Source organism: Panicum virgatum, chromosome 8K (genome assembly GCF_016808335.1).
Source record: "Panicum virgatum strain AP13 chromosome 8K, P.virgatum_v5, whole genome shotgun sequence".
Taxonomy (NCBI): Eukaryota; Viridiplantae; Streptophyta; class Magnoliopsida; order Poales; family Poaceae; genus Panicum; species Panicum virgatum.
In genome coordinates this window covers 17500860-17571460 of record NC_053143.1, presented here as the reverse complement: position 1 = coordinate 17571460, position 70601 = coordinate 17500860, and the positions used below count along the sequence as shown (strand labels likewise).

Here is a 70601-nt window from a genome sequence, read left to right as displayed (position 1 = left end):
CCATTAGATTCATCAAACTCCACATCACATGTTTCTTCAACTAGCCCGGAGGTTTGATTGAATACTCTATATGCTTTGGAGTTTGATGCATAACCAAGAAAGAAACCTTCATCACATCTACTCTCAAACTTACCGAGCCTTTTCTTCTTGTAAATAAAGCATTTGCAACCAAAGACTCGAAAGTAGGATATATTTGATTTCTTCCCGGTGATGAGCTCATATGAAGTTTTCTTGAGGAGTCGGTGAGGATACACTCGGTTGGATGCATGACACGCCGTATTGATTGCTTCCGCCCAAAACTTCTCGGACGTGCCATAATCATCCAACATTGCTCTTGCTAGAGTGATGAGTGTCTTGTTCTTTCTTTCCACCACTCCATTTTGTTGAGGCGTGTAGGTGGCGGAGAACTCATGCTTGATGCCCTCTTCATCGCACCATTCTTCAATCTTCATGTTCTTTAACTCGGTGCCGTTGTCACTCCGGATCTTCACAATTGGGGAGTTGTACTCCCTTTGAGCTCTTCTTGCAAATGTCTTGAAGATTTCCGGAGTTTCACCCTTATCGCCTAGAAACACGACCCAAGTGTAACGTGAAAAATCATCAACGATTACTAGGCAATAGAGGTTACCACCAATGCTCTTGTATGTAGTTGGACTAAAGAGATCCATGTGTAGTAGCTCGAGCGGCTTGGAGGTAGACAACATCGTCTTGATGGGATGATGTGTTGCAACTTGCTTCCCGGCTTGACACGCTTTACATAGTTTGTTCTTGTCAAAAGTGATATCCTTCAAGCCGGTGATCATCCCTCTCTTGTGGGCTTTCTTGAGGTTGCTCATGCCAATGTGAGCAATTCTTCTATGCCAAAGCCACCCAAGAGACGACTTGGTGAAGAGGCATGTCATGGAGCTTGTTTGCTTTGAAGAGAAATCCACCAAGTAAATGCTGCCATGCCTAAACCCCGTGAATACCAATGACTTGTCTCCTTCAAGAGTTACTACAACACCATTCTTGTCAAAGGTACACGTTAGTCCAAGATCACATAATTGAGCAATAAAAATAAGGTTAAAACTAAGAGCTTCTACAAAGAAGACATTAGAAATAGATAAATCTTTAGAGATTGTTATTCTACCCAAACCTAAAACTTTTCCCCTTGAATTATCACCATAGGTGACATGTTCATGATCTCCGGGGTCTTCAAGAGAGGTGAACATGCTATCATTGCCGGTCATGTGTTGAGAGCAACCGCTATCAAGTACCCAATGTTTTCCACCGGCTTTGTAGTTCACCTACACACATGAGAATCATTGTTGAGTTTTTGGAACCCAAGCAAGCTTTGAGCCTTGCACATGTGTGACAAGACTTTTTGCAACCCAAAGTTGCTTGGGGAGCTTCTTCTTTGACTCCTTAGTGAGTTTGCCAATGAATTTGGCCTTCACCTTGCCCTTCACTTTACTCAAGAGAAAATGGTTATTTTGAAACATTGATGAGTAATTCTTGGGTAAATTAGAAAGAGGACGTGATGGTAAAGTGCACTCCCTAGTGTGGTGACCGGTGACTTGGCAATGTTGGCAATATGAACCAACTTCCTTGATGAAGCTAGTCTTGATCTCCGGAGAAGGAGTAGTAGCTATGTTTGGCTCCGGAAATGAACCAAGACCTCTCTTGCCATAGTCACGGGCATTGTTGAAGATAATCTCCTTGTGGATGTATTCTCCTCTTGAGAGCTTCTCCACACTACTCTTGAGGCTTGCCACTTGATCCATCAATTCCTTTTCCCTAGAAGGAGCAAGCTCGGGCATAATATTAGTGGCATTTGCATTAATGAGTAGGTCATCACATGAAGTAGAAGCATTAGCCTTTTCAATAGTTTCATTGACAAAATTCTCAAGACTTGGGTCAATTGCTTCATAGGCAAATTCAAATTCTTGATATTTGTGAGCCAACTCCCTATGCTCTTTTTCTTCCCAAGTTTCTTGTTTTTGTTCTTCCTTTCTTCTTCTTCATCATCGCTTGTATCATGGCGATGCTTGCTCTTGTTATCCTTGTCTCTTTTGTCCGGCTTGGGGCAATTTGGACGGATGTGACCTTTTTCTCCATAATTGTAGCAAATTTTGTTCTTGACATCCATTGGCCGGAACATTCCTTTTTTAGAGTCAAAGTTAAAACCCTTCTTATTGATCTTGTTATTCAAGCGTGTGAACTTTCTCATCGTGAGAGCAAGTTCTCCATCATCTTCAACATCGGATGAGCTTTCATGATGATCATCTTCTTCATTGCTTGAGCTTGATTCTTGCTTGATCATCTTGAGCTTGCGGGATTTGTTTGCCTTAGTCTTTAGAGCAATTGATTTGCTTGAAGTTGGCTCTTCGGACATACCAAGGATACCCATTTCATGAGTGCGAATTTCGCCCACAATTTCTCCCATTTCCATTGTGTCAAGATTCTCCTTTTGAAGCATAGCATTGATGATGTTGTACTTGGGCTTCGGGAGGAGCATGAGAATCTTGCGATTGATGGAGCCACTGTCAATTTTGGATATTTTAAGTGTATTAATGTCCTTGACAATGACATTCAAGCGAGAATACATATCATTGCAATTTTCATGAGCTAGCATTTTAAAAGAATCATACTTAGCTCTAAACAAGTGATATTTTTGCTCACGAACTTTAGTGGAGCCTTCATAAATTTCAATGAGCTCCTTCCAAATATCACTTGCTAAGTCCATGCCATTAACTCTAGCAAAAACTTCCTCACTAATGGCTTCGAAAATTGCATTTCTAGCCTTGGCATTCCATTTTAATTGTTCCGAGGTGGGAGTTCCGGTGAACCCGGTCTTTGTTGCCAACCACACTTCGGGGGCAATCGCATCAAGATATGCGGCCATGCGAACTTTCCAATAAGTAAAGTTTTTGCCCTCGAAGTGAGGAGGCAAACCACCCATCTTGGCCATAGCTCTAGGCGGTGAAGCCTAATGATTCAAATGAGCAACGAGGCTCTAATACCAATTGAAAGGATCGATGGACCAAGAGGGGGGGGGGGGGGTGAATTGGGCCTTTTTCAATTTCTAAAACACAATAAAGCAACCTTAACCTATGCAATGCTAGTAAGGCACCAATTCACCAACCGGATAACTAAGCTACCTACACAAGCTATGAGAGATATAACGAGAAGTAAAGCCTAGCAAGGTAGAGATAAGTTATGATCTCTAAGTCAAGCACATGAATAAATTGCATGAAAGAAAATGCTTGAATAAAGAGAGTGGACAAGAGACGACCGGATTTTTTTCCCGTGGTGTCGATGTGTTGGCACACACCCCTAATCCACGTTGTGACACTCACTAAGAGTCTTGTCACCTCCCAAGTCACCGAGACGAGGGCGCTCACTAAGAGTCTCTGTTCACCATCCCGGCGTGGTGGAGATCAAGCCACGTACAATCTTCTTCTCTAGGCTCCCACAATCCTTGGCAAGCTCCGCGAGAAACACCTCGATCACCAAGATCGCCTAGGTGATGCCAATCACCAAGAGTAACAAGCTAGGGCCTTCACTTGAGCAAGAACCGATCACCAAGAACGGATGCACACAAGCTTCTCTCTACTCAAGTCCTTAGCCTTGCTTCTTGAATGATTGAATGATCAATTTAACGGAAGATGAAGCTCAAGGTGGCTCTTGACTATAGTATGAGTGTATGGATGTTTCCTGTTATCAAGAGTGTGCAAAATGACCCATTGGAGGGGTATATATAGGCACCTCACACGAATAGAGCCGTTGGAGAAAAGCTGCCAGAAAACTGTGTAACGCCGGTTAATCCGACGTACCTCCAATAGTCAGCGTCGGTTTAACCGATGAATGTAAACTGCCCATTCTAAAAACTAGCCGTTACTACTTGGGCATATTAACCGACGTATCATCGGTTTAACCGGTGAGTGTAGTTGTCCACTGATCAACTGAAAAACCAAGTCTCTGGACAACTGCACCGACGTAAACTCAAAACCATCGTCGGTTTAACCGGTGAGTACAACTTCAGAAATCCTTGGAAAAACCATCTCACTGGTCAATTGCACCGACGTCTCAATTCAAACAGCGTCGGTTTAACCCGTGTATAGAACTTAAAACACCCTGGAAAAACCAACTCTGGACTAATGCACCGACGTTAAATTCAAACACGTCGGTTTAACCGATGTATTGACTTGTCCAGACTCTGCTGACTTCGTTTAACCGACGTATAGAAAAATGAAAGCATCGGTTTAACCGGTGTTAAAGACTTTTTCTGATTTTGCCTTTTCTGATTTGAGTCTTGAATGAAATCCAAATATTCTTGAGATATAGGTTAAAAACCACTTATTTGAACTTCTAGGAACCTGAGTGACCATAGTGTGCATCCATTTTTGATTGACCATGTCCATGCTCAAGTTACTTGGCCTTAACCCCTCTTAATAGTGCGATCACTACAAAACTATAAAACCTATACTAACCTAAGTGTCCTTCTCAACCTTGTGACACTTAGTACTAGAAAGATCCTTAGTATTGTAATAATCTTGAGTTGAATACCGAGTTCGCTTTTTTGAATAATGAAATTGAGGGGTCTCTTTTGACATATGACCAAATGAGCGATAATGATTCATTAAGCTGCACAAACTCGTTATTCACAATAATGGTTGTCATTAATCACCGAAACATATCTTGAGGGCCTAGATGCTTACAGTTAGATTTGACACGAATGTATGAGCCAAGTTCATTCATAATTACCTGTGGTCCTGACGACTGACACGCTCCAACGCGGTGGGCACCGGAAACTCCTGGTGCTGCCCAAACTGTCTCCTGACTCTCCAGGGGCAATATGCCCCAACCGCGATGTCATAAACCAGCACGGCTGTAGTAAGCCACAGGCTCGCATTCGCGGAGCAGTGCGAAGACAGGCCTGCTGGTGCACGGGTAGCCACAGCCTCTGGGCTGTAAGGCTCTCAGACTACGTCCTCGGGCGTCAGCATGTCGAGCTCCGAAACAAACTCAGGATATGCACGTCTAACCTGCGCATGCGCCCAGGACCTCTGCATTCCGAATAAGTAAAATTAAAAGTGCGCTAATGCATCATGTAACAATGAATAAAAAAATTAGATCCAGATCCAGATAGTTCCCATAGTGGGCCTCTCGTCCTCCTCGTCGCCGTACATTGCCCCGTGGTAAGGCTCGTGGCTGACCATGGGCCGACCAACGGCTAGCCTCTCGTACGACCAAAGCTGTAGCAGTAGTGGGCACCCTGCCAAGATAGCGTTCCCATGTGTCTTCATGCAGCCGTCGCAGAGTCCACGGTAAGTGACTGCAAGTACCGCCTCACCCCAGCTGTAGGGCGGTATGTCCTCGTCCCCATCCAAAATCTCCCGTGCATACGGAAGGAGAATCCTATCGACCGAGTTGCCATGAGTGTTGTTGAACATGATGTATCCAAACAACCAAAGTAGGTACGCCTCCAGCGATCTGGTCACACTGTACTTGTCGGCATCCGCAGCCAACAGGGCAGGCTGCATAAACAATTAAGATTAATTAATTCAACTAACAATGGAACATGTGAATTGTAACAATTAAATTTAAATATGGAATGAATACGTACTGTAAACTGTAGGAACCATGTCTTCGAAGGGCCTGCTGCTCGCGGGGGCGGGTTGATCGGACCTGCTTCTTCCACGCGGTCAATCAGGGCAAAACGGGCCTCCAGGTCATCCTTCCACGAGGCCGTCACCACACGCGGACCTACAGCCTCCCCGACGATAGGGAGGCCGAGGAGGTAGGCCACGTCCTGCAGCGTAGGAGTCATCTCCCCACACGGGAGGTGGAACGTGTGTGTCTCCGGCCTCCATCTGTCAACGAGCGCCGTCAGGAGGGATCGGTCGAGCTGAATAGGCCCAACCTTGACAAGACAGCTCAGAGTCAGTAGACCGGCCTCACGTAACCTGCAATAAACAAAATTGTCGAAACAAAGGAATACTGATGGATACATAAGTGATAAACAATAATATTTCATTACATACCTGTCACACCAATCGTGGTGTATAGAGATCGCCTCCCCAGGTGGACGAGGACGTAGCACCTCTAGGGCTCGGTGCTCAACTGCTGCAAAGTAAGACCGGTGGCTCGAGTCGATAACTGGGTCTAGCAAGGAGTCCATCTCCATACCTGCATTAAAAAATATATGAGAACACATAGGTACATATATGTTTCATACAAACTGGACACATAGGTACAATAATATTTCACTACATACCTGCAATATTTCATTGCTACATATTACAAATAATGAAATACAATTGTGGATCATGACACCGAATGCCTTCCACGAGCAATTCTCGCCGATGCTCGTCTGAACGTAGGAGGTGCTCCATCTCTGGGATTTCCGGAAGGACCGACGTCAGCAGCAACGTGAAGTGCATTCTGAGGACACTTCTTGTAGTTGTGACCCAATGCTCCACATTGGCTGCAACGCTTTTGTGTCTTGCTTGCTTCGGACTCGTCCATACCATTCCGAATACGACGTGTCTGACGGCGGCCTTTGCCTTTCTTAGTGGCTGGATCAGGAATAAACATCTTATTCTCATTATCCTGAATGAAAGGCCCCACTATTCCAATCCCGTATACCTCATGTCCCCAGGTGGATACAACTGCTTCCTTGATGAAGTAAGGTGAAACAAATACTCCTGGCTGCAACCCAGACTCTGCACATGCCGTAATGAGATGCGAGCATGGCAAATGCAATAACTTAGGCTTCATGCAGGAGCAGATGGCTTTGCCATCTACTGTAATCAAACTCTCCTGTACCACCCTATCTCTACGGATACCACGACCAGTTCTATCCTTGCATAGAACCTCAAATCTATGCTCCATTGTACCTATCGATATGACGCGGTGCAGTTTGGCCTTTTCAATCTTCTCTTGCATATATTGTGTCACTCTTGTGCAAAACTGAATTTGGGGGTTGCTGATGTTTATGCTTGCAGCCGTGTAACGCTCTCTTAAATACTTCATGCACCCATACATGATGAACTCAACAATTCCCACAAGAGGAAATGCACGACAAAAACGCATAACCATACCGTATTCTGTTGGTATCATAAAGAAATGACCATTTCTCCTTAGGTGCACCTCGAATCCAATGTGAAAATGACTTCTCAATTGAATCCCTAGCCTCTGCAGCCTGACTCGTGCCTGCTCCTGATGCCCTTACCTTCACTAGCTCTGCAGTCAACTGATCAAGTATCTACCATAATGCATTAAATTTTCTCTGTTGATTTTGGGTGCACAACCTCTTAAACAGGTTCTTAAGATCATTGTTCTTGAAGTGGTCATAGAAGTTTGCACACATATGCCTAATGCACCACCTGTTTTGGACATCGGGCCACAATGGAGGCGTTGTCGCAGTTCCACGTTGCAATTTCAGTAATGATTGCAGCAGACCTGCATGCCTATCACTAATAAGGCACACATCTGGACGTGCAGCAACAACATGAACCTTCACTCGTTCAAGGAATCAATACCAACTGTCTAAGTTCTCATTCTCAACAAATGCAAATGCGAGCGGAACTATTTAGTTGTTGCAATCTACCCCGATTGCGGTGAGTATCTGACCTTTATACCTTCCAGTCAGAAATGTGCCATCAATGCAGATCACCGGAAAACAACACTAAAATGCTCTAACACAAGCACCTATGCAAAAGAAGGCTCGTTGCATAATTCTTTGCCCCCTAGTCACGGCTGGTACGAGGTATGTGTCATAAAAGCTTCCAGGATTTCTAGCAGCAACCTGGGATAACATACGAGGTAGGTTATCATATGATGCCTCGTATGTGCCGAACCGCATCTCGAACACCCTTTGTTTAGCCCGCCATGCCTTCAAATAACTAATGGTGTACTGGTAAGTCTGCTCAATGTGTCGAACAATCATTTTTGGCTCATAATTTAGGTTGTCCATAATAAACCCATACATTTTCTTTGCAACAAAGTCGCATGATATATTGCGATGCGAGGGAAGAACTTCTGACAGCAAACAAGTGTGCTCTGTCATAATGGAACATTTCCAGTTCGACTTCCATTTTACCTTGAATGCATGTACTCGCCATGGACATCCATCATTCACACACTTCACCTCATATTCTTTACTGCCAGACTTTACGACTCTGAATTCTCGTTTCAATGATATTGCCCATAGTCTCACAGCATTTTTTACGGCTTCAATGTTTGGGTATGTTACACCTTGCACTACCTCATTCCCTCTGTACTCCCACTCCTGATTTCGTATGTCTTCTGCGATATGACTGCCAAAACCATGCTCCTTCCACTCTTTTGGCAATGAGTACTGCTCGTCATCAGATGAGCCCTCATATTCTTCCATCTCTATTGCGGTTTGGTCTTCTGCCTCCATCTCGTCCACAATGCTATGTATCCTCTCTCCCTCATCAGCAAGGCCCTGTGGTCCCATGTTTTGGTTCTCTGTATCTTCTGACTCATCTTACTCAACATAATTGGTCTCTCTTCGAATACTCGGAGTTCCTTGATCTGCACAATGTTGAATTTCATTTTGTGTCTTCTCCCGGATTTGAACAAGAATGGCCAGAGGCCATCCACGCTCTAGAGCAGCTTGTATGTACTTCTGCTAGTCATCAATGCTGTGTATCATCATCAATTCCAATAAATCACTTTCTACCTCCCAATTAACAAGAGATTGGACGGTGATCACATGTGTGAACGGATCAACACGGAACCCACGCTGCAGCCACTTACATATGGAACCAAAACTCTTTTTCAGAGGTTTATCTATGGCGCTAGATGTGCACTTAAAGGCAGAAAGATCTACTCCATTTGGCCCATACAAAACATTGTAGTCACCATAAAATACTTGAAAACTGCATCTTGCTCGACATATCTGTATATCACATAATACTTTTCGAGTTATACTCTTTACTTCACTACCTTATTCAATAATCCGTAAAAACTAAGTATGAAATTCAACTACAACGTATAAATATTCATAACTACGTGATGACACTCAAATTCTATACTGCATATGCCAAATTCTATTCTAAATCATAATTAATTTATAAACACGTCTCTAATAATACTGCAATTGTAATAATAAATGTGTAGTACTAATTTTCTAAACTAATTTACTACTACGTAACTACAAACTAAAGTATCATTAAACTCCTACTTAAATGATTCTACTATAGCACCAATTAAATTAAATTACTCGCCCCTACTTAAATTACTCCTACTTAAATGCGTACTACTTAAATGGAAAAATATATAAACTAAATGTACTAACCTGCAGATCACAAGTGCTGAATCCGGCAGGGCTTCGCCGCTTCCCTTCTCCTCACCCCTCTCTTTTTTTTCTGGATTTTTGGTGGAATGTTTGGGCTCAAATGAGGAGTGAATGGGGAGTTGGATGCTTATATAAGGGGTACCCCGGTCGCCCGAGGGGGGGGGGGCGACAGGCCCCCCTGCCGCGCCCGTGGGCGGGGCCCAGTGGTCGCCCGAGGGGGGCGACATGCCCCTTTTTTTCCAGGGACCTCGTTGCAAATTTAAAGAAAAAAAATTACACTTAGGTCCTGTCGCCCTATGGAGGGGCGACCGGGGGTATTTTTGAAATATTTCAAAACGGACATATATTTTTGAAATTTTGATTTTTTAAAAACATAAAAAAGAAAAAAGGGCTTTGTCTATTGTGTGACTTCTATCATTCCTGGGCTCTATCAGGTTGGCTTCCCAAAATCCAACCCATTCAATCTGCGTTAGCTGCTCACCCCCTTTAACTCCGGAATTAATCACAGTCACGTGGGCGAGTGCCATCAAGCGGTTTTTTTATTTTTTTATTTTCGTTTTTTACAAAAACATATATTTTTATTTTCGAAATTTACAGAAATATACCCCGGCCGCCCCGCTGCCGGGGCGACCAGGTCACGGCCGCCCGGCAGGGGAGCGGCCGGCCTATATTTCTGTAAATTTCGAAAACAAAAATATATTTTTGTAAAAAACAAAAATAAAAAATATAGAAATAAAAAACCGCGTGCGATCAAGACGTGTTAAATGGGCCGATTATGTACTGTTGTGGCCTTTTGCTTCGGCTTGCGGTGACAATAGCCTACAATCGCAGTCATTCATTTGGAACAATTTTTGTTCCAAAAGGCGGAACATTCTTTTATTATGTTGGAACAATTATTCCAGAAGACGGAACTCGCGATCCACACTGTGGACTGACAAAAGTTGCCCCGTGCCCAGCGGCAGCAGAGCACGCCTCAACCACTCGCACTTAATGCGGGTGGGTGAGGGAGCTTCCAGCGGAAGGCTTGTGCCCGCGCCTGCACATGCGGGACACGTGGGCGAGCTTCCAGCGGAAGGCTTGCGCCCGCGCCCGTGTCTGCGTGACACGTGGCTGCTCCGGACCCCTCCCGAGCGGAGTGCTGAGCCAAGGGCTCGGGGGGGGGGGATAGGCACGTGGAGGTCCTGGACCCGACTGTGGGGGTCCGAATCCACGGCAGAAGACCCTGAGCATTTCCATCTCTGGGACACGTGGCGTCACCGGACCTGTCCCTACGTGGTGGAGTAGGTCCGAGGCCGTTGGCCCGGTGAGACGGAGTCGGACCGCTGGGGTCCGGCTGCTCAGGCCCTCAGAGCGTAGTTATGGATAACTACGCGTGTATCAGCTTTGACACAGTAGGAGTGGGTACCCGGTCTGGGTACACCGACAAATTATTTTAGAAGGCAGAATATTTTTTCATTATGTTGGAACAAATTCTTCCGGCTTCAAAAAAAAATGTTCCATGTTTGACCAAGTTTATAGAAAAGAATAATAATATTTGAAATGTCGATTAGATTTATTATGAAGTATATTTGCATAATTTATTTATTTGATGTGTTAGATGTTAATATTATTCTCTATAAATTTGGTCAAACTTAGACTACTTTGATTTAGAACAAACCAAAATATCTTACGTTTCAGGACGGATGGAGTATAACTTTTTTCTTGTTTGGTTTCTTATTAGATCACGTGACCATCCATTAACAACACTAGACAAGAAAGAACTTGTTCTCTCCAACTATAGTTACATGATAACGAAATATTGTGTCGCTGTTACTATCAACCCTCGAACGATAAAACCATCGCACTACCATGTCCTGTAGAAATTCAAGATTATATGGTTTAGAAAAGTGTAATATGGCCTGGCTGAGGATTTGAAAAACTGACCCTTACACGCATGCTAAATATAAAAAATGTAATTGACATTATATTGTTCGGATTGGAGCTTGGGGATTTTGCCACAACATCGTTCATCCATTAGGAGAAGTGGAATGGCACGGTGATATTACATCCCATTGTTATAGGTTAATCAGCATCGTTGTTGAACAGTATACACAGTGGCATTGTCATGTACCAACCACTTGAATTATGTCCTTTCCTTTCATGAAAACAGGTATACTAGTCATTATTAGTTCATCAGACTACTACAGCCACTTGTATCGACCAATAAAGCTCCAAGTTACATAGTAATTAACTAGGGTTATTCTACTGGCTGCAGACTTTCTACTGTCACAATATACTTGACATTTTGGATAAGATCCGATTAACGACGACTACCGAAATGTTTAATCATTTGACGAATGTTTAACGTTTTTTAAGGGAGATGCACTATCACAATCAAGCCGTTACATTTTGTCTCGCTACTTGCCGGTTGACACAGCAGCCTTATGGCCAATTCCAGTCGCACGATCACAACACAGAAGCAGTACCACATTTTTTTTAAAGTAAATTGCACTTCAGGTCTCCAAACTTGTTTTTAAGTTTCACTTAAGCCCCTAAACTTTTAGATCATTCATTTAGATCCCTAAACCATATTAAGTGGTTCATCCAAGATCCTAAACGTACCACGGGAGCTTCTATTGCCGACGTGGCATGCCTCGTGCTGCCACATGCTGACAAAAATTTATAAAAATCACCACTCATAGTCTTATCTTCTCCAATTTGCTACTCTCCCCCCCCTTCCTCTCCAATCGCTTTCTCACTCTCCCTTTCCTCTTCTCCGCCTGCATTCCGTTGAGCGCCCTAACTCGCCGGCCATGGCGAAACTCGCGTTGGTGGTGCTGCTGCTGTTAGTGGCCACGATGGAGGGTCTTTCTAGGGATCCGCCCACGGTGAGCACTGCTCCCATATCACCCGCTGCCGTGATTGCTAGGCCGGCTGCCCCTTTCCTCCCTTCGGCCTCCATCCTCAAGTGCCCTTCGCTGCTGGATCCGCCAATCAGAGCGGACAAGGCACGACACCCTGCAAGGTTGCGCGGCGGCAGCCTACGCAGTGCCAGCGGCCTGCACGGCAGTGGTAGCCCGCACAACCATCGCGCAGTGGCCGCGGCCTACACAGGCAGTGGTCCCAAAGCACGGAGCTAGCTATGGGATGATGGAGGAGAGGAAGGCGGTGAGCGGGTTGGCCGCCTCGGCGCCGACCTGCATGGGGGACGCCGACATGCTCGGCCAGGCCGGTCGCCGGCGCTTGGTGCTGTTGTTGCGAGGAGCTGGGGCCCGTGGACTTGTGGGGCGTTGGGTCGTCAATGATAGAGGTCGAGAAGTCAGTCTGGATGGGGAACGGCCCCACGCGGGCTAGCGGGCGACGGGAGACGAGGAGGTGGCATAGGAGGGAGCGAGTGGAAGAGAGGAGGTGAGCGGGAGGGACGTGGCGGAGGATCGAGGACGCTGGATGTCCCTTGCGGCGGCGAGCAGAGGAACGAGTGGAGGAGGAGAGAGATAGGAGTCGACTAGAGGAAAGAGGATATTGAGTTAAAGATAATAGAAATTAGAGGGGTTCCTTTATAAATTTGTGCCATCACGTCGACGTCAAAAGCTTGCTTTGTACGTTTAAGACCTCGGATGAAGCGCTTAACACAGTTTAGGGATCCAAATGGACGATTTGAGAGTTTAGGGATCTAGGTAAAACTTCATAGCAAGTTTGGGGACTTGGAGAGCAATTTACCTTTTTTTTTTGCTTGAGCGTAAATTGAGCATTGCTGCTATACATTACGTATAATGGAATAATGCATTGACTCAAATTATTTTTTTTTTCTTTGAAGAAACATAATGAACACTCATATCATATTGATATTTATATTTTCCTATAAATCATGGCTGCCTAATATGGTGGAGGTCCACATGTAAGGCGGTGTTTGGATGGTATAATATGTTGTGAACAGTACACATGCTTGATTATATCTATACTATAAATATCTATATTATAAAGGATGAAAGAATTGAGCACCTTTCTCACCTACATTAACCTAGCCATACCTCTCACAAATCTCCTTTTGAAGGCCCACATGGAAGGACTAGGTGTTTGACAGGATTTGGTGGGAGGGAAAAACACCATCAAGAAAATTGTTTCTGCCGTAATGAGCTGTTTTTTTTTCACCGCAACTCCTCGTACCCGCCCGCCTGTGCCCACCCGTCCGCGCTTTCTTTTTCTTCGTCCAGGATCGGGGCAACTAGCGCTTGATTAGCGCTTTCCTTTTTTTTTCTTCCACAATCACCGCACGCCGGACACAGGATGCATCACGAGCAGCCATGGCGAGGAGAGGAGGGGAGCGTGGAGGCCGAGGAGGAGGAAAGCCTCGCCCCCGGCCATGAAAGGCAGACGCCGCGGAAGGCGGGCGCTCGCTACCCAAGGGATAGGGGCACGCCGCGTCGGTCGCGGGCGTCGGCGCCGGCGGCGGATTCTACGGCTTCCCTCCAACGTCGCAACACTCCAGGTCATGGCGCGAGATCCCCTTCCTCCCCACCGCCTGGCCCCTACCCCGACTTCCAGCGCCTCCTCCCCGCCGCGGACGCTCAGCACCTTCCTTGGAGTGTTTGTAAGTTGATTCTTAAGCATCATCTACTTTTATGTTCACTAATTCCATGAGATTACTAATAGATCAAATTAACATTTAATATTCTATTGGCAGGCTGGATTGCTCAGTGCTTACATAATAAAGAAATTCTACATCAGGAGGTCCATTCACCTAATAAAACCTTTTGCTGATAAAAAGAAGATCAATGATATAACACTTTAGATTAAATTGGTTGTTTGATGGTCGATTTCAGGCACTCCACTGACCGTGAGGTTGCCCTTATGATGCTCATGGCTTATATCTCATATATGCTGGCTGAGGTGCACCTCTGACTAAACAATAATTGTATTTTTAGTATTGCAGTACTATTCCCTTTACGTTAACTTGCTCTTCTTTGGTCTTGGCAGTTGCTAGACTTGAGCGGCAGTCTCACTGTGTTCTTCTGTGGTATTGTGATGTCACATTACACCTAGCATAATGTGACAGATAGCTGAAGAGTTAAACCAAGTAATTATACCGACTCCATTAATTTTCCCTCTACAAAGGTTCATAGAAGTTTAAATGAAAAAAATACCAATCGATTTTTTCCTGACTTTTCTTATCTACTCAGGCATGCCTTTGCAACTTTGTCCTTCATTGCGGAGATTTTTCTTTTCCTGTATGTTGGTATGGTTGCGCTTGATATCGAAAAGTGGGAGTTTGCCAGTTACAGGTCAGTTAAATGCACATCTTACTTATAAATACCTTTTCTGTTTATGAGTACTCAGATTTGTTGTTTCCGATTTGCAGCCCTGGGAAATCCATTTGCATAAGCTCAATTTTGCTAGGATTAGTTCTGGTTGGAAGAGCTGCTAGACTTTGTGTGCTTATTCTTAGGAAAAATAACTTGGAGACAACACTTTCTGTTGAAATTACTTTTTCAATAGGATAATCTTAACTGAATTTTTTAACAAATCGTAATATGGTGGGCCGGGCTGATGAGAGGTGCCGTGTCCATTGCACTTTCTTACAATAAGGTTTGTTTTCTTTGCCTTGGCCAACTTCACACCAGTTCCTCTTGAAGTATCTCATAAGTTTTTTTCTTCTCCAAGTTTAACTCTTCCTCTTGGAACTGCAAGGACACACTCAGCTTCACGGCAATGCGTTAACGATCACCAGCACAATCACTATCGTCCTATTTAACACCATGGTGAGTCATCTTGTTCCAATATTTATATAATGCCCTGTGTCAGCTTATCATGTAGGGTGACCTGACATGCATGCATTCTCACTGTAAATGGATGCTCGCCATTCTCTTTGTCTGTGTGCTTATTCTTAGGAAATATTGCTCATTTTCATGGATAAATGCTACTTCTCCTGTAATGTCGAATTGAAAATAACTTCATGTGTATGTCAGCTTGTTGCTTGCCCGAGGAGCTTGTGACTTGCAGCTACTACTACTTGATTCAATAACCTCGAATATCTGAATCAGTTGTTCAGCTTCTAAGTTCTAATTATCGGATGTTTTACTGATCTCATTGTATTTGTGATAGGGCCTTGACGAGGGGGAAGATGTTTGAGGTGTTGGATGAGAAAGGGCTAATGGTGGTGGCTATCATTCCTGAAACTAAAGTAGAGCTTGTCATTATGAGTGCTATATTTGTAGCAAAGAAAACTTTAGCTAGGAGACTTCATCCGTGTGAGGACAGTAGTCAAATATATAGTGTAAACCTGCTGAAATATAATGATTTTCTTTTACTTGGATTATGTGTACCATGCAAACTCCACTTGCGAAATTCTCATTCTACATTGCTATATTGGTTCGTTTATTAGTTTATATTAGATTAGGTTCGATTGCTATGAAATTAATAAATATTTATTAATTTTAGTAGTCATATGATACAATCCAATTACTTTTAAATAATTTTTCTTTAAACACGTGTCCGTGGCATGTGCATCCCCACTATAAGGCACAGGGGCAAACAATACCTCATGTTGTCATCTACCTTCCTGAGCCTGTTTTCTTCCTTGGGCAATTGTATGTGGCATTGTCAAGAGGTGTGTCCCGTGAGACATGGGTTTTGGCAAAGAGAAACATTGCTATAGATCCTACTGGCAAGCTAACCAAGAAACATTGCTATAGATCCTACTGGCAAGCTAACCAAGAACATTGTATTTTTTTTAAATCAGTTAGGAGCACTAGCGCATCATTTAAGAAGAAGGTGAGGCACTCGGTGCTGGTCGGCGCCGAACACGGGTGGGCTGCCTCAGCCCCAGCTGGGCAATCCAACCGAGCCCCAGCTCGGTCCTCAAGAACATTGTATATAGGGATGTTTTGGACTCATGATGACCATCCAGAATGGTTCAAAAAATGATGACCATCCAGATGGCCCTTCGTGGTCAAGTTTATGGCAATTAGGGATTTGATATTTCTGTATACATCCCCCTCGATTTGCAACGCTTGAAGTTGCATAAAGAACATTGTATGTAGGAATAGAATTCTCTCTTTCCTAGACTTTATTTGGTCTAGCTATTGAATTAATACAATTGCTTCTGCTTCTGTCCTTTAGGTGCTGACCAATATGTGATATACATTCTTGATATTCTTGATCTGTCGACTTGGCAAAACTCTTACACCATGAAGTATATTATATATCTCCATAGAGTTAATATAGAATTAGATTCAAACACGTGCCTGGGCATGTGCATAACCACTAGTATTGTGAAAAGGGTGATCAATGAGGTAGTTTCTGGAATTGTACAGCGGTACAAGTAATTCTACTAATTAGTTCATAGAGGTCAGTTTTAATTTATGCACCAAGTCGATCTCAATGTCTGGGGGGCATTACTATATACTTCTTTCAATTAGTCATAAAAAACCCAGCCTTTTTCAATTTAACGGCAAAAGCTTGTATATATGGCTGGGATAAATCTAGAAATATGCAGCAGGTATTATTGCTTTTCGATTAAGAATACCTCTCCTAAAATATATGGTCCACATCTATTTTCCATTTTTCCTAGTTGCATTATCACTTATAAACGCGAAAATCGGTGAATAAACTGACAAGTTAATATTGGAGAACAATCCACACAACTCTTCATAAACATCTTTCTGTAGAGAACAGAAAAAATGGAGCTTCCAGTAAAAGAAGTCAACATGTGCGATTGATACCGTGCAAACGGCAACAACTAGAATACAAATAGCTTGCGCACTTGGTGTGAAGTTCCCAAGGAGAGGGCATGCGAGTCCAAGAAACAAAGAGCTGGCTGTGTTGTGGGCTGAAAACGGCATCGCAATCGCGTGTTGGAATAAAGACCTGCCGCCAAACTTGAGTGCTCCAAACCAACCGTCCTGAAAAGGGCATTCCACAACCACAATGGTTGCAATATGGGTTATCCATCGTCTCATCATCATGCACTATATACTGCATGCATCGCTGCTTGTAGGTGGACCTGTTCCACCATGGAATGTTGTGGACTTTGTTTCTCTATGTAGGCCGGATATGAAATAATATGGCCAATAATAGCTAATTTCCCATTGTTGGATAGATGGAGCTTGTAAATTTGTTTAAATTGTCTGATTCAACTACGAAATTCCATTTAATTTAGTTATTTCAAGCTAGCAACAAAGTCATGTTCACATTTGGAACCTTATTTTGACCGAAGTCGAACTCGAATTAATGGTTATACATTCCACTATTAATTGTATTAACTAGCTGGACATTTTCTATGATAAAATGAGCTAATGCTCCTTAGTGGCATCTACACCTTAAATAATGTTCTTGTACAAGGGTAAAGTATGCAAGTTATGCGCAAATCAAAATAGCTAAATTCATGACAAAATACCCCGTCCACTCAATTGCATGGTATATTTGTGTGTGATCCGATAATTATTTGTGATATTAATACATTCTGTTTACTGTTTCTTCTTCTTCTTTTTAACCCAATAACGGATTTAAGAACTCATTTTTTACATATTTTATATAAATAATAATGTCTACATTTGCTTATTCCTTGCTGCGTAAAAAACATGCTTGAATATTGAAGAATCATTGTGATTTCTGTTGTGGCCCACCGTGGAATCTGTCTATGTTAGTTACAATGGAAAGCAAAACACCAAGGCTTATTAGATAGGGCTTGCTGCTCAATCTGAGCTGACACTTTGATGACTTGAAGAAATCAGAAGTGGGACCTAACCTAATCCACTGCTCTTTTCATGTGTAAAGAGTGAGCTGAGCAACCAGCAAATGATAAGATGACGCATCCTATGCAAAATCTCTGTAGATTTGTTAGAGGACTATGGCATCAATCAGTAGCAGAGAGCACAGATTAAATTTGAGATGTTGTCGGTAACAAATTTGAGCATTAATTATCCAGCAGAGCATAACAAAATAAGGTAGATGGATAAATATGTAGTGCATTCGCGAAAAAACGAGGTATGGCACGGGAATGTTTGATGTTTAGCGGGACTTTAGCCAAATTGATACACTAGCCCTTAATTATATTCAGTCGAACATTTCTGATTTCATTTGGAAGTTCCAATGTGCCAATTTTGATCATCAATGATAATATTTCCCTTTGAGAAAGAAGCATGACTGCAATGACTACAATTCTGCCATTTAACAAAACTGCATGCAGGAAAGTATAGGAAAACAAATAAATATGAGGGCTTTCTTTTCAGTTTTCATCATCATTACACTGAAACACTACAGTTATTGCCTCCTTGATTAGTTTTTTAGACAAAAGCCTCCTTGATTAGTTGGGGCCATGAGCAAGCACATAGAAAGAGTGCGTTTGATTATAGCCTCAGCCACCCTACATATTAATGGTGTTTGAGGTGCAACCGTGCAACTAATGAAACAATTATTGGGAGGAGAACAAATTACTATAAAGTGTTGAATTACAAGTAAAATATAGTAAGATTTACATTTTCTTCTTCTCTAGTTACAACATCTCGTGTTGTGTAATTTACTAGCAAACATGTCCGTGCGTTGCTATGGATGAAGCCGTATAAATATATTGATTATCATACTATAATGTTAATAATAATTTTGTAAAATGTGTGATACTCTCTCCGTTTCAAATTGTAGCTCGTTTGATTTTTTTAACCCCAAATTTGACCACTCGTCTTATTCAAAAATTTGTGCAAACTATCACTTTTTTTATTGTGGGTTGCTTTATCAATACAAGATCTTCAAGAATGATTTAATTTGGAAATGTTTGTACAAATTTTTTGAATAAGACGAGTCGTCAAACTTAAGGTCAAAAAAGTCAAACGAACTACAATTTGGAACGGAGGTAGTATATTATAAACTAGAGATATCTTGCAATGGTGTTTTTCATTATTAATTAAAAGAGTTTATAGTAATAAAGTAGGTCGAGAGCTTCGGTCTTTCTCCAAGCTCTTTAGAAATTGGTAGGGGTTTATTTAGATACTTGAGGGCAACACTATCCTTAGCAGTGGGTTCTATTTACAGCAGGCTATAGATATTGCAAAATCGACAACGGTTAGTGTAAAAACAAGTAGGAGAGGAATGCCAGAGATAAATGATATTTTATTTTTTTATAGACAACCTATAAGTTTATGTGTACCTTTTACTTTACACCACTATATGGACCACCTCTATAATGATTGAGTTTGGTTGATTAAAATATTTGTCCTTACGGACTGTGTTTGAAGCATATTGTGATCGTCCTCTCGAAACCACTACACTACAAGAGAATTTCTCTTCTTATATGCATGGCCAACTAAAATACATTACTATCACAGGATTTACTCATCATAACCTCTGCACATCTCGAGACATTTTACATGGCTCAGATGAAACACACGCTTATATATACATACATACGTACAAGTGGACTGCAACGAGCAAATTTTCCTGCTTGTTGTCCATTTTCTCGTTCGAAATAACCTTTAGCGTGTGTCTGTTTGTTAAAATTATCGCAAAACATAAACAAATCGCAAAAAATCCTTGCACATCACCAATCATGTTGCCATTTTTCTAGTGAGCTGTGTTCTCTCTTTTGCAGCCAACGTGAGCTGCTTTTTGGGCTTTCTCGCAATGAGGCCAATGGGATGATCTCTAGGATACAGAACAAGGACCAAAGGGAACAAGGGGAGAGAAAACAAGATCAGGCAGAATAAATAAAGATATTATCATGTCACGGAACTAAAAAACAGCAGGGCACCACCGAATCATGTTGTGGTCGCAGCTGGGATCCCTGAGCTGTCTTGCTGTTGGCACTGGCCGTTTTCTGGTTGCTCACTCACAGGCTGCCCCACTACCCCAATATGGGCTGCATAAACAAGGACACATTTATTTGCTTCGTTACATGTACCAACAACGGCTCTGCCAGTTCAAAAAAAGAGTGATAAAAAACGGCTCATTTATGCCAACTACTACCGAGTAGATATAGGGCGTTGAGCTTAGGTCAGTCTCAATGAGATTTTATAGAGAGTTTTATGACATTAAATATCACCAATTTTTGCTGACATGACAAGAAAAGAGAAGGATGGAGTTTCATGGAATGTGAGGAGAGTTTCATCACCACGAAACTCATTTGGCACGGTTACCTAGTTCCAGTCTAGATATCTGTGGCAAGTCTCAGTCGGAGTTTAATGGAGAGTTTTATGATATTAAATATCATCAATTTTGCTGACGTGACAGTGAGAGAGAAGGATGGAGTTTCATGAGATGTGATGAGAGTTTCATCACCATGAAACTTATCTGGTACGGTTACCAAGTTTCCAGTCTAGATATCTATGTCCATGAAACTCCCACTGAGACTGGCCTTAGAACCACCGTAAAAGCATCTCCAGTAGTCCATTTTTTCTATTATTAGAAAAAGATATGCTTCATTAGTTCCCAATACCTTCTCTTTTCTAATAATTATTAATTTATCCCATATTTCACTCCAACTCTCTCCAAATGAAGAGAAAGTTTCTCGTCGCCCCAGTGGGGAGATGCTCTCCCTCTGGTGTGACTGTAAAAAAAAGTTTCTCATCTTCTAATATGTTAGTTGTATTGGAATGAGATATTGGAGAATTGTAACTACTCCCCATAAGATATTGAGGAGTTGTAAAACAATTTTGTGAATAATCAATGAAAGTGGTATTGAGATGCTCTACATAGCATGAAGTTAGGAAATAATCCGTTGTGTCGGCGAAAAGTGTCCATTGACTTTCCACCCTCACAATTATCATTTAACGGTAGAGCTCGTTAATTCTTTACACACTAATGAATCATACTAGTAATAATAGTTCCTATTTGTAGTTTGGAAAAGCATAAAGTCCATTTTTAGTATTCAAACTTGCCCACTTAACCCATATGAATTTTCCCTAACTATTTAAGATAAATTGTTAACGAAATATAACTTCCCCCTCTCTATGATGGCTGTACTTTGTGTAGAATTTTTTTTGGAATAGTTAGTTGACATCATAGACTATATGTTAACAAGTATATAAGAAATTCTTGTGATGATTTTTCGTACCCAAAGTTTCAAACTAGTACGGGACCTATCCATCGACAAAAACCTGTTTCATAAATGAAGCTTACATATACCCTTTTTAAAAAATAATACTATGAGGTCCAGCATGTACTTCTTGGTAGGTAGTGCCATTGTAACGTTTTTTCAGCTAGAGCAGGCGTGCAGTTTTTCATGTGGACGCCTCTAGGTAACCATAGCTTTTATCTGGCCTCTGGTAGGGACCACCAGCATCCCGCAGCACAGAATATCCGTATCAGCACCACGCACCGTCCGATCGTCAAATCCGACGGCTCATATTTGCCTTAAATCAATGATCCCCCGACATTTCCTTCCCCAAACACGATCCACCCCGAAAAAAGAAGCGCAATATTTATTGATTTTCTTCTCCACCCCACCACTATACGATTTCTCTCCATTCTTCCCCCCTCCTTCTCATCCCCTCCCCCCTCTTCTCCTCTCTTGAACACTCCGCCGAAAAGTCCGAATTGCTTGACAACCAGCTCGAGGAGGGGGTGATTGGAAGAACAGCCGCCGATTTGGTGAGTGTTTTTCGTGGGTTTTGGGTTGTTTCTCTCGCTTAATTTCGGCCGGGTCTGGTCCTGTTCTTGATCCGCTCCAGTTTGTCGTGCGGTTCAGTTTCGATTTGCTTCTCGTGCTGCTCTTCTTCGTCCAGCTTGCGTGTTCCAGCTCGTTCTCTGGTGGATCTTGACCGCTTTCTTTCTGCGATTTGATGCTTGCGCTCGGAAAAATCGAATCTTTGACGAGAATTTGAGCCGGCTACTTGACTGTTTTTGCGCTCGTGTTTGCTGAGATCTGTAGGTAGTTTGCCGCTGAACTTCCGTTCCAATCCGCCTTCCTGGATTGGAAGCAAGCTCGCGGTGGTTCGCCGTCGAATTGGCTCGAATCTTGGCGTCGAGTTTGAGATATGAGCTGTGCCCTGTGTTTCCCTCGCAGTTTGGTCGGTCGGAGCGCACGATGATGGCGAACGCGAAGCTCCAGAAGCAAGCGCTGCTGCCGCCGCGCAGCCCGTTCCCGACGGCGGCGGCAGGGGCGCCGTCGCCGTACGCCGACCGCAGCCCGATCGCCCGGCCGCAGGGCGCCGCCGCCCACCCCCGGCACGGCCACGGGCACCACCAGCGCACTTCGTCCGAGAGCTTCATCGAGGAGCAGCCTCCTTCGTGGCTCGATGACCTGCTCAACGAGCCGGAGACGCCAGCGGCGCGGCAGCACGGCCGGGCCGGCCACCGCAGGTCGTCAAGCGACTCGTTTGCGCTGTTTGACGGAGCTGCTGCTGGCGCCGGTGCTTACGCCAATGGCTTCGAGGGGATGGGGGGAGGAGGTGGGCAGCCTGTGCCATGGGCTGGTGTTCAGGAGTACTATGCCAAGCCAGGTTCGTTTGGGAGGGCACATGGCCGGCCATGGGAGCAAGGATTGCCGAATCTGGCTGGTTTCCGGCATGGTGGCGGCCTGCCGATACCGACAAAAGACAAGGTTGGGGGGCATCATGGACCACTGAACACATTAAGGGATCATAACCATGGCATGGACAAGAGAACAACTGATGATGCTGGTCATGATCAAAAGGTTGGGGCGAAGGAGGGTGTGCTGCCGAAGCATGCACAGTCAGAGGCGGACAACAAGCGGGCTAAACAGTGAGTTTGATTACTGCTCAATGTGAATTTTATGGTTTCACACTTGCACAATATTGCTATAATAGTCACAATATCACTATGATAATCTGAAAAGAACTAGGCTTTTCACCATAACATTAAGCACAAATACAAAAGGATCACCCTATAGCACACACTAAGAATACCGCAGTTATGTTATTTGGTGTTTTTCACCTTGAGAATAGACTTCATCAATCATGAGGACGTTAGCAGTGTTTTTGTTGAAATTTGTTCTGTATGGCATAGGGCATTGAATTACTGTGGGCATATAGTGTGAACTGCATATTCATTTCATATGTTTCGATGACCACATATGTGTTGTAACTTAATGAACAAGTGGTATTGAGCAGGCCTACAGATTGCGATGTGCACACGCTGTGACCTGTGGTTTCCGAACATGCATGGTCAATGGACAATATATTTGAATTTACCCATGGTAACATAATTGAGAAACTGGCTATCGAGGCTTTCCAGTTTGCAACTTGAGAAGTCTTGGATTAACATGTCTCCTCACTTGTCAGTTATATTGCTAGCAAAAATGGTTGCAAATTTTATTTAAACTGGCTGAAAGCAAAGATATTGTAATATAGACATGTCAATTTAAATCTGGAATCATACAATTTAATATTTAAATTAGGACTTCATGCAGTTCAATCAACCCTATTTGTGGAGAATAGAGATTACAATGATTGTGTGCTTTTTATGCATTGAAGTGTACTTTTCAATTGGTTGCAGGCAATATGCTCAGAGGTCCCGTGTCCGGAAGCTTCAGTATATTGCAGAGCTGGAGGGTAGAGTTCAGGCATTACAGGTGAGCTTAATGCGTGAATGGATTTCATTTCTCTTATAAAATTTGGTGTTATATGCCACATAAAGAAATCAATGTTTGATTATGCAGTCAGAAGGGGTAGAAGTGTCTGCTGAAATGGAGTTTCTAACCCAGCAGAATATTATGCTTGACCTGGAAAATAAAGCTTTGAAGCAAAGACTGGAGAGTCTAGCACAGGAGCAACTAATTAAACGCTGTGAGTATTCTCCCTTACAATTTATTTTTTCTTATCTTTGAATTTGCTCTCCACCCAAATCATTTCAGTAATTATATTAAGTTTTGCTGAGATATCAATAATGTGACAAGATATGCATGCTAGCTTGAGACATGTCAAATAAAATTCTTCAGTTAACTGGATAGTGGCTCCATTTTTTTTTCTGGTTTATTCCCATGTTGCATCCTATGATGGTTAAGAGCACATGTCACATCAATTCTTAATAAGCATCTACAAAGAGGATATTTTTTTTGGGAACGATATCTTATCAACTAAAGCATCCAAAAGAAAAAAATAGCAATGACATGCAGACATCTCTCCCAACCCCAAAGTGAGGCCTTAGCATTGAATAGTTTTTCCAGTAAGATGTATGATGTCTATGCATCTATGGCTGAACCCTCGGCTGAGCTGTTTTGAGAATATATTGGTTTCTAACTTGTATTAAATTTAGTTGACATACCACTCCTTTTTATGATTAATTCAAAAGCCCCAGGGAACCTGTATCTAAAAGCTAGAAAACCGAACTACCTACTACCTAGCCAATCTAAACTTGGCTAATCCAGTTTCCAGCCTTTACAAAGATGTGCAATGAATTGTAGTTGGAGAAGCATGGTAGAATCAATAACAGCTATTTTTTTCTCTAACATGGAGAAGAGTTGCATATCTTTGTATTAAGAAGAAAAAGGGACAAGAACCCTTACAACACACAACCACATACAACTTCTGTGTGACCACTGAATAGCCCAATATACATGCTGAACTTAAGGTCATAGGCCACAGTGTATACTTTAAAGCCAAATGAGTAATTGTTTCATATATCCATGCATATTGCTTTCCGAAATGAGCAACTGTTTCATATATCTGATTATCCATGCATATTTCTTTTTAACCGTCCATCATGTGGCCAGTCAAATACATAATCAACATGTCAGTGGTTGTGTTTCATAAGGCCTTCAATATGGTTGTTGACTCGTTATATCCGCTTTACAGTCAAATAGTAAATGGCATCTTAGAAATTTAACCTAATCTGAAACTAAGCATCTTTGTTTCATTGATTTTCATTTCAGCAGTGCATTGCTTTGTTGATACTAGATGTGAGCAACGGATTTTTATTCTGATAAGAATTTTTTTTTCTGAACATTCTTTCTCAATTTTGCAGTTCAACAGGAGATGTTTGAGCGGGAAATTGGTCGTCTCAGATCACTATATCAGCAACAGCAACAGCAACAGGCTCCTGCTCTTGTTCGCAGTAACAGCAGAGACCTTGATGCCCAGTTTGCCAACTTGTCTCTGAAACACAAAGACCCCAACTCGGGCCGGGATGCTCTCTCTGGGCGTCTTCGTACTTAATTCATTTCATCCTTCTGTTCTTGTGGGTTCTATATCAATTGCCACCACTGTGTGGTTGTCCTCTCCATCAAGAAAGGAGAAGTGTGCTTGGATTGCGTGATAACACCGGAAAAGGCTAATAGCTATGGATCTGATCTTTATTCTTTCTGGATATGCACCTGGCGGTCATCCTCAGCTTGCGTCCATTGTTGATGCTCGACCAGTCGGCGGTGTTTAGGGTTTTCGTTTTAGCTAGATGCTTTCCATGCATCATTGTACCACTTCACATGCTAGGGTTCTAATCTGTCACTATCCTCTTGTTTCCTGAGCTGTCTTCATACATTGTAGCCATGTTTGGATTAGTTCTGCCTTATCAGTGGAATGTGGAGCACTAGTCAGCATCAGATAAGTTGTGCTTTGAAAATGTGCCACATCCCTGATAACTGTATGTTGTGTTATTATTTATCAGTATTCAATAAGCTAGTACAAATGAAGTATTAGCGTTTTCACAGTTCAGGTTGTCCTTGATGCTGCAAGTCTCCTAGGAAAATTCTGTCAACGGGTCAACATTTCAATTTGCGCAATCTTCTTTAGTGTTTTTCATCAAGGAATTAAATATTGTGCTGTTCGTTGTTAAAGTTTGGTCTTATACTATTCATGACAAGGCTGTATGTTTGTTTTCTATTCATGTGCCCCTGTAGGTAAGGTTTTAAATTTTGAAAACTAAAGAAGCAGATGCAATTATCAAAGCCATAATTGAGTCAGTTGCACAAAACTATTTTTTTTTAATGAGTGTGTAAAATTTAGTCTCTCAAAGATTATAACTGTGTACGGCAAAGCCCATCCTTATGACTCAGCAACAGAAATGTGTGCATCGAGTACCAGTTTGGAAACTTACATAATGCATATAGTTTAAGTTGTCATAATAAATACTGGTGAAAGTAGTTTGCGATAAACTACAAGAGTTTGTGTTACACGAAAGGAAGCCAGTGCATACAGCAAATACAACAGACACCTCAATCTGACGATGAGCTCCGACTCTTTCCAAAGCAGTGACTTTTGTAAGCCAAGATGTTTGTAATAACAGTGCTTACCCAAATACTAAGATTTTAACAAAATTGGCATAAAGCATACAAATATTGAGTTTGTCTCCACCATGAGGGGGTGCTCAGAAGCTTCAATGTTTCTATTTCTGATCAATGACCATTTGTTCTGCAGGTTTCTTTGCTCTGTGGTTGGCCACTGCATTGTCAAAAGTCCCTCTGACATGCTGGCACATAACCATCAGATCCTGCAAAGCATCTTTCAGTACATCCTTTGCTGGATCTCCTGCCAATAGAACAAACATGCGTCAGGAGTGTGAGCACCCGCTTCAGGAACTAGAGCAGCAATAGAGCTGTTGAACGATCTGTTAATGACAATGAGACGGAATCACGGTGCCATCTGATCAGAATGTAAAGTGAAGAATCAATATTACATTAGCAGCTAGTTTCAGCAAAAAGAAAAAACACCAGAAACAAATAACATATTAGATCTGTAGTTTCTGGGATGAAACATTCAACAAGATCCTCAAACACATCTTAATATCCTATATGACAAATGATTCAGTGATGGGCACCAATACCATCTATGTAAGGTACTAGACATTATTGTAGAAATAGCAGGAGGACAATGAATATGATTCTGGCAAATTCACTAAATAAACATTAAGTGAAGAACACATCGATACAACAGCTTCAGCCTTCATTATATTTGACAATGATTAAAGGAAACACCAGAATGTCAGCATAATATTCCACTTCTTGGTACCTGTAGTATGAACTCTAATGTTGATTTTCCTGTCAGCAGGATGAGGGATGCTATATCCACAAAATGCTACCCTTGGGCTGTGAAGACAGAGAGAATGTCAGATATGCAGAATTAGTAGCCTTGAATTACAAATGTACAAAATTGCTGGTATCCATATCAAATTTTTGTGCAAGGTTCACTGAATGCTTTCCGCCACACTTCTTAACAATAAACTCTATTGAAAAAAACAGTTTAAGCACGACGACGACGGAAACAATTTGTATGTATGCTTCTTTGGAGTTGACTTGAACATTTTACTTGTATATATTTGGTAAACATGAAATTCGAACAATTGGCCCATAAAGATTGCCTTGGGACTTAGTGTATGTATGGAGACAAACAGGTAAAGCTTAGTTCTTACAAAAAAGGGGTAAAGCTTAAAGTGTATAACATATCTATGAAAACAAAAGGTATAGCTTTAAGAGTGTCTTGTTTCGGACTCAGGCAATGCATGAAACAAAAGTAAAGCTTAATGTGTACCTGACTTTATGCTTGAGATGTCCAGTTCTAAACTCAGGGAGTTAGAGTGTGTAATTTGTTATAGAACAAATCAAAGTACAGTTAAGGTGACTATCCTCTGAACATTCTCTGTTATACGGATCAAGGGGCTGCACCAAGAACTCCCTTAACCACAAACTGTTATCATCTAGTAACAGTTGTTTGCCTGAGCTACATTCTTCTAACTAATGACAAAGGTTCATAGTCATGACCCACAAAGGCAAAAAGACAAGTCAACATAGTTTCTGAATCCCAAAACTGGAAACGTCAAATACTGCAGCAACTGGTGTTCTCCCTCCCAACGAAGTTTCATATTCATGATCCACGAAGACAGGCCAACCTGGTTTGTGAATCCAAACACCAGAGACATAAAAATAAAATCCTGGCAGCAACAGAAGTTCTGCCTCCCAAACTAGTAGAAGTAAAAATAATGCAGCAATTAAGTTGCTAAAATCAGGTCACAAATCAGGTAACCATACTAGTGCCTAATGTCAGGATGAAAGCGTGAAGGTGAAGTCATATCAAAGTCCAAAAGACAGGCAATCTCTGATCAGGAAGGATAAAAGGCATGGTTAGCTACTGGAATTTTGTACCCGGCTTACACTGAGACTGGTGTCAAATTTCCCCATGCTATGCAACCGAGCTACATGTTAGTGTGAACGGTGATCACCAGCTAAACTGGTTGAGTCAAGCCGTTATTTTTGACCTTAATAAATGAAAGGCTTGATTGAAGCCTAGAACTAACCAGGGGTGTCCCCCTGGTGTGCAGTGTTGTGCCTATAAAAGAAAAGGGCAGAGCACCAAGGTAGGCTGCTGCGAACCACCGCCAAAACCTAGCCCTAAGTGCCCAATCCACAAGAACACTGCAACACCAGGAAGGGCTCTCCCGTGCACCAAGGTGGCTAGAAGAAGCAAGAGGAGAAGAACAGAGGAATAAGAGGCGATGGGAGCTCAAGATCGATGGTATGAGACTCTAATCCGAGCCCTGTTTGTGGTTCTCTCTTTGGCTAGTGATCCTATAAGACCTAACAATGGCACTAGAGCCATCTAGACCTGAGATTGGACCCTCTAAATGTTTGATTTCATGATTAAAGGCCCATGTTCATGTTTATAATCCCTAAGTTCAAGTCCAATATGCCTCTGTTTAAGCAAATCGTGCCCAAAATAATGCAATTAATGACCAAAGGCCTAGGGTTTTCCGGCTAAAGCATAAAGAAGAAGGGGATAATGTATTCATGCATAACCCTAAGGCAAAATTCCCCAAAACCGAAACCCTAGGTACCGGAATTCCCAAAATCCATAAGACCCTAACCCTAAAATTGAGGGGAAAAGGGCGCGGTGGGCTTACCTGAGGAGCACGGGGGACGGCACCGACCACCGTGTCGCCATGGGTGACGCATAAGGTGAGCGCACGCTCGAGGACTTGGTCCCTGAGCGGCCTCGCAGCCCGCCGCGCTGGCTTGGCGCCTCCTCTAGCACGTGCTGTTGCCACCGTGCCGTGCTCGCCGTCGCCGCCGCGGAACCCGTGGACCGCGCGCGAGGGACGGGGCCTTACGGCACCACCGAGCAGCGCTCGACGGAGCTGCGCACCCGTGTCTATGGCACGCAGATCCGGCGAGCGGAGCTCGGCGGCGCTGCCCTCTTCACCGGCCCGGGCCTCATCGCCGGCGCCGGAGCCACCTTCTCGCCTGTCGCCACCACTGGGTGAGGAGAGAGAGGGGAGGGGAGAAATGTTTTTAGGGTTTCAAGGAGGGGCGTCCGGCCGGCCTTTTTGATCCGGCCAGGGGCGCCGTGAGCCGTTGGATTGTATCCGACGGCGCCCGGCTGCCGGCCGTCCCGCGGGCCAAATGGGCCGGAGTGGGAGGCGGCCGGGGGCTAAACGGGCCAGGCCGAAAACGGCTGGGCTCGAAATGATTCATTTTGGGCCGATTTCAGACATGTGGGTTGCATAGTAATGGGCCACATAATTGTTTTGACTAGAATAATACTAACTTTAGGCTATATATGTGTTTTGGATTTTAAACATTATGTTTATAAGTGTTATTTAATGTTTAAATTTTAAAGGCCTTTAATTATGTCTTAGTAAATAATAATAAGAATAAACTAATTATGTAATGAATTTTTCTCATGTTTATTTAAATTTTATGACATTTACATTATGACTATTACTTGAAGTTATTGTTTTATATGTTATAAGTGATATTTTTATATAGTAAGGCCAAAATTAAGTAAAATTATGGTAAAATTATGTAATTATGAATGATTGAGTTTTTGCCTAAATAATATTGTTTATTTTTTGGGCCAAACTAAATGGAAATTTTCTCCATTTATGATTGAGTATGCTTTCTTATGATTATGATTAAGCACTCTCATTATGTTTTAGTACTTCACTTTATTTCTAAAGTATATGTTTATATTTTACCTTAGCACAATTTATGTTACAATTGAAAATTATGAAATACTCTCCAATTAAATTGGGATTATTTTCAGTGAAGTTTTAGATTCAATTTTAAGTTTATTGGAGGCATTTATTTGTAATGTTTATGGCCCAAATTATGATGGTGGATTACTTTCATTATGAAATTAAGCTATCTGCCACATACTTATGTGCCACTTTATTTGAGGTTTAATAATAAAGCATCTTATGACACATAAGTATTATCAATTATGTGAGTATGTTTTACTCACAAAAAATTGATATACCCATAAGTTAAGCATGAAGCTTAAAACCCATTTTTGGGAAAATCAAATAATAACATCTTTTAATGGCCAGTCCTCTAAGAAATTAAATAATGGGCCATATTTATTTGATGTCATTAATACTTTTGCTTACATTTGAAAAATGTGCATCCTGTAGATGAGATCATTAAGGAATCATTTATTATAAAGATTGGATGCACAAATTTTAATGACTGAGTGGCTCTATTTTGTAATTTTATCCCATTTTGGAATCAATCCAATGGGATATTTCGATTCAAGATCAGAATTTTCAATAGTGATTCGTGATTGTATTCTAATCAAAGTTGTTTACAATCATGGATTATCATGATTCAATTCATTTATTAATAAAGAATATTATTCTTAAGCCATGCGTACTCAGTGAGTCCAATTTTGGACATGAATCTTAATAGCTGGCTTTTGAATATTTTCTTAGTTGAGCCACAAATAATGTTGATAAGAATGTCAGGAAAACACTAAAGTTTTCGCTGATAAGTGAGAATTTGCTCAAAAGAGTATTGGCATAACGTAACTGATTATATGACTTGTGACTACATACTGAACAAAGTTGTTTGTAGCCACATGTCATTCTCATCCTGAAGATTATGATTAATTTTGTGACTCATGACTATATACTGACCAAAGTTGTTTATGGCCATGTGTCACTAAGATTGATTGAGTTATTAAGTTGCCAGTTCTAGAGCAATTATGGGTATAATCATAAATTAAGAAAGACTGAACTATTAATGACTAATGTCAATAATGATTATGTTTATACAAAAAAATTAAGATATCTCTTATTAAGAAAAATCAAAGAAGTGCCTTAGTTAATGATTCAGTTATGAGAAATTATGTTGAAAGGCACATGGGTCATTTCCAATAAAGTTTTCGCTGCAAAAGAAATAACACTCTGATTAAGTGTAGCATATGTTCATCATTCTGGCCAAAGCTGATTGATGAATGTGTGATTGCAAAATTTTATTATTCCGGTTCATCTTCTGGCCAAAGCTGATTTTGAATCGGAATAATGAAAGGAATTTATATCTTAAACTAAGTGTGGTTTGTGTTTATCATTCTGGTCAATGCTGATTGATAAATACCTGTCCACAATACTTTTGTTGGTCTTAATCCACTTCTGGCCAAATCTGATTTGGGTTATGATTTAACAAAAGAAGTTTTATGCACACGATATTAAGTGTGGCTTGTACTTATTCTTCTGGCCAAAACTGATGAATAAGTACTAGTTCACAAAGCCGATCCCCAAGGTAGGCTGCTGCGAACCACCGCCAAAACCTAGCCCTAAGTGCCCACTCCACAAGAACACTGCAACACCGGGAAGGGCTCTCCCGTGCCCCAAGGTGGCTAGAAGAAGCAAGAGGAGAAGAACAGTGGAATAAGAGGCGATGGGAGCTCAAGATCGATGGTATGAAACCCTAATCCGAGCCCTATTTGTTGTTTTCTCTTAGGCTAGTGATCTTATAAGACCTAGCACTACAAACTTCAACAGGCCATGAAAAGTTGAAAACAACCTACTGACCATCCTTCTATCCTCTGTTACCGGAACTGCTTCCTCTTCCAAAGACGCTCTGATGCCTCAATCGGACTATGGCAGCACAACCGCAGCGTTCCACAGATCACAAGCGGGATATGTACGGATTCTTTGGAGACTGGATAATGATGAAGGGGGAACAGGACAGCTGTGCTTCACTTACTCCTGGTTGAGGACGAATCTGGCGGAGTTGGCGAGGGTGTGGTCCTCCTCCATGATGGAGAAGGTCGACGCGGTCGAGTCCGTCACCGACCCATGCTCCATCGCCGCGCCGCCTCCCTCAGGTCCGGCGAGCTGCTCCCCAAGAAAACACAGGCAAGAAGCTTAAACATTGTCAGGAAATTAGAAATAGAAACGATGCGAGGAATCGAACCCAAACAAGGAATCAATCAGGACGCAGGAACTCACCAGTGGTAGCTAAGGATTGGTTGTTTGAGATTTTAGGGAGGATTTGATACTGTGGAGGAAGGCGAAGAAATTTCTTGCGTGGGAGGTGGCGGCGGCGCGGCTCCGTGGCTTGGATTCGGAGCTTCGGACACGGACTACTAAGCAGCACGGCCCATCGCGAGCAGCCCACCGGGGGAACACACACTACTACAGAAACCATCATCGCAAACTCTTTATCACCACCGGTTCAAACCAAACTGGCGGTGATGCCCAATGAAAACAGCACCGTCGGGTCATGATACAAACCGACAGTGATGCGCACCATCACCGTGGTGATACCTTCACTACCTATTTTTTTTCATTCTCGCCACCCCCTCTCTCTCTCTCTCCGGTCCTTAGAGTTTTTTTCCTCCTCCCCCGCTGGACCTTATCCTCTCCCCATTGCTCCCTTCGAGCTGCTCTCCCGGTCTCCCCCTCCGAGCTCCTCTCCCCCAGCCTTCTCCCCTCTCCTCCCTCCCATCCCCATCTCCGGCCTCCCTCCCCTCCTCCTCCTCGCCAGTGCGGGCTGCGGATGCGCGGTGGCGCGCGGCGCGTGACTGCCGGCGGGCATGGCCGCGGCGGCGCCTGTGGCTGCGGCGGCCGGCGCGGCTTCCCCATCCGGGTGACGTCCCCGCTGAGCCACGCAGGTCCTCGCCTAGGCACCCGCCGAGCCGCTGCGCGTCCCCTCCCCGCCACTCCTACGGTCGTACCTTCGTTGAGGCACCGATCCCCTCCCAGGTAATTTCTTCTTCTCAGGCCAGAGTGGTGACTGCAGATATGGTCCTCGCGTTTCTGATTCCCCTACTAGAAATGTCACCCTTGCCTCTGTTGGTTATTGTTGCAACTGGTGGAAGGAGGACATCGGTTCTCCACGGGCATTACAGATTGTACTGATATAACTGAACCGGTGGTGATGGCCCCCCTCCATCACCGCCGGTTCTGGAACCGGCGGTGATGGCCCCGCTATCACCATCGACTTAAATCCAACGGTACCCAAAACCGTTGGTGATGCACTTTTAGAGCCGGCGGTGATAGGGGTGGCTGTAGTAGTGGCAGGCCACACGTACGGGCCACCAGCAGAGTACTTGGCCCATTTAGTTAGCTCATGTGTTTCCTTTTTTTCTTTTTCCTACGTTAAATAAAATGCATAATTAGTACTCTGTCCGTTCCAAATTGTAGGTCGTTTTGGTAAATTTAGATACATAGATTTTTCTATGCATCCAGATAAATATTATGTATAGATTCATGGTAAAAGTTTGCATATGAATTCGTCAAAATGACCTATAATTTGGATGGAAGAGAGTATGCAATCTTGGTATGATAGATATATTATGTCTCTAACTACTTATTTGGGGACTAAAAAATCTGCAGCTAGTTGGATTATCGAAAAGACACGTAGATGAAGAAATGCCACACTTGCCGGCTAAGTAGTGCTATAGAACCCGCGGGGGGGGGGGGGGGGGGGGGGGTCGTGGTGAAGGGAACTGTTGTGAATACCTATTCCCTCTTTACTGGATCGAACTCAATTCAGGGTACACGAGAGCCGATATGGTTTTGGAGATGGAGAAAAACAACAAGTGGCGAAAGATCTTTGGTACCATAATATAATCAAGGTTACGTTGAGACTTGGAGAGAATCTAGCAACCGGGGTCCATATTCCTAAGTATAATCGCTCTCTGGTTTCTCCGCTCTCTTTCACACGTTTGTTGGGGATTTCTCTTACCCTTGATAGTCAAATTGTAATGAATGAAAAACATATACTTTGTTAGAGCAACTCTAATCTATATTATAAAGATCGAAAACAATTGAAAATTTTTTCATTTAAATTGAGCTCACCGTACCCATCACGTCGGACCTGCCTGTCAGGTGTAGAGGAAGTGGGAGAGGGTGGAGACTCATACAAATCACGAGTTAGAGAGTGTTTCTGTCGAAAAGGAATTTTTTTCTCTCACCAGATTATTTTCTTACCCGCCGTGCGTACTCGCATCGTCCCTCTACCCGCCCGCCGTACCCACCGAGATCTCCGCTTGCGTACTCTACTCGCTCCAGTCCCGCCAAGGATCGCGGCGCCTGTCGTGATCTACTCAATCTCCGCTGGAATGCTGGATCAAGATCACGGCCATCAACCCTTCGTGCTCTCCATCTGACTCACCTCGCGGCCCGTCCCCTCCAGCCCTGGATTGAGATCAAGATCGTCGGCCCTGCCACAACGCGCTCCAGCTGCGGCGGCTACCGGGACTGGCCTCGCTGTCCAACTCCGACATTAGCACGCCGCAAGGTCGCGTTGGGGGGACGAGCTCGTATTTCCAGGTCGGAGGAGGCAACGAAGCCACATCCCCTGCCCGGCTGCCCCTCCTCTCCGCTGGCGGGCTATGCCCTCACCGCCGGTGTGGACCCTCTGCGCCACTTTGCAAGCCTGTGGCGCCGATCTGATCTGTTTCTACGGCGTGCTGCTTCTCGGAGACCCCGACAACATCTTCTTGTCTAGCAGCCCCTCTCCGCGACTCCCTTACTGAAGACCATGGCGTTGCTGCTAGAGGTAAGTGACGAGAGGATAAGCTAAGCAGCTGGGTAGCTGCTCCATAAACGTGTATCTTCATTTTTTTTTCTTACTTCTTCATCTTCCTTGGTGATCCAATTGTTGCCTGACTGTTACATGTAAATTATTGTAAATTCTAGGAACCATCATGAGCAGATCGTCCCATTTTGATGATTTAAACCCCTATTTTGATATCTTTAAACTTCAACTGCTCAATTATTTTAGCTCTGTTTCTATTGCAATAGATTCGTACAGAGCGAGATAGTAGTGATATGTTTTTGGATTTTCGTACAGAGCGAGATAGTAGTGATATGTTTTTGGATTTAATTTAAGTATTAATCTAATTAATATATAATGTAATACATTTTCGAATTAAAAGCTAATAAGATTTTTTAAATTACGTGCATGTCGTACGTGCGGCTATGCTAGTAGATTAAATAATCTTAACCAAATTTAGAGTTTTAGAACTCTAAAAATATAGAAAGCTTCCCAGACTCATGGAAAACCAAGATACTCTCTATCTCGACTCTCCGTATTCAATTCAAACCTAGCGATCTTTTCTTTTTGTCCGTCCGACGGGACGCCTGGCGCGCGCGCGCTAGGACTGGTAGCAGCAAACGATTTCGGACAGTCCTTCCTTTCCTTTTTTGGTTTCCGCGTCTGACACGTCCGTTTCCTTTTTTGGCTTCCGACTCCAATCTTTCTCCCCCGCAGTTTCCTTTGCACGCTGTTTCAGACCTCCTTTGCCACCATTTCTTCCATGATCACATAACTAATGTACATAATTTTTATTTTGAAAAAATTCGGACCACTTAAAATAGCAATTACATAGCACAAACTTCACGATCACATAACTTATGCATACAACTTTTATATATAACTTTTGTGAGACAAGTTATAAGAGTATAAATTTGAAGCGCCACTCCTGCGATGCACATAGTTTGCACGCATAACTTAGTTTCTTCTAGTCAATTTATACGCATAAACTTTTTATATTTGAAAAAGTTGTAACTTATACACACAACTTATACTTCTCTTTCTGATAATTTCTTTATTCGATAATTTTGTGCAATCACTTTGATGGTATGAACAACTTATAGGTTATAACTTTTATCTTTTATGAATGTTGTTTGGAGAATTTTATGTATAACTTGTCCATAATGTACACACATACAAAATGATATAACACAAAAATTATTGAATGAAAAAACAAAATGAAAAAGTAAGGAAAAAAGCCCGTGGCGCCGCAATTTTGGGGCTGCCCAGCAGACCGGCACCCGCACGTGGTTGTGGGCCCGCCCGTTAGAGCGGAGTACGCCAGATGAATCGCGCGCCAGCAGCGCTTCTGGCGAGCGCTTGTCAAATTAGATTTGCGGCACCAGGGCCTGGAAGCTGCTGCACGCCAGCCTCCCTTGCTGCCTGGACGGGAGGGTTCTGCGGTGCGTCTAGACGCCGCCGCGACCTGGAGCGCGCAAGCGCCCAGCAACTGCGGTGCGCCTGGACGCCGCCACGACCTGGCCGGCGCTCGAGCGCCCTACAGCTCGCCGTCGACTAGTCAGGTAACGATCTCGCCATTTTGTGCTACTGGCCTGAGGTGCAGCGCCTACGCTCCTCGAATGACTGTCAACTATACAACTATACTCAATAACAAACAGTGGCGGATTTAAAAATAGATCAAGGAGGGCTGATTTTTTGTTCCTCCCCATTTCTTTCTTCTTTCTCCCCTTCTTCCCACTTCTTTCTCCTAAAAAATGGTCCTACTTCTTTCTCCTCAAAAATGGAGAGAGGGCTCAAGGGGGGCTCCATTGTTTGTGGGAGACCCACCGCCAGATCCGCCCCAAGAAAAACTATACACTTTAATCGCATATTTGTATCACTATCCTAACTCCACAGTTATTTTACCTATTGTCACACCCTGAAATTGTTGGATTTCAGGATGTGATTAGAAAAAAAAGTAAAGCAACAATTTTCTCATAATTTTAAAATTTTATTTTCTTTACAAGAAATTTAGTATAGGAAAATAATTGGCTGTTCTTTTTAAATTAAAAGATGTTGTTCTGTTTGTCTTGCATTCATACCGTTGCATTGGTTTTTGGTTGTTTCTGTCTGAGTTTGCAAACAAAATAGCAAAACTTTTGTTTTCAAAACCCTTTTTCTTTCTCCTTGACCCAGCCCGATCTGTCTTTCTCTCCCTTCCAGTCCGGTCCAGTTCCCTTCCTCCTCTCTCTCACACACACTCTCTTTCCTTTCTCACGCTTGCCTTCCTCTTTCCCCTCTCCTCTCTTTCTTTTCCCTCCTGCACAGCCCGTTTCCCGGCCCAGCATGTCGCCCTAGCTTGCCCACCTCCCTCCCCCCCTCTCTCTCTCTCTCTCTGACACCGGTTCCCACACGTCAGGCCCGTCCCCTACCTCCGGCCGCCCATCTCCCCACCGCAGCGCCGCACGCCGGCCATTCCCCTCCCTCGCGCTCGCTCACCTCCCCCCCCAAAAAAAAAATTTATGTTGCCCTTCTTCAATGCTTAGCGGAGTAGCCGCAACCTATTCGCCTCCTCCCTTCTATTTCCCCTCATTAAGGTCCCCTGTTGAATACCTTTGACGAGCCGGCCGTTACTCCCCTCATTCCCTCTCTTCCGTTTCTTCTCCCTATCAAGGCCCTCCCTCGAAGTGCCATCAATGACGCACTCGAGCTCTGCCCCTCCTTCTTTCCCCCTGTGCCGGCCCCTCACCTTCCTCCCTCGCCCTATAAAGAGCCACGCCCGAGCCCTGCCCCTCCTTTCCCGACCACGCCCCTTGCACCTCCACGACCATGCTCGCCGCCGAGCCGTCAGCCTGGAGCGCCACTGCTGGGAACAGAATCAGCCGCCGCCCCTGCGTGCCCTGTGCGCAGGCCCCCTGCCACCGTGCCTCGCTTCCGAGCACCACCACCAGTAGCCGAGCAGAGGCTGCCATCGCCCCTACGCCGCTGCACACCGCTCCTGCCCAGCGTCACCTCTTTCCGCTCCTCGCCCCTGCAGCAGGTCGCCCCGACCCCCCTCCTGCATCATCCCGTGAAGCCCTACGCCGCCGCCTCTGAATGCTGCTGTCTCTTATCGATCTCCATGGACAGAGCAGCCGCCACCTTCTTCCCGGCAAGATTCCGGCCGCCATGGGTAAGCACCAAAATGGAACCCCCTTCTTCTCCTTTTCGTTTCCTCCACTCCCCGCGCTCTCTCGTGCCACCATGGTTGTGCTGTTCTGAGCTTTTTTGCAGATTAGCCCCCCTGAAGAGTCTGTAATTTCCACAGATTTGTCTATGTGTTGCAAAATCTGCAGAAAATCCCTCCCGCGCCCGCGGCTCCTCCGCCTGCCCCTCCCGCCGTCGCTGCCGCCGCTGCCGCCACATGGCCGTCATCGCCCCCGCCCCGGCCTGGCCCAACCGGCCTCCTCCACCACCCGGCCGGCGGCGCTCTCGCGCCGCCTCGCCCTCCACCGCCAGCCGAACCACCACCTCCGCCTGTCCTACCGTGTAGGGTCGAGATGGCGGACTAGAGGGGGGTGAATAGTCCTTTCTAAAACTAATTGCGCCGGCTAACCGAAACTTATGCGGAATTGAAAATATTCGCTTAGCCAAGACTTCACCCCTCTAACTAGAACTCTAAGGCACCTCAAAAAAGATCCTACACAAAGCAAATGGAGTGCCAAGCTAGTAAGAGTTCTCCTAACAATTCTAATGCCAAGTCATACAAGCATAAGCACTAGTACTTCACAAACCGGGGAGCTCCTACACAATTCTAATGAGCAAAAGCACAAAGCCAAACCTAAGCTCACTAGATGCTCAAGGACAAGGATACACAATCCAAATCCAAGAGCTCAACTTGCTTAGCTACACAATCTAAGCAAGAGCAACTAATTAAGCTACACAAGTTAACTAGTTACACTAGGATCTCTACTTCTAGCTACACAAGCAAGAAGATGATTAGCAAGCTACACAAGCTAACTAATCACTAGAGAGCAACTACACAAGCACAAGATATATATGAATGTAAATACAATGCTTGTGATTTGGAGAATGCAAACCACCGAGAAGAGTAGACAAAGTTGACACGGTGATTTTTATCCCGAGGTTCACTTGGTTGCCACCAAGCTAATCCCCGTTGAGACAAGCTCCAAGGTTGCCGCCGATCCTCTTGCTAGTGGTGACTCTCAAGTCACACTCTCCCACGTGGAGTGCTCACACCGAGCTCTAGCACATGATCCGGCCGAACCACTTGTTGCTCTTCACGTCTCGCTCAACTAGAGTTGCTCTTCGCGGCTCCCGCGGGGTGAGCACAATACCCCTCACAATCTCTTCTCCGGAGCACCGCACAATCTTCTTGCGGGCTTCAACGGAGCCTCTTGCCACCAAGCCGTCTAGGAGGTGGCAACCTCCAAGAGTAACAAGCACACCGGCTTGCAACACGATCACCTAGTGCCACTCGATGCAATCTCTCAAAGCAATCGCACTAGAATCGCTCTCTCACTCGATCGGATGATTACTATCAAGTTAGAGTGAGTAGAGGGCTCTCAAGCACTCTCACACATGGACACCAAGTCCCCAAGGTGCTAAGCCATCTCAAATGGCCGGCCACACCCTCTATTTATAGAGGGAGGCCCCAAACTAGCCGTTACACTCAAATCCCGTGAAAACTGAGTTTTCGCGGACTGTCCGCCTCACAAAAACCGGACCGTCCGCCATTTAAAACCAACGGCTAGAACTGCAATAATTATGTGTCAGAGTCGACCGTTAGAGCCCCGGGCGGACTGTCTGCTCCCCTGGGGCGGACTGTCCGCGGTTCAAAACTTCGAACCAACCGATTTGCAAACGTCTCTGACTAAATCTGGAAGTTACCGGCGGACTGTCCGCTCCCCAGGGGCGGACTGTCCGCAGTTCAAAAAGTGAGCACACACAGAAACCGCAGTATTTCTGTCCCAGAATTTTCAGTAGGAGGCGGACCGTCCGCCCCCAAGGACCGGACGGTCCGCAGTTCATTTTGGACACCCAAGACAGAACAACCAAGTTTCTGCGCCCGTTTCAGCTTTTAAAGGCGGACCGTCCGCCCCCATGGACCGGACAGTCCGCAGTTCATTTTGGACCACCAACAGAGCCAAAAACGGTTCTGTTCGAGCTCAAACGAGATAACGGCGGACCGTCCGCCCCTCAAGGGCGGACCGTCCGCAGGTCTAGGGCGGACCGTCCGCAGGTCTATTTCCAGCAGAAAGTACCTCGGTAAAACGGCCATACCTCTTAGCTCCGATGTCCAAATTAGGTGAACTTGGACTCTATGGAAAGCTAATTCAGAGGGCTACACAACCCAACTAAATACTTGATCCAAAACACAATGGATCAAAGCAGTATTCCACTCCAAGAGACCACCTAATTTCCGGAGAAAACCGAAAAACCTTTCTTGCTTCCAAATGTTGATCAACATCAACTCCAACTCTTTTTCCTTTGCAAATGTGCCAACACCACTACGTGAACAACACCATGTGCATGTGTGTTAGCATTTCACAATCATTTTCAAAGGATTTTCACTTGATCTCACCACGCCACTCGATCCTAGCAACATCGCAATGTTAGAACGCTCAAGTGGCACTAGATGACCGATATGCAAACAAGTTTGCCCCTCTTGATAGTACGGCCATCTATCCTAAATCCGGTCATGCACTTCTCTACACAACCTTTGACCGGTGAAATGAAATGCCCTACAAGTCATACCTTTGCCTTGCGCTTTCCATTTCATCTTCCCAAATGTTGATGCCACACAAGCACCAAACTCCATCAAGCCTTTTGATCATCATCATGAGTCAACACTTGGCTTGATCTTTCTTAAATGATATGATCCACTCCATACCATCACATGACCTCTTTGGTCCATCGATCTTGATCTTGCTCGCTCTTCACCGTTGCCTCGGTCCATCGGCGCCAAATCTTGCCCAAGCTTCACCGCCTCGCGGTCCCTCGGTTCAAAGCCTTGACTTGCCCTTCTCCATTGCAACCGGTCCATCAAGCCAAGCCTTGTCTTGATCTTCTCCACTTTGGTCACATAACTCCATGTCATGTCTCATATGCAATGAGCTCCTCGATCACACTATATGAGCATAGCATCAACCCTTAGCCATTTCTCCTCCATGGCATATGTCGCTCATACTAGTGTCTTTGTGTGGACTAATCTCCTGTGTATCTCAACATAAACACTTATTAGTCCACCTAAGTTGTCACTCAATTACCAAAACCAAACTAGGGCCTTTCATACCGCCGCCCCCGACCTCCTCTAGATCCGCCGGCCATTGGAGCCTCCTCCGACCCCCAGAAACCCAAACCCTAAAGGTCGCCGCCTCGACCTCTGCCTGCGGCCGGCGGCGACTTCGCCGCCGGCCGCCGCCGCCCACCTCCCACCCCTCCAACCTTGACGCGCGATTTAATAGGCAGCGAAATTTGAGTGTGGGGAGGAGTAGAAATGCTCGAGTGTAATATAGCTTTCCCCACAAAAAACCTATTGTGTGTACTCTTCACAGGGCGTTTATGTATCTTTCACTTATTTTATTTATATACTATGTTCTGATATACTTTTTTTATTAAGCATGGTGTTCTGCATGATTATAAAGCTCCACCCGCCTCAATTTCCAAAGACTCATATGCGATGATCCAGGAGATGTGAATTCGTCGTCATCGATGTCATCCCACCGGACAACAGGTTCTGCTACACTCTAGTTTAGAAACTGTGAGAACTTGTGATTATGACATGTGGTTACCAATTTGAACTTGATGTACATGTACATGTACATGTACATGTGTTTATTTATATTAGGTTACTGGATAGATTTTTGTGAACATGAGATGATATGTGAGGCAATGTAAAATTGAGGTAGAGGCTTACTGTAAACATGAGATGATATGTGATAGCAGATTTATGTTAAGTTCCTGCTTTGTAAACCTGAAGGTATTGCTTCTGTGAAGTATATACAATATATTACTTGCAGGTTTAAGGTGGCTGCCAAATCCTGGCTGGTTCCAGGATGCAGCCAGGAAATGGGGCAACCCAATTGGGTTTACACAACTATTGGTAACGGGTATCATGTACAGCCCGTTACCTTTCGCAGGTAGACCGTTACCTTACTAACATCAATGGTAACAGACATCAAGTGACAACCATCACCTTACAAACATAAGTGGTAATGGGCTTCAAGTGCTGCCCATCACCTTACAAACATCAATGGTAACGGGCTACAAGTGTCGACTGTTACCTTTGATTACACATTGGTAACGAGCATTAAATGAAAACCCTTACCTTCGATAACTCATTGGTAACGGCCACAAAAGTACGACCGTTACCAATGCCATGTTAACGGTAACTGGCGTCTCATGAAGCCTGTTACCAATTCTGATAGTGGGCCCAGAGGGACCAGCCGTACGGGTTCATTGGTATTGGTTATCGGTAACAGGCAATTAGGGCAATTACGGGCGCCCATTACTGATGAATTGTTAAAGGTTACAGACGTCTCATGAAGCCCGTTACCAATACTGACAGTGGGCCTAAAGGGACTAGCCGCACGGGGTCATTGGTAGCGATTATCAATAACGGGCTATTACGTACGCCTGTTAATGATGAATTGTTAAAGGTAACGGACGTCTCGTGAAGCCTGTTACCAATACTGATTGTGGGCCCAGCGGGAGCAGGCGCAAGGGGTGATTGGTAACGGACGTTCTAGAACACCCGTTACTACTTTATGTAATTGGTAATGGGCTTTTACCCGTTACCAATGTTAGGTCATTTGTAACCCATAAATGGTAACGATGGCTATGCCCGTTACCAATGCCCGTATTTGCCCGTTACCAATGTCCGTGTTTCATGTAGTGAGTTCACGCGAGTAGATATTACATGTTAATTATATAAACTAGATATAAAGAGGTCTAAATAAGATAATAAGAAAAAATAGAAAAAAACAAATCAGTTATAAAATGCAGTAATTTTCTTTATTCTTCTTATTGACTACAACTAAATCGAATCAATATACTATTTAGAAAAGACTATTAATTATACCCATGCGTTGCAACGGGAGAAAAAAATCCTTTCATAGTTGAAAAAACTTATATGATAACTCGACCTATGACCTACATCGGTTATTACCAAAATGGACATCAAATTTATGTGTAGACGGGTTAATTATAATTTTAAGAAATAATCATCAAAATAGTAGTGTATTACTATAATAAAGAAAATAAGGCTAGAGGAAATAGGTCACGAGGTTCCATTTCAATTTGGCACTGACTTAATTATCATAGGCCATGTCATCACATTATTGCCAACGTTAACATGGATATCATAATCATCACAAAAGTAAGGTGCACAGAACATTAGTCGACACATTTGCACTCTTCATTTTCGTAAAATTTTATCATCAAGCTTAAGTTGGCAAACTATATTGAACAAGCATGCCGATCGATCAATGTTCCCAACTTCTTGTGACCTTAATCCATTCATCTAGCTTGCATATATACCTGCAGAAAGACGGATGGAATCTACTTATTAGGCTGGTTCCAACGGGTCGGTACCGACCCCCGCCGGTCGGTACCGACCCGGCTACCGACCCCCGCCGGTCGGTACCGACCCGGCTACCGACCCGCGCCGGTCGGTAAGCGCGGAAACCGAGAGCGCGGGGCGGTAGCGCTACCGACCGGCGTTGGAGCCGCGCGCGGTCGGTACCGGCCAGTCGGTACCGACCCGGCCGGTCGGTACCGACCCGGCCGGTCGGTACCGACCCGGCGTCCGGTCGGCTGCCACATGGCGCTCTGTGATTGGCCAACGGCTGCCACGTCAGCTAGCCGTTGCAATTAGCCGTTTTTGACCGTTTGAACTCCAAAAAATTCGAAAAAAATTCCAAAAAATCACAAATTTCGTCCCCAATTTTTATTTCGAATTTTTATGTAATTTCCGAATTTTTAAATTTAATAAAATGAGGTTATTGTGTCCATTTAAATTATAAAAGAACGCGTTCTGAAATGGTTAAGTCTGGAATGGAAAAGCTGACGTGGCGCTGACGTGGCTGTGGGCTGAGGCTGCAGGCTCACTGATGGAGCGCTGGGGTCGAGTGGGCTGGCGAGAGCTGACGTGGCGCTGATGTGGCTGTGGCTGCGGGCTGGGGCTGCAGACCCACTGTTGGAACCAGCCTTAGTAGCCAATACGCCGCTTGTTCGCATGAATTAAATTATACCAGGGCCAAACCAAGCAGTTCGTCCCATGCTCCAATAATGATCAACGGAGAACTAGAGGTTGGAGGGGCCGGAACCGTTCTGTGCTGGCCACGGAGGACGGAGCGTCGGAGCAGTAGCGAATCCAGCAACATATGAAGAAGGGTTTGATCTTCTTTCTCTTCTTCTTTCTACCCCTTCTTCTTCGCTCTTTATTCCAAAAAGGAGAGGTTTAGAGGTGTATACATTGATCTTGGGGAGGAGCCCCTAGTCCGGCTTTAGAGCATCTCCAGTAGTCTCCCAATTCCCAATCCAACTACCATATTAGAAGAGTTGATAAGAAAAATAGTGTTCTGGCAGTCTCCCTTAATAACCTTTCTTCTTTCCCAATAATTATTGGGACAACCTAATAATTCATCTCAACTCTCCCTAAATAAAGAAGAAGTTGTGACTCTCGCAATAAGGTAGTTGGATTGGAATGAGATTATTAGGAGACTGTAAAAATATCTTTTTCAATAATTCTAAAATTGTTATTGGAATATCTCCTAATACCAGTTATTTAAAAAAAATATTGGACTGCTCGAGATGCTCGCCGCTGCCTCGGAGCCAAACTGTGCATGACTGGACGGAGAAACGAGGATGTCCACAGGCTGCCGTAGCCCCACCTGTTATTAACAATGGACATATCAAAAGTTAATGTACCACCAAAACACAATCCATGGTACACGTTTTAGAAATAGGTAAACATAAAAATAAAAGATAAAAAATAAAGATAAAGATAAAAATAAAAATAAAAATAAAAGGATTGGACTGAATTTAGAGACATCTTGACCGGCGTTGTTGTCGTCGTCCTCTCCTCGCCGTCACTGTCTGTAATTTGGCAACTAAACATGTGGACAATGCTCGATTGTATTGCTGTCTGGTCCAGTATGCTAGCGAGCTGACTAGCCAGCAACCTCAGTAGCCCAACCTCGCCATGGCGGCGCAGCTGGCACCCTGCTCCGCTCTCCATAGACCATAAGTATGTTCCCAACTCGCCGTCGCACCAATCGGCGAATCAGCCATGCCGCTGTCTGCGGCCGAAGTTGACCCCCGCAGCGGTTACTGCGCCGCCACTAGGACCTTCCACAGCATCCGCCCGCCGCTTCCGCTGCCGCCGGCCGACCTCCCGCTCTCCTTTCCGGCCTTCATGTTCTCCCTGCTACCCGCCGCGCTCCCCTCCCGCCCGGCCCTCGTCGACGCCGCAACTGGCGAGGCCGTCCCCTTCCCCGCCTTCCTCTCCCGGGTCCGCGCGCTCGCCGCCGCGCTCCGTGCCCGCCTGGGCGTCTCTCGCGGCGACGTCGCCTTTGTCCTCGCGCCGCCCGGCGTCCACGTCCCCGTGCTCTACTACGCGCTCATGGCCGTCGGCGCCGTCGTGTCCCCAGCCAATCCGGCCCTCACCGCCGGCGAGATCTCCGGCCTCATCGCGCTCTCCGGCCCCTCCGTCGCCTTCGCCGTCAAGGCCACCGCAGGCAAGCTCCCTCCCGACCTCAACACCGTGCTCCTCGACTCGGCAAGATTTCTTTCCTTCTTCCACGAAGCCCGTGACGAGGACGGCGCGGCCGCCGGGACAGATGTGGTGACCCACCAATCGGACCCGGCGGCGATACTGTATTCGTCCGGCACCACCGGGCGCGCCAAGGCGGTCGTGCTGACGCACCGCAACCTCATGGCCTCTGATGCCACACGGGCGGCGGCGACTGCAGAGGTGCTGATGCTCGCCGTGCCTCTCTTCCACGTATACGGTTTCACGTTCTGCCTCAGGGTGGCGCCTTCGGCGAGTACACTAGTGCTGCACACGGCGAGGAGATTCGACGGCAGGGAGGTGCTGGCTGCGGTAGGGAGATTTGGGGCGACGCGGCTCGCGCTGGCGCCACCGGCGGTGCTGGCGATTGTGCGGGCCGCGGAGGAGGACGAGGCTTTGATTGCTCGCGCGGCCAAGCTGCAGGCAGTGAACTGCGGCGGCGCCCCCCTCGCGACTGAGCTCTTTCGGCGCTTCTTGCACAAATTTCCTGGCGTGTGCCTTTTGCAGGTTGATTTTGCTGCTGCAAAGTTCATGTCTTTCAGTTTTACTTAGTAGGTATTGTCGATACTTGATACAATTGTTCAGGTTCCTTACAATTGTCTTGACCATAAAATACGATCACTTGGACTTAAATGTTACTGATAACCATATACAACTATGCCAATGGTCAACAGGCCAAGTAGATTTACCTATGAATTATGGATACTAATTGTTTCTTCCTACTGTGAAAGGGGTATGGTCTTACAGAGACTACATCTGGTTTTTGCCGTGCTGTTGGAGAGGCAGAAAGTGCACAAATTGGGTCAGTGGGTCGTCTTTCATGGGGTGCTCAAGCAAAGATTGTTCATCCTGAAACAGGGGTTGCCCTGCCTCCTGGTGTGCCAGGGGAGCTTTGGGTCCGAGGACCTTTTGTGATGAAAGGTAGGTCCATAGATGTCATTTAGGGGAAAAATATGCTACATTACATTTTGCTCATATCAACAAGAACATGCTTTAACAGGACCTTGTTCTGATAGCTATAGTTTGAATGGATACACAGCGAATTCAGATACGTTTGCACATGTGCCAGTTTTCTGAAACTCACATATGTCTGGACTAGTAGAAAGTTTTCAATGTTTTGCCTAAAGTTGACAATCATATCAACAATCTGTGTTTTAAACAGTCTTTTTGTTCATGAATGTTCTTTAAGCCACCAAAGATGTTACCAACCATTGCGGTTATTTACATAATAGGATATATGCAAAAGAATATGTGAATTTCATAAGAAATTTTGTGTTAGCATTTTTTATGTGGTGTCTTGGTGGGTGCTGTCTGCCAATTTAAACTATATGATTCTACATCGATTTTCATAATTGTGCCTGTGCATAATAAGGTGCCTGATCTTGATAGGTCCTTTTGCTATCCCTTATATTGGATATAAAACTTTGATAGCACTTTGTATCTTTTGAGCACTAGCATAGGTTATGCTGGTGATGAGGATTCAACATCTAAGATCATGGATAGTGAGGGTTGGTTGAGGACAGGAGATCTTTGTTATATTGACAAATATGGAATCGTTTTTGTTGTTGATCGGCTTAAAGAGTTAATTAAGTACAAAGGCTACCAGGTAACCACTAACCACTACGCTTTGGATTATTCTACAACAATCTCATGTCCTAACAGTCCATCTGTTACGGACTTATGTCAACTTGGCTTCTCGGTCTCCTGATGGCATTTGTTTATGCAGGTTCCTCCCGCAGAACTTGAAAGTTTGCTTCAGACACACCCAGATATTGATGAAGCTGCAGTTGTGTCGTAAGATTACACACCAGAACATGAGACAAATCTTCTCTAGTAAGACACTAGTGAAAACTGAAAAGTGCAAGCTGACTGTTCTTCGTGCAGATACCCTGATGATCAGGCTGGGGAGTTGCCGGTAGCATTCATAGTTAGCAGCTCAGGAAGCATTTTGCATGAAGCACAAATCAAAGAATTTGTTGCTAAACGGGTATATGCCTCAATACAGCAATTCTATAATCAATTATGTGTAGCAGTGGACCTAATCGTTATGACTCATTGCACAGGTTGTGCACTATAAGCAAATACACCATATCTTCTTTGTGAATTCAATACCAAAAAATGCAGCGGGTAAGATTTTAAGGAAGGACTTGGCAAAGTTAACATTGCAGCATATTCAGTCGAAGTTATAGTAGTATATGTCTGTTTGTGTATGACCTAAGTCGCTGGTGTTTGATAAATGGAAAGATAGGACATGAACAATTATTGGAGAATGGCATCATAGAGATACCATTGTTTGCAAGCTATGCGAAAGATCAAAAGATCATCCTGTTATTTTCTTTATGTTGATGTATGCAGCTTGAAATCTTGAAGGGAAGAATTTCTTTTGCAAAGTCACAGTTTCACCTCAAAGTGCTGATCACTGTCAGCACTCTGATCTAATTATTAAGAATGTGCATTAAGTGTGTAAAGTTCTTGAGGACTGAACCGATCCATTTTCCATAAAATATAAGGACTTATTTTGGATTCCTACATCCGTGAGTGCTCTAGTGTCACGTTAAGTGGAAAGTTTTCTAAGATCATCAATGGCTATTTTTTACCTCTAATTTTTTGTTGCTTTCAATTTAATTTCTACATTTTAAAAGTGACACTTTATAGTAAGGACATGGACATTGCATTAGTAATCATTTGGAGAGTTTGTTGGAGTAAATTGGACATAAAGATGATAGTTGATCACTGAAGAGGCATGAACCAAACAAATGCCTAACAAATTGTGATTATATGTAGTGTTACTGCAGCCACAAGGTTTTAAAATACCACACTTATCTATCATCGCCCGCTCCCTTCTCTACCTCATTGCTTCTGCTGCTTGAGGCATGAACCAAACAAATGCCTAACAAATTGTGGCTCGCGTAGTTGTGGCATGAACCAAACAAATGCCTAACCAAATAGTTCCTATCAGCGGTTAATACCTTTTGTGCTTAGTCTTCTTCTTTTGTTTTTTATACATGCTCATGTTTCTGCACTTGACCACTAACAGTAAACCTAATGACCTTTCGTCTGCTATATAAAATGAAATCATGCTCGATTTCTCTTTTCCATATTGTAATTTGCAATTATTATTACCAAAACAGTGGAAAAGAATGTCAATGGATCCGCTAGCGATGGAGAAAGTGAACTGCAATGGCCAATCTCAATTCTAGCCAATCTCAATTCTATCTATACTATAAAGATCGAAAACAATTAAAAATGTTTCTTACCTGGGATGGAAGAAGGGGTAAACTCATAGAAATTGCGAGTTAGAAAATGTTTTTGCTGAAAACGAATTGTTTTTCACACATATGGTAGTCCTACCCGCCCACCACGCCAAGATCGTCCTCCACGGCCAACAAGGTGGTTCTGATCACTCTGTTCGCTGCAACCAGCCAACAGTATTTTTCTCTCATACCAAACTAGCACCAGCCACCAGCCAGCCAGCAGTACTTTTCTTTCACAACAAATCAGCACCAGTCACCAGCTACAGCACAGCAAACAGAGTGGATATCTAATGCCAATTGTTTTACCGATCATTGGTTTGCGCACCATGTGTTTGTTAAATGCTTACATGTGGTGACTGCTTGTGCAGTCTTGACCTCGGATGAGATCATGGAGGCTCTAAAAATAGAAGAGATGGGTCCCAATCAGGTAGAGTTAGTTGCTAGCAGCGGTGAGGGCCGATGCGAAGCCGGCGAGGAGGCGCGGCCGTCATGCTGGACCGGGGCAAGGTGACGCCGTATCGGAGCGGCGTGACGGCGCCAGCGTGTGCGGCTCGGCGGAGCGCGGGCGAGAGGCGCGGTGAAACAACTCGGGTTTTCGAAAGGAGAACCCGAATCCCTGTATCGTCTTGATAGTCCCTGGATCAGTAGCTATCACATATAGAACTTATTTCAATTAGATATCACAGACATACAATGTTAAAAATCATTACATGGATTTAATTATTACATAACCCAGAGGGTTGTGATACGAAAATCAGAGTACAAGCCCCTTGGGCTAAAGGAAAACAAACAGAAGTCGGAAGCGGTAGCTATTCTTCTGGGCATCCTTCGTCTTGACGACTCTTCTCCACAGGCAGCACTCGAGCGTAGCACAAATCGTCCTTAGCTTTATCCTTCGTCTTCGAGCTTGATCCGCGAGTCAAATCCTGCATCTACCAGGCTATCCGCAAAGACGGGATACGTTCACGTCACCATCCGTATGCAAGCTTTAAGTGGATGCAAAGGTACAAAAGTAGCCAAAGAATAGGATGAGATTTCCTATACAAGAATATTTTTATATATAAGTCATCTGTCACCCACCGATACGGGCCATACCGGCACCGGTCATCTACAAAAGCCCAAGTCGGTGCAGGAACTCCCGCTCCCTGCACCTCGTCTGACTCCACAGGGGGGAAGTGGACTAGAGGGAGGTAGAAATCAGGGTATACTACTCTAGATGAAGTAACAGAAGAGTAGGAATGTACATGACCGAGTACGCGGCTATACATATAGTTTTCACTATGTATGGGTTGTACATCTGTACCCACTCGGGCTGCAAAGACGGCCGTCGCCGTCTTGAGACACAACCCACAACCATGACTCCCTAGCCATGACGGTACCATCCTGATTTCCTGGGGTGGGATACATTCGCCGCAACGAATGTCCCGGAGCTGTGGATCTCTAACCTGGCCAACGCACCCTGAATTGGGCGTGCGTGGTCTACCCTCTCCTGGAGACTAGGGTCGGAAAACCCGACCGGGCCCGACGCACCCCGAATTCCCATGGGCGTGCGCGGCCTACCCTCTCCTGAAACACAGCTACATTCCTGGTACCGCACAGCTAGGAATGGCTGGAACCCCCGCCCAAACAGGGGTAAGTGGTGCGTACGATAAGTCCTACAAATCTTAGTTACCGCATATGTCCATAAGAGCCGGGGCAAGCTCTCCTCACGCAGTCCTCCGCAGTGGTCCGCCAAAGGCACCCATAATAGGTATCGCCTCTCCTTGGGCAACCATAATAGGTATGCCCCTCCTCGTCCCGCACCCGCCACAAGTGCTTCTTAGGATGTGCCCACTACACATTCCCGGCCAGTCGCTCGCCCCCACTAAAAGTCCTATCACTGGCTCCTCACATGGTGGTTCTTCATGCATGCCAAGACTATCATATCATGGAATTCTCATACCCATTCACTCTCATGGTAGCCAAAGCATTCAAGTATTAATCAAGGTATGGTGGGGATACAAGGAGTACGGTAAACAATAGACCATGCAGGTTTATCTCACACACACATATAGAGCAATAGTAATTCTAGCAAGCAACGCCTAATAGGAATTCAAGTCATAGATGGGCGTGAACCTGGTAACTCTTCGTAGTCCTCTGGGGCCTCGGGGCTTCTCGTAGTCCGGGACGTCGTCCTGGGTCTTCTGGGCGTCCAGGGCGTCGATCAGCTCCTCCTCGCAGGGACCTATTCGTAATTACATATAATTATAGGGACTAAAATGCAAAGATGCACCAAAACTGCTCAAATAAGATCCAACCACACAACAAAACCTATTCTAACGGGTAGATCATAATTTTAGATGAATTATAAAACTAGTTTCATAATTTTCGGAGCTCCGGTTAATTTATTATGAATTTTCTAAGCTTAAATCATTTTCTAAAATTAATAAATAGTTATCGAAAAAAGAAAAGCACATAGTTAGCCACGTGGCAGCCTCTGAGCGTGGCACGTGTCATGCTGACATCAGCATGACGTCAGCACGGGGACAACCATATGCTGATGTCATCATGGTTGTTGATGACGTCAGCGTTGACTTGGTCAACATTGACCAGGTCAATGGGTCAACAAGGGTCCACGACCAGGAGTCAGCTGGGCCCACAGGTCGGTCACAGTGCGCCACCGACAGGCGGGACCCACACGTCGGCGCTAGGTTAAAAGAAAAAGGAAAAGGGTTAGGAAAAGGGCAACTAGGTTATTGGGCCGAAATTCGAAAGTCGGTTCGGCCCATCCCGCGAATGGGCGGCTCAGGTCAAAGGGCTTGGCTCGGATGAGCGGCTCGCGATAGCAGGCCAGCTCAGCGGAGCAGCTCGGGTTCTGGCTTATTGGGCCGGAAGCGGCCCAGACTGGCGACGATCTCCTTCTCATACGGACTGACAAGCTGGGCCCACAGGGCAGTGGCTCCTGCTCGTCACTGACGAGTGGGGCCGGGATGTCAGCGGCTCCAGGGATCCGGTGCGGTCTGTGCGCGTGTGTGTGAGCCTATGTCGTGCGCCCGCTGAGTGTTCGACCAAATGCCAAAGGGCTTGGCCGCGGCGGGAACATGTCGAGGCGGCGTCGGACGGCGGAACACGGGCATGCGCGAGCATCTGGGGTCTCAGGGCCATGGCGGCTGGTTGGCGCATGACAAGGTCGCCACGATGTGGCATCGTGCGCTCGGCCGTGGACGCCTACGCGTGTGACATCGCGCGTAGTCGTGCACGGCGGGACCAAAGGCAAGGCTAGGTTTGGGAGCAACGGCTCGATAGCGAGCAAGGCCAAGGGCATTGCTCGCGGCCGGGGTGGTTCACAGGCACGCGTGAGGTGTTCGGCACGGCCGAGGTCACGGCGCAACAGGGCTAAACGAGGTAGATGGCTGAAATGCCCTTGTTTGGTTTTGGTAATTGAGTGACAACTTAGGTGGACTAATAAGTGTTTATGTTGAGATACACAGGAGATTAGTCCACACAAAGACACTAGTATGAGCAACATGTGCCATGGAGGAGAAATGACTAAGGATTGATGCTATGCTCATATAGTGTGATCGAGGAGCTCATTGCATATGAGACATGACATGGAGTTATGTGACCAAAGTGGAGAAGATCAAGACAAGGCTTGGCTTGATGGACCGGTTGCAATGGAGAAGGGCAAGTCAAGGCTTTGAAGCGAGGGACCGCAAGGCGGTGAAGCTTGGGCAAGATTTGGCGCCGATGGACCGAGGCAACGGTGAAGAGCGAGCAAGGTCAAGATCGATGGACCAAAGAGGTCATGTGATGATATGGAGTGGATCATATCATTCAAGAAAGATTAAGCCAAGTGTTGACTCATGATGATGATCAAAGGGCTTGATGGAGTTTGGTGCTTGTGTGGCATCAATATTTGGGAAGATGAAATGGAATGCGCAAGGCAAAGGTATGACTTGTAGGGCATTTCATTTCACCGGTCAAAGGTTGTGTAGAGAAGTGCATGACCGGATTTAGGATAGATGGCCGTACTATCAAGAGGGGCAAACTTGTTTGCATATCGGTCATCTAGTGCCACTTGAGCGATCTAACATTGCGTTGTTGCTAGGATCGAGTGGCGTGGTGAGATCAAGTGAAAATCCTCTGAAAATGTTTGTGAAATGCTAACACACATGCACATGGTGTTGTTCACGTGGTGGTGTTGGCACATTTGCAAAGGAGAAAGAGTTGGAGTTGATGTTGATCAACTTTGGGAAGCAAGAAAGGTTTTTCGGTTTTCTCCGGAAATTAGGTGGTCTCTTGGAGTGGAATACTGCTTTGATCCATTGTGTTTTGGATCAAGTATTTAGTTGGGTTGTGTAGCCCTCTGAATTAGCTTTCCATAGAGTCCAAGATCACCTAATTTGGACATCGGAGCTAAGAGTTATGGCCGTTTTACCGAGGTACATTTCTGCTGAAAATATACCTGCGGACGGTCCGCTCAAGGGGGGCGGACGGTCCGCCGTTATCTCGGATGAGCTCGAACAAAACCGTTTTTAGCTCTGTTGGTGGTCCAAAATGAACTGCGGACCGTCCGGTCCATGGGGGCGGACGGTCCACATTTAAAAGCTGAAACGAGCGCAGAAACTCGGTAGTTCTGTCTTGGGTGTCCAAAATGAATTGCGGACTGTCCGGTCCTTGGGGGCGGACGGTCCGCCTCCTACTGAAAATTCTGGGATAGAAACACTGCGGTTTCTGTGTGTGCTGACTTTTTGAACGGCGGACGGTCCGCCCCTGGGGAGCGGACAGTCCGCCGGTCACTTCCAGTTTTAGTCAGAGACGTTTGCAAATCGGTTGGTTCGAAGTTTTGAACCACGGACGGTCCGCCCCAGGGGCGCGGACAGTCCGCCCGGGGCTCTAACGGTCGACTCTGACACTTAATCATTGCAGTTCTAGCCGTTGATTTTGAATGGCGGACGGTCCGGTTTCTGTGAGGCGGACAGTCCGCGAAAACTCTGTTTTCACGGGATTTGAGTGTAACGGCTAGTTTGGGGCCTCCCTCTGTAAATAGAGGGTGTGGCCGGTCATTTGAGGTGGCTGAGCACCTTGGGGACTTGGTGTCCATGTGTGAGAGTGCTTGAGAGCCCTCTACTCACTCTAACTTGATAGTAATCATCCGATCGAGTGAGAGAGCGATTCTAGTGCGATTGCTTTGAGTGATTGCATCGAGTGGCATTAGGTGATCGTGTTGCAAGCCGGTGTGCTTGTTACTCTTGGAGGTTGCCACCTCCTAGACGGCTTGGTGGCAAGAGGCTCCGTTGAAGCCCGCAAGAAGATTGTGCGGTGCTCCGGAGAAGAGATTGTGAGGGGTATTGTGCTCACCCCGCGGGAGCCGCGAAGAGTAACTCTAGTTGAGCGAAACGTGAAGAGCAACAAGTGGTCCGGCCGGATCATGTGCTAGAGCTCGGTGTGAGCACTCCACGTGGGAGAGTGTGACTTGAGAGTCACCACTAGCAAGAGGATCGGCGGCAACCTTGGAGCTTGTCTCAACGCGGATTAGCTTGGTGGCAACCAAATGAATCTCGGGATAAAAATCACCGTGTCAATCTTGTCTACTCTTCTCGGTGGTTTGCATTCTCCAAATCACAAGCCTTGTATTTACATTCATCTATATCTTGTGCTTGTGTAGTTGCTCTCTAGTGATTAGTTAGCTTGTGTAGCTTGCTAATCATCTTCTTGCTTGTGTAGCTAGAAGTAGAGATCCTAGTGTAACTAGTTAGCTTGTGTAGCTTAATTAGTTGCTCTTGCTTAGATTGTGTAGCTAAGCAAGTTGATCTCTTGGATTTGGATTGTCTATTCTTGTCCTTGAGCATCTAGTGAGCTTAGGTTTGGCTTTGTGCTTTTGCTCATTAGAATTGTGTAGGAGCTCCCCCGGTTTGTGAAGTACTAGTGCTTAGACTTGTATGACTTGGCATTAGAATTGTTAGGAGAGCTCTTACTAGCTTGGCACTCCATTTGCTTTGTGTAGGATCTTTTTGGAGGTGCCTTAGAGTCATAGTTAGAGGGGTGAAGTCTTGGCTAAGCGAATAGTTTCAATTCCGCATAAGTTTCGGTTAGCCGGCGCAATTAGTTTTAGAAAGGACTATTCACCCCCCTCTAGTCCGCCATCTCGACCCTACAACGGCAGGGCCAGGCGACGGCGAGGGCTCACGACGAGTGTGGTAATGGGGTCACGGCTAGGGGACCGGCTTGGACGTGCGGTGGCGAACCGAGTTCGTGCATGTGCTGACACTCGGGAACCCGAGTCGCGGCGCGGCGAGACAAGGGCCAAGCGGGATCAATATGCTTGGTGCTCGGTGAGGCTCCAATGCGCGTTGGCGAGCGGAACGCTGGTGTTCCCGGTCTACAGCGACGTGACGGGTCGGAAGTGGCACAAGGCCAGGGCCAGAACAGGGCAAGGGAAATGAGGCAGAGGTGGAACGCGACGTCGACGTGGCGAACGAGTTATTGGCGTCGTGTCGGGTGTACGAGAGTGTAGGCTAGATGCAGCCCACAAGGTGTTCGGCAGAATGCCCTAGTGGCATTCGCGGGTGTTTGGCCGCGTCGGAGGCGGCGTGTGTGCGTGCAACAGCACCAAGGCGGCGTTCTAGGCTACGGTGAGAGGAAACAAGTGCGGAGCGAAGGCCAGACCACACGTTCTTGTGTAGAACGCGGGTGTTCTCGATCCGTGGCGTCGCGATGGGTCGACGGCAACGCAGCAAGCGAGGGCCAAGACGTGGTCAGGGCACCTGAAGACGGTCTGGGGAACGCGAGCGGCCGGTCAAGGGTGAGGTGGAAAGGGGCGCGGCACGGCCGTTGCCCTTGCCTTGTCGCGGCGTGGAGGCGGGATTTGGCAAGCGGAGGCGGAAAGGCGGAGCAGAGCAGCGCGACGGCTTCAACGCGGCGAGGAAGAGGAACAGAGCAGGGGCGCTGACAGGCGGGCCCCGATGGTCAGCCGCAGGAAAAAGAAAGAAGGGCGTCGGCTGGGCTTGGGCTAGTGCTTGTGTTCCTGGGCCGGTTTGGGCCGAGCGCAGCGGGGTTAGGGCAGGCTGGATAGGTGGGTTTGGTCAGGTTTGGTTAGGAGCTTCCAGCCCAAGCTAGATTAGAGAGCAAGTTAGCTTTTGTGATTTATTTGAATGACCAAATTCAAATTAATCACCACACAAGTTCAACCAAAAATATTCAAACAAATTTTGAACAAGGCAAATTCAAAAAGATGCAAAACTCCAAACATATTCACACTAGCAATCTTATAACCCTTAATTTGAAACAAAATTTTAATTACTAGGAATTAAGAAAGGAAGAATCCTACTTAAGTGAGGAAAAATTACAGCACTAACACAAGTTTTTGAAATTCACATGTTTTGACTATTTAATATTCCAGAAAAATCCGGGATGTTACACGCGGCGCCGAGCTGGCGGAGGGGCACACAGATCGGCTTGCAGTGTCCTAACCCAAGGGTCGCCGCACCAGGTCTCCGGTAGTGCGGCGTGACGACGTCAGCATGCGCAGCTCGTTGGAGCGCGGGCCGGTGTGACAGCTCGTTGAGCGCGGGGCGAGAGCCACGGCGCAAGTCAATGGTGCCGAGCTGGCGGAGGAGGGGTGCGCAAGTCCGCTCGCCATGTCCCAGCCCAAGGGTCTCCGCACCGGGTCTCCGGCGGAACGGTGGAGGCCTCCGCTACCACCGGGGAAAGCTGGCGGAAGAGGGGCGCGCGGGTAAGCATGAGCGCGGACACAGCGGCACCGCGGAGAGCTAGCGGCGAAGCAGCGGAGCTTGACGCCGCGGAGAGCTAACCATTGTGGAGGGGGAGGGTCAGGTTGGGAGACGGGGACACTGGTTTTTCTTAGCGTGGGCAGACTCACGGGGAGCGGATTCATGCGAGGAGTAAACATCTACTTTATTCTTTTTAGTTTTAGCAATATTGCTAAACCTATACCTGGGACGCACTACTTGAAAACTGAATGGTTCTACTGCTATGATCTACTTCTATTTACGATACCAGCTCCTCCATAGGACCAACCCTAACAATTTACAGGACTGGGTACAAAGAGTCCATTTATTTCACAGGATCCGTTTCTGGCCACACTTGAGAGACCCTAATGTACATCATGAAAAAATATTGCTGATGCAGTGATATTCTAGAATAGGAAGTAATTCCGAGAGAGTGGTACTGTGGGTGCTGGTTGGCAAGTCAAAACCTCTCCATCAGCAGTAACTGTGTAGGTCTCGGGGTCAACTTCTATTTTTGGAAGAGCATCGTTGAGCTTCATGTCGAGCTTTGTCAAACATCGAACACCTCTAACAGCTTCCACCCTTTTATCCAATTTGTACTCCATTGCAATACCAGCTTCTTTAGCAACCTATCGATTGAGAAATTAATCTGTCAGACATTGTAAATTGGCAAGAGTAGACAAGAAGATAGGAACTTTTCCTCTTTTCCTTGATGTGCAACATATTTCCTGTAGGCTGTAGCCATGTTTTCTTAGGAGTTTGTGGAGTCAGATTTTCTTTAAACTAAAAGAAAAAACTCAACCATATGGGAGAGACTCCCCCCAGGTTTTGTTCTAAGAAGGCAATGTATTTCGAACCTAGGTTGGAACGGCAAAAGTTCAACGCTTTAACCGGTTCACCGTGAGAAGCTTGGCTTTCTTTTAACTAACAATGTTGCTTAAGGTATTTAGATCAGACAGATAAAACTGGTATGGAGAAAATTATCACAAAAATACTCACTTAGCTTTTACAAATAGAATATAATAGTTTAATCATTGAAGTCACATTTACTTATTATGAAAAGTCAAGAATGCCATATATTAGAACAGGTGTAGTTGATCTACCTTGCTCACAAATGCAATCGAGTTGGAACTTCCCGCTTTTCCAAATGCACCAAACATAGGACGCATCACAACCTGCATCAAGAAAAAGATGATGCATGTTGTAACCTGAGCAAACATGTTGTATATACACATTGGAATAGGGTGCAAAACCATGCTTCTCATCTCAAGCTCTTTGCATTAAACTTCATCATAATCGACAAAGTACTGTTTACATTTAGGAAAGGTCCATTATACTACCCTTAACAAGATAAGAAATGCATGTTAAATATTCTAAAAAGGTTGTCAAAGTATTTTTCTAACATAGGTTATGATGTCATTCATCACCCCACAACAAAATTTAACTTAAAACCCTACATATACAACAAACAAAAAAATAGACATAACATTAGGGGGTGAATTGATCCAGTAAAAGTAGAAGGGAGTAAAAACGAATCGAAGGGAATAAAAACGAATCAAAAACTTTTGTAAAACAGTCAAATGGAGGAAGTACATTAGGGTAGTAAAATGAAATTTTCCTTTATGTTTGCTAAATGAAACATCATGTTAGAAATTTCTTTATATTCAAAATATCTCAAGAAAGTAGTCCATACAGGTTCAGGTGTTGGAATACTAGCATTGGGATCACCCATATTAGCCCATGCAATTGCGCCTCCCTTTACAACCAGTTCTGGTTTAGCACCAAAGAAAGAAGGTTTCCAAAGAACAAGATCAGCTAATTTTCCCACCTGTCAAAAATATGTAGGATCAGTTAGATCTTTAATTGATATACTAATAGAGAAAAATGCTTAAACAGTGTTTCACTGCGTCATACTACATATGGAAGGGATATTAATATTAGGCATTTCCAGCCCCTGTTTATAGATGTGTTTATAGCTGATTATAACCTTCCTTGTATACTCAGCCATATTGGCTATTTATATGAAATCATTCCCCCCCCCCCCTCCAAAAAAAATTGGGACTGAGGTGATTCAGCCATTCTACATTAATAAGTAGAAGTATATCAATTCATGGTAGAACTAGTTTCACCTATGCAGAAGATAGCTATTTCAAAAATAACAGTGCGTTGCCTTCTCCTTGAGGCATAATAGAATTTCAAGACAAACAGTGATAACTTGTACAGTTGTTGGAACAAAGGCTCTGGTAAAAGTAGATGAAAACTGGCATCACAGAGTTACTTTCTATGTTTCATTTTTTCAAATACAAAAAAAAACATTTTCCTACATTGCACAAGTCTACCTGCTACAGTGAGGAAATAAGAAATTACACATTGGTTTATTCAACTTACATCAAGAATGTCAAAGTAGACAATCTTTCTTTGATAGTACAATTTCAAGGTACACAGCATAAGCAAGCATTTTCTGTCTTTAGTTCCAATGAATAAGGAACATTTTAAAAAAAACTCATCAGTAATAAGAAATGCACATACCTCAACAGAACCAACGAAGTCTGAAAAACCATTCACTATTGCTGGATTTATGGTGTATTTTGCTATGTATCTTCTTATACGGAGGTTGTCATTGTCCTGGGCAGCATCAGAGTCACCAGATCCAGGAAACCTACCTCTTTGGACTTTCATCTTGTTTGCAGTTTGCCATGTCCGAGTTATCACCTAGAAAGTCAATGTTCAAACAAATGTGAACTAAATCAACATGGCTGTCATGTCATCACCTAAAAAGGAGTTACTTGTTCAAGGAGGTTACTCCTCAACCTACAGGCATAAATTGCTCTAATTGTTTCGTTATGGCTTCTCCAAGAAAGAAACCACTGGGTTAATCACCTCTGTCAGACTGTTATGCTTAATTGCTTATATAGGTCAAGGTCAAGCCTCCCAACAAGTCCTAAATATGTTTAGAGTATAAACTTTGGAATCAAGGTACATAAAAGGTGGAAATAATTTGTTAAAAGCAGATACAAAATAACCCTGATGTGCCTAGACTTGCTATTGCTTATGTGCGTCATATCCACCAATAATACTACCATCCATGATAGAGATCATTCAGATGGTCACAGATTACCTTTGTGTGTTCTAAACAAAAATGTAGCTTGCACAAAAACAAATTTAGCAAGTGCAGCGTTCCTTCAGCCATTTCCAGCTATGAACCTCGAGCTTGTGCCTAATATGGATCGAAAGAAGACATTTTTGACAAAAAGAATTGTCCTTGAGTTGTCCTCAGTATTGGCCTTTCTCCTTTTGGTTAACCGTCCCAGGCCATTTTCCTGTTTCGTTTACTATGGTGCATTCCAAACAAGCAGTGTCATTACCACATCATCAGCTCACAAGAAGAGGAATGTAAGTTGATCAGCAAGCATCGCACTGATTCTGTTCAGTAAATTAGCACTAGCATGTACAGTACAAGTATGTTTTCTGCAGGTAATCTATGGGTACTGAACGGGCAAGGAGGTCCAGGCTTTCCACAATCATTTGTAATAGAAGCTATGGATTTAGGATGATCATGAAACAGACCTCTCCAATGCGCCCCATAGCCTGTGAATCAGATGATATAATACTTATGGCTCCCATGTCATGCAATATGTCCTCAGCAGCAATTGTTTCAGCTCGAATTCTAGACTCAGCAAATGCTACATCTTCGGGGATGTTTTTATCAAGGTGGTGGCAAACCATCTGCAATAACCAAAACATATTAACATCAAATTTGCACAGTGTTTACTATATTATCTTGGATAATTGTTTACCAGCATATCAAGGTGCTCATCTACAGTGTTTGAAGTAAATGGTCGGGTCGGATTTGTTGAAGAGGGCAGCACATTTTTTACCCCACACACTTTGATGATATCTGGAGCATGACCGCCACCTGCACCTTCACTGTTCATAAGATAGTAAGAACATGAGAAGAAAATTGAAAGGTATATATTAACACCTATCCCAGGTAATATTGAAACTACAAAGTAGAAAACAGTACTAAGAGAGCTAATTTGTGTACTCAACAATAGAGGTCTATCTAAATAGTGCAAATGTGTGGTTCTGGACCTCATTTATGTTAGTGGCTGGCTACAGAACCAGCAAGGCTGGCAGGATTTCAGGAATAGAGGAAATTGCAAAGATTGATTGATATACCATTTCATTAATTGAAATCGATGCTATTTGCTCTCCCAATATAATGGTAGTTGAGAAATCTCTAACAATCTTCAACTAATTTAGTATAATCTAAGGACATTTACTTTTAACAAATTTTATCAAAGTATAATACAAAGGCTTATATGTGAACCCTTAATGCCTTTCCTGTGCTCCAGGAACATCTGATCTTCTTCCTGCTTTGGTAGATGAGCTCCACATGACAGATCATGTACTTAATTACTTTGACTATGATATAGTCGCATTTTTTTAGAAAAAAAGGGATTTTGAGGTTATACTCTATGAGAAAGGAGATATTCAGATGCAAATCGACCTATATAAATAAAATAGAACCTTTGCATTTCACTGCTCTGCATTGCATACCTGTGATATGTATGTATGGCTCTATCTTTAAAAGCTGCAATTGTATGTTCCACGCAACCTGATTCATTTAACGTATCCGTGTGGATATTGACCTGTCAAAATCAGGTAAGCATAGAAACAAGTAAAGCACGGTATACCAGAAAGGATACATAACATTAGACCTTTACCTGAATATCAAAATCTTCAGCAACAGATAAACAATTATCTATCACAGCTGGGGTACTGCCCCAATCCTCATGCAGCTTCAAGCCCATTGCTCCTGCTTTAATGATTTCAGCCAATCCTTCAGGTTTTGCAGTATTTCCCTGCACAGTTTTCCAAGGAGAACATGGACAATCAAATTAGGAACAATGATTGAAAATCACTTTCCTTAAATGTTTTAGAGTATTAATCCAATAGGATACTCCATCCAGTCACACATATGTCAAAATTTAGACATCAAATGCGGTTTCCAGGACACAACTGTTATGCGGGGCAAGATGTATACAAGGAGGAATAAGCATCCACTGGGAAATAATTAGAGTCCTAGATTAGTTTGCTGGTAAGATATATTTGACAGCTAGTATTTGAGAAGGATTTGATATTTGGACTTTGTTAGGAATAAGGGGTAAAGGTACAGCCTATATATATGAAGGCCGTGTAATTGATTTGGCAAGCAATAGTTCAATCTTTTCCCAATTCTCCTATTCTCATCTAAAAGCGCAGAGCAGGGAGGACTTGATCCTCTCCCTCTATCGGCAGTTATCGGCCGGATCCTTTCCTGGCCACTCCAATGGTATCAGTCGATCAAGCGATCGTGGTCATGGCAGACGATGACAAAAGGAAGGCTAAGTCCAACCAATCTAGTGCGGAAAACGAACACAAGAAGATGATGGCTGCCCTCCTCAAGAAGTTCGATGTGATGTCTGCCCTAGAGGATGTTTGGATCGCAACCGGAGCGGCCAGAAACAGATGATCTTGCACGCGTCCGGACCAGAGTTGCTTCAACAGCGTAGAGAAGGCCCCATGGGCAAAACCCGCTTCCACAAGCTTGACTTTCTGACGTTCGATGCCATGGGCGAGCCACTTCCTTTTCTCAACTGCTGCAACCATTAATTCCCCGGCCAATGTACGGTGGACAAAGAATGGGTGTGCCTTGCAGCGTCCCATCTACCTAGGCCTGCGCAATAGTGGTAGCGCATCGAATAGGACGAGGGCACGCCGCTTCTCCAAGCTCCTCGACCTGCGGTTTGGACCTCCAATGCACGCCAACCCTCTGCGTGAATAGGTGGCATGCCGCCATACTAGCACAGTGGTGGAGTACCAAGAATAGTTCCTGGCCCTCCTCATCTGCACCGACCGCTGATGGAGTCGCAACAGATCCAGCTTTTCACTATCGGCCTGCAGGAATACCTTAGCATCATGGCCTACTCATACGAGCAACAGGAAATTGCGACAGCAGCACAGGCGTGCAATCAGCCAACCCGTCCACCTTTTCATCACGAGAGCGAGCGAGGGAGGAAGGGAGGGAGAAGAGGGTAGATGGGGAAGAAAGAAACCCTAGCTCTTGATACCAATTGTTGGCCCAAATGAAAATAAGTTTCTCTTAACCCGTTGGCCCAAGGGGCACTGGGTCACACATGTAGGGGCAGGAGACTTAGCCAAGTCATCTCTTTAACCCCGATTCTTCCTAGGTGGCCACAGGAGGCCAGTAAAACCACCGTGTGATCCCATCGGCGGTCGAGATCACCCCAGGAGGACCTATCTAGTAATATAGACAGATACATGGACGCACAAATGTGAGACTTATCTAACAATATGAAACTATTTTTTATTTAAATGTACCTGTGCCAATTTCAAATTTCCAACTCAGCACATAAGTAATTTACAAACAAAATTCAGAATTGTTGACTTCAGACATCCCAAATATCAATTATTGACTGGAGGGAGTACATTCTAAAAATATTTTAGTTCTCATAACACAGGGAAAACAATCACACAGTAACTTAATGACGCTCAAATGACTACAGGGCCATGTTTTGTTTTTGCCTTTTTAATTAAAAAACGCCTGGAACAAAATTATCAACTGTTTCTTATTTAACATAACATATAAATAATTTGTAGGAAATGCCAACTATGAAGCTTTACAACTAAGATTTATATCATCACAAGATCTTTTACAGTACTCCATCATTGAGACTGTTTATTCAAGGCCCCACCCCGAAAATAAACATTGGAAAATGCAGCAGATTTAGTATATATTATTATTCAGTATGAATGTTGTACTAATTTACTTTCCCAGCACACAAAATTACCTTGCCTGTGAAACCTATGTTAATTGGCAATTGATCAGTGGACTGCAACATTAATTTCATTTGAGATGGTGCTGGAGTGCAAGTTGTGGCACAAGTTCCATGTGCTGGTCCTGTTCCACCACCCACCAATGTCGTGATGCCTACACAAATATAAACATAAGGTTCTCAAGACATATCACTGACTAATCCTGGTTGCATGGTACATATGACACACATCCCAGTTAAAAGTAAAATAAGAAATATCATTTCATGTGTGATTAATGATTTTCAACCATCCAAGCTCTGCCTGGAATGATTTATGCTGGTGTTGACACCATTTATTTGTTAAATGATATGAAATTATCAAGATAATCTGATGATTTCTAGTTGGTTTGCCCCTAATCTGTAGAAGTGAAGAAGACTAACCACTTGCGATCGCCTCTTCTGCCAACTGAGGACATATGAAGTGAACATGGCAATCTATGCCACCAGCAGTCACAATCATGCCTTCAGATGCAATAACTTCAGTGTTGACCTGCAACAATTTTTTGGTATAGAAATTTTAAAAAAATTGTTTTTTCTGTAGCAAATTAATATAAAACCTTCAAGAAAAAGTTAGCTACCCCCACAATCATGTTGCAATGAACACCATCCATGACATCAGGATTTCCAGCCTTTCCAATAGCAACTATAAGTCCACCTTTTATACCAATATCAGCCTTGTATATTCCTGTATAGTCGATCACAACAGCATTTGTTATAACTGTATCTAGGCAGGAAGATTCTGGGTACCCTGTAGCTTGTCCCATTCCATCACGTAGAACCTTTCCACCTCCAAATATGCATTCATCACCATAAACACTGAAGTCCTTTTCAATCTGAGCAAAAAGATTGGTATCACCAAGCCTAATCTTATCACCAGTGGTAGGTCCATAAATGCTCGCATACTTCTCACGATCAACAGTACAGTCAAATGGACCATCACCAATAAGGCCTTCCCTGGATACAAAATTGAAAGATAAAATTTATGCAAAAAAAAAGTAAAGCGATTAACTTTGTCATGGATCATCAATTAAATACGAAAGAACAAACCTTGCATCTGGATAATCTTCATGTCCAAAATTATTTGCAATAACCTTCTGCATCACCTCATTAATCTGTGAATGGTCAATAGGACCATCACCAATGCCATTTCCACCTCTGATTACCTTATGGCCTCCGATGCTTACAAGTGTAACACTTTTTGAATCCCCTGGCTGAAACAATATAGATATCAGATTCTAGAGGTTTTATAATTAGTATGTGCAGCATATTCAAGAAACTAAGTAAGAGGCCAAGTATGTTCAACCTCAGGCAGAAAATTACTGTAAGCGTGGGTAGAATAAAATTACCTCAAACCGAACAGCTGTTCCAGCAAGTATGTTCAACCTCATGCCATAGGCCCTTTTTCTATCAAAAACTAGGTAAGGATTGGCCTCTATAAAGTGGTAATGGCTTCCAATCTGCAAGAGCAAAACATATTTGAAATTTTACTTGAAGATTAGAAGTGAATATTTTTTTATAGAAAGGCTTGTACCTTAAACAAATAGATAGAAAATGAGGGTGTAATACCATGTCAATTAAACTTATTACACACAGTATTTACACTGCATCCAAATTGGCAGTTGGATCAAAGCCGCATCACAAGAAATAATGTAAAATTTGGTAATGAGAAAACTTAAACTTGCACAAGTCTAGAAAAATATGTTTTTATGATTAGGCAAAGAGAATGGTTTCCTTGAAACAAAAAACATAGAAGGGGGACTCCAACATTAACCGATCCAATGAATGAATAGGATGCTTCCTTTGTGAAAACTTTCATATTAAAGAATAAGGATTAGCTAAATATTCAAAGATTTGAATTTTTCAAATTTATTTTTAAAATAAAAAATCGATGTAGATGCTGTGATCATAATGTGAGATTAAGTAAATTCTATAACCTTTTACATAGTTCCAAACATCCGTACACATTCAACCTAACATGGTGGAACAGAATAAATGTTCTCTGAACTCATTATTATGTGTTTCAGTTCAAAATCATGTCCTGCCAGAAATGTATTGGGTGCTCAACATTAGCCGAGAGGGAAGCCATCATGTCATCGATTGAGTAACACTGAAATTTAACTATTAGGGAGGCATTTTGAAAACGATTTTAAGCCTATCTCCTCTTTAAAAGTTTAAATAAGACAGCATTTTTTCCATTCTGATAGGAAAGGTGAATAGAACTGGAAGTTTCAGTAGATTTGCACCAGGGTACAAACAAAAATATCTAGGCGTCCTATGTTCCTACCTGAACAGGTCTGTCTGCCTTGTTAACAACCTTTAAAGTTAAAGCCCTGCGATGAAGGTTTAGAACTATGCGACCAGAACTGTAATGTACTTCACCAGGACAGTCTTCAACATCACCCCCGGAGAACTTTTCAGGTGAAGGCACTGCAGCAGTTAAATATTAATGTGTACAGTTCTTTTTTTACCTTATTGTTTCCACTAGTGAAGTATTCTTCAAAAACAGAATAGGCCAAAGACTTTTAGGAACAGCACTGCCCTAGAAAAACATTCTGAAACAGGCACATCTCCAGTAAACGCATTAATCAAAGAATTTAATAACCATATAATTCAGAAAACAGTTTGAACATAATTGAACCAATTGTGCTGATAAGAATATACAACCTGGGAGAAAAGAACCATGCAGTGCTAGCTCCAAATTTCCATCATCCAAAGAAATAGGGTCATGTACAGTGATTAGTTTTGTTCCATCCACAAATGTTCCTTCGACCTAGATGAAACAGTGACATTAGAGACAAAACTTTTTCAGATCTTCCTAAGAGCAAATATGGTTGTCCACTACTATCTGAACGCATGAAATGCTTTTCATTTATTACATCTGGATGCATACGAATGGAAATGGTAAGTATCATGCAGTATGAGCAAAGAACACCTGTACAGTATGTAAAAGGTATGGAACAGCTGGAAGAACTTGTCTCCTGGCAGGGAAGGGAAAAGCAAAACTGTCAGAGCTTAAGGGTTATATCACAGCAAATGAAAAATTATGTGAAGAAGTAGTCATAAGAGTAAGATTTGAGATAAGGACTAAAAATAAATTGCAGTAAGACATACTGATTTGTTTTTTAAGCAGATGACCAGCACAATAACTAAATCAGTGACATATTCATTTCAAATGACACAAACAAAGTTGGAAGCTTTCAAAAAATTTCAGAAGAAATAAGAAGATATGGCTAGCTATTCTTCAACGGCAATGAGGCATGTAGGCATTTTAATGTATTCATTAAAAAAGTACTGTATCTCTAGTGAAGTCAGCTACTGTTAAAAATATTCACACCTAGACCCAGTTAAGTAATTTTCAAAAACATTGATGGTTCAAAGTTTAAAATACTCATGCCAGTAGTCTTCCATTATCACCTGAGTGATGCAATGCCAAGTTTTTATGTTGCAGTTGTTGGTGAACGTAATGATGCAGGAAAGCGTAGCAATTCAGGCTGAATGCAAACCCACCTGCCCAGCATCTGTTTCCCCAAGTCCATCAGGTCTGTCACAGTTTTATCTCCATCCCGGACAAACTCAAGAATCTGTGCCAGGAATTAATTCAATCATGTCAGACGAATCTGGCAAGAAAAGTGGTTGCCAGACCAACAAATCAGAAGCATGTCAGCATCTTCCCCTGCATCTGGGACCATTCCCCCGTTGCATATTCTTCAGGAAAGCTAACTGCAAATAAGTCCTGAGGGCATAGCCGTGTAGGAAGAGCTAAAAAGGAAAAACTTGGAATCTGAACATCCACTACATAGCAATTAGCTGAATGCTAGAATGGGGAATATTTCTGCATTGCTTTAGGGACAAGTCCTTGACCTTATGCTCTCTAGTATTTCCATTAAAATTAGGAAAACTTCACGACGCACGTAGCAAATCCTTCAAAAAAAAGAGAAATTATGCACGCAGCATCCCAACAGCCTGTTGCGTTGATCCAAAAAAAAAAACAGCCTGGTCCGCATCACAAGTACATTTCCCCACACAGAATGTGCGAGTATCCTAACAAAAATAAAAGCAGCGGTCACGATTCCGCGCGACTTTGTCCGTACGCGCACCAGAAGCATACTATTTCGTTTTGACTACTAGAGCAGAAACTGGAGCTGGCGGCGGCGTCCTGGTTAGCTCACCTGCGTGGCGATGAGCGCGACGGCCTCGGTGTAGTTGAGGCGGAGGCCCCGGGCGAGGCGCTTCTGCGCGAGGAACCCGGCATTGTGCAGGGCGAGCTTCTCTGCCTCCCTCGGCGCCAGCCTCATCCCTCCTCGCCCTCAGGACCACCTGCCCCCGACGCCCGCACCACGGAACGACGAATCTGCGGAAGATGGGTTAGGGTTTAGGGTCTAATTAGTCACCCGTGATTCGTGCCGAAGACCACGAGGGATGAGGCTAGGGAATCTCTCGGCAGGTACCGGTGGGGAAGCCGACCTCGCGACCGGGGGATGGGTCCAACTTCACTGACTTGAAGAAGCGAAGGCACAAAGATAAACAATTGATATGAGTCTGGATGAACAGTGATCCCTACCGTAAATCACTGTAGCTGGCACTGTTCACGGAACACTGGTCGAAAAAGTACTGTTTCACACTGTAGCATTGGTACTGTAGCAATCAAACATGTCCATCCATCTCAGATCGGACGGCCGGAAATACACCGAAAGTCACCGCTACAGTGTTTGCTGACTTTGCTTCAGCACTTCAGAGAATCCAGATTGCGGGGGGATCGGAACGGCGCTCGTGGAGGAAATAAAGCCGAGAAGGAGAGGGAAGTCATCGCCGCGGCGTTTAGGATTGGTCGACCGGGGAGGAGCAGTTTGGCTGGATTCTCCGATGGGCATTGTCGACGGCCGCCCAAACCATACCGTGAGGATGGGGCCCGCCCTACATAAGCACATGGCCTCCGCATTTCCCAAGCTGATCCGCCTCTTCTTTACTCCTCCTATTTTCATTTACATAGTGTATTAGATTTATTCTAAATCAAATTTAACAAAATTTAATCAAAATTATAGAATAACAATAATAGTAATAACATTACAATATTAAATTTGTTTGATTAAATCCACCATAAAATATATTTTAATAATACATATGTTAGGCAGTATAGTTGTTGCTATATTTTCTTATAAATATAGCTAAAACTAGCTAAGTTTGATCGAGAACAAACCCAATACGATATGTAATTTAAAACAGAGCGAGTACACGATAAGGACAATCCCAAAATAAATGTGGGCAAGAAAGGCTGGCGTAGCAGCGAGTCCGTAGCAGAAAGGCTTGGCGTGGGCAAGATGCAGCAACCCCACGCGAGTAGCAGGCAGCACATGCCGGCGAGTAGCTGTGAGGAGTGAGGAGCAGGCGGCACAGGCAGGTGAGTATGGGGCTTATATACATTTTGTGGAAGGTGTATAAGTTATTTATTTTTAAAGTTCATTTGACCCAATTAATTGCTGCAAATATATTTAACATTTCAACAAAATTATGTCAATATTTTTTATAAACATGTTTAACATTTAACTTCGAATTGTTGAAACTGTAGAGATGTAATATTGAAATTAGAGTCACGGAATGTTTGAAATACTAAAATTAAAAGTTGAACCCGGTGACCTGAGCACCTTCTTCTCCGGCGCCGGCGCGCGCGGAGCAGGGCAGCGTGCGGCGGCGACGCGCCGCAGTAGCGCAGCAGCAGGCCACGACGCAGGAGCAGCAGGCTGCAGGGGCGGCAGCGCTGCCGCGCAGGAGCAGCAGGCAGTCGCGACGCACCAGCAGACAGTAGTGCGCGGCGGCAGCAAACTGCAGCAGCCGCGGCACCGCGCCGCATAGCAAGCAGCCATCCAACAAGCAGGCCGGCTCGGTAGCAGCGGCGCACACGTGACCAAGCAGGTGCCCGTGAGCAGGCAGCAGCTGCGACGTGGGGCGGCGGCACAGCGGGCGGATTACGGGCGGCAGCGTGGGGGTGAGGAAGGAGGAAGAAGAAGATTAGGGTTGAGAAGATCTAACGGACGAGATATTTTGCACGAATCTCAAACACTTGAAGGTGGGGAAGAAAAAATCTTGTGAAAGATGTATAGGATTTCTGGGTGAGTATAGTTGGCCATTCGGGCCGGCCGGCCCGGCACGGCCAGGTACGATTGGGCCCGGCCTGATTGGCCCGATTATTTATTTGTTGTTGACGGCTCTTAAGTACCAAATCTAGACCGTCAACTCTTGCATAAACACATAAAATATAAATATCAATCTAGTGGTAGGGGTTTATTACTGACCATTTCCACGAGTGTTGGTAAATATTTGTATGCAGGTGAATTAAGGGAGAAAACACACTTCATGAGCAGGAAAACACAATCCACAGATCAAGGCAAAATGCGCAACCAACCAGAGAATGAGAATCAGACTGAAATGGATCAAAACGAGCCTAAATACCCAAGCAAACGAGCGTAGGACAGGCCATGCCCCCATGGGTTTAGGATAAGGGACACCAGGACAGCTCAAATGTCAAGTTTGGGGGCGGTTGGAGCCTCGGGCAGGCCGACCGACCTACCAGGTCGGCCGACCTGGCCCATGGGCCCCACCGCCTCAGCCTTGACGTGTGGCAGCTCCTCACTGGCTCCCAAGGTCGGTTCCAAGGGGTAGAGCTGCAATCCTCGGCCGAAAGCACCATGGCTCCCTCCTATACATATGAGGGGAGGGGTTCCATTTGAGACACCACCAAGTTGGAGTTCACATCCATCAAGTGCTCAACTTCAAGCCTCCTCTTGTGTTTAGAGTTGTGTTAGCTTAGGGAGAGGGTAGAGGTACTCAGGAGGGGCGCCGGTAATCGGCGCTCTTCTCCATTTTGTACCTCTACGAGAGTGAGAGATTAGTTCGGGAGAAGTGCTGGGGTGTCGGCTCTCTGCTACCAGCTTGTACCTCTACGGATGCTGCTACATTCTTCGGGTTTAGTAAGTATTCGTGATTCCTACTCTAGTTTTATACTTGGTATAGTGTATGCTAGT

The 70601-nt window shown here is 44.4% G+C and overlaps 4 protein-coding genes and 1 long non-coding RNA gene across 9 annotated transcripts; 3 read left to right on the top strand and 2 right to left on the bottom strand.

Moving 5' to 3' along the window:
- Positions 1-13450: 13450 nt before the first annotated feature.
- Positions 13451-15655, top strand: LOC120644091. 2 transcript variants are annotated; one of them, XR_005663393.1, is made up of 7 exons: positions 13451-13880; positions 13974-14020; positions 14113-14179; positions 14267-14366; positions 14470-14571; positions 14649-15048; positions 15392-15655. It is a non-coding gene; the product is annotated as an uncharacterized LOC120644091 (long non-coding RNA). The 2 variants fall into 2 exon arrangements; XR_005663392.1 differs by having other exon boundaries at positions 13452-13880; positions 14470-15048.
- A 6009-nt stretch (positions 15656-21664) lies between these two features.
- LOC120644090 (uncharacterized protein At4g06598-like) lies at positions 21665-25882 on the top strand. Its single transcript, XM_039920643.1, has 5 exons — positions 21665-21868; positions 22284-22981; positions 23735-23810; positions 23898-24024; positions 25202-25882. The coding sequence occupies exons 2-5, from the start codon at positions 22305-22307 to the stop codon at positions 25390-25392; spliced, it is 1071 nt and encodes a 356-aa protein (XP_039776577.1). The 5' UTR covers positions 21665-21868; positions 22284-22304; the 3' UTR covers positions 25393-25882.
- A 374-nt stretch (positions 25883-26256) lies between these two features.
- On the bottom strand, positions 26257-32291 carry LOC120644089 (DNA-directed RNA polymerases I and III subunit RPAC2-like). 3 transcript variants are annotated; one of them, XR_005663391.1, is made up of 3 exons: positions 29066-29444; positions 27181-28057; positions 26257-26700 (listed from the first exon to the last, which is right to left on the bottom strand). XR_005663391.1 is itself a non-coding variant. In XM_039920641.1 (3 exons), the coding sequence occupies exons 1-3, from the start codon at positions 32246-32248 to the stop codon at positions 26558-26560; spliced, it is 321 nt and encodes a 106-aa protein (XP_039776575.1). In that variant the 5' UTR covers positions 32249-32291; the 3' UTR covers positions 26257-26557. The 3 variants fall into 3 exon arrangements, 2 of the variants coding, with proteins under 2 accessions (XP_039776575.1, XP_039776576.1); XM_039920641.1 differs by lacking the exon at positions 29066-29444 and adding an exon at positions 32148-32291 and having other exon boundaries at positions 27181-27257; XM_039920642.1 differs by having other exon boundaries at positions 27181-27257.
- Positions 32292-44980: 12689 nt separating this feature from the next.
- Positions 44981-48110, top strand: LOC120644088 (4-coumarate--CoA ligase-like 7). The gene is made up of 6 exons (XM_039920640.1): positions 44981-46227; positions 46452-46641; positions 47181-47326; positions 47447-47514; positions 47605-47707; positions 47784-48110. The coding sequence occupies exons 1-6, from the start codon at positions 45220-45222 to the stop codon at positions 47907-47909; spliced, it is 1641 nt and encodes a 546-aa protein (XP_039776574.1). The 5' UTR covers positions 44981-45219; the 3' UTR covers positions 47910-48110.
- Positions 48111-56983: 8873 nt separating this feature from the next.
- Positions 56984-68082, bottom strand: LOC120644087 (urease). Of its 2 annotated transcripts, XM_039920638.1 has the most exons (19): positions 68031-68082; positions 67752-67933; positions 67090-67163; positions 66515-66560; positions 66247-66352; positions 65867-66009; positions 64929-65039; positions 64630-64793; positions 64161-64536; positions 63964-64072; positions 63559-63698; positions 61432-61569; positions 61265-61356; positions 60502-60631; positions 60272-60430; positions 59234-59416; positions 58398-58532; positions 57808-57879; positions 56984-57333 (listed from the first exon to the last, which is right to left on the bottom strand). In XM_039920638.1, exons 2-19 carry the CDS (start codon positions 67875-67877, stop codon positions 57112-57114), a joined length of 2526 nt encoding a protein of 841 aa, XP_039776572.1. In that variant the 5' UTR covers positions 67878-67933; positions 68031-68082; the 3' UTR covers positions 56984-57111. The 2 variants fall into 2 exon arrangements, with proteins under 2 accessions (XP_039776572.1, XP_039776573.1); XM_039920639.1 differs by lacking the exons at positions 65867-66009; positions 68031-68082 and having other exon boundaries at positions 57012-57333; positions 67752-67930.
- Between the last annotated feature and the right edge of the window lie 2519 nt (positions 68083-70601).

Excerpts from the sequence above, each read along its gene's own strand:
- LOC120644088 (XM_039920640.1), top strand. The coding sequence starts at position 45,220 with ATGCCGCTGTCTGCGGCCGAAGTTGACCCCCGCAGCGGTTACTGCGCC. Across the intron at positions 46,642-47,180 it reads AGGACCTTTTGTGATGAAAG|GTTATGCTGGTGATGAGGAT; the intron begins GTAGGTCCATAG and ends GCACTAGCATAG. Across the intron at positions 47,515-47,604 it reads GATGAAGCTGCAGTTGTGTC|ATACCCTGATGATCAGGCTG; the intron begins GTAAGATTACAC and ends TTCTTCGTGCAG.
- LOC120644087 (XM_039920638.1), bottom strand. The coding sequence starts at position 67,877 with ATGAGGCTGGCGCCGAGGGAGGCAGAGAAGCTCGCCCTGCACAATGCC. Across the intron at positions 61,570-63,558 it reads ACATAGGTTTCACAGGCAAG|GGAAATACTGCAAAACCTGA; the intron begins GTAATTTTGTGT and ends AAAACTGTGCAG. Across the intron at positions 57,334-57,807 it reads CGATTGCATTTGTGAGCAAG|GTTGCTAAAGAAGCTGGTAT; the intron begins GTAGATCAACTA and ends CTCAATCGATAG.
- LOC120644090 (XM_039920643.1), top strand. The coding sequence starts at position 22,305 with ATGATGGCGAACGCGAAGCTCCAGAAGCAAGCGCTGCTGCCGCCGCGC. Across the intron at positions 22,982-23,734 it reads GACAACAAGCGGGCTAAACA|GCAATATGCTCAGAGGTCCC; the intron begins GTGAGTTTGATT and ends AATTGGTTGCAG. Across the intron at positions 24,025-25,201 it reads GGAGCAACTAATTAAACGCT|TTCAACAGGAGATGTTTGAG; the intron begins GTGAGTATTCTC and ends TCAATTTTGCAG.
- LOC120644089 (XM_039920641.1), bottom strand. The coding sequence starts at position 32,248 with ATGGAGCATGGGTCGGTGACGGACTCGACCGCGTCGACCTTCTCCATC. Across the intron at positions 27,258-32,147 it reads AGATTCGTCCTCAACCAGGA|CCCAAGGGTAGCATTTTGTG; the intron begins GTAAGTGAAGCA and ends CTGTCTTCACAG. Across the intron at positions 26,701-27,180 it reads CATTAGAGTTCATACTACAG|GAGATCCAGCAAAGGATGTA; the intron begins GTACCAAGAAGT and ends TTCTATTGGCAG.